The sequence below is a fragment of the Bidens hawaiensis genome, unplaced genomic scaffold (genome assembly GCF_021521415.1).
Source record: "Bidens hawaiensis isolate Kalapana, Puna unplaced genomic scaffold, B.hawaiensis_p1.1 tig00004192_1, whole genome shotgun sequence".
NCBI lineage: Eukaryota > Viridiplantae > Streptophyta > Magnoliopsida > Asterales > Asteraceae > Bidens > Bidens hawaiensis.
The window spans coordinates 2,049,588-2,121,475 of NW_027491249.1; the positions used below are offsets into that span (position 1 = coordinate 2,049,588).

General features: G+C 35.7%; 4 protein-coding genes and 2 pseudogenes across 7 annotated transcripts in view; 1 reads left to right on the top strand and 5 right to left on the bottom strand.

The window, feature by feature from the left end:
- Nucleotides 1-11,286: 11,286 nt before the first annotated feature.
- On the bottom strand, nt 11,287-12,855 carry LOC143625651 (protein IQ-domain 26-like). The gene is made up of 3 exons (XM_077095935.1): nt 12,413-12,855; nt 12,118-12,327; nt 11,287-11,974 (listed from the first exon to the last, which is right to left on the bottom strand). Exons 1-3 carry the CDS (start codon nt 12,791-12,793, stop codon nt 11,378-11,380), a joined length of 1,188 nt encoding a protein of 395 aa, XP_076952050.1. The 5' UTR covers nt 12,794-12,855; the 3' UTR covers nt 11,287-11,377.
- A 4,245-nt stretch (nt 12,856-17,100) lies between these two features.
- Nucleotides 17,101-20,220, bottom strand: LOC143625704 (nuclear poly(A) polymerase 4-like). Its single transcript, XM_077095972.1, has 10 exons — nt 20,110-20,220; nt 19,959-20,036; nt 19,664-19,771; nt 19,438-19,500; nt 19,133-19,294; nt 18,930-19,052; nt 18,431-18,493; nt 18,014-18,343; nt 17,503-17,667; nt 17,101-17,436 (listed from the first exon to the last, which is right to left on the bottom strand). The coding sequence occupies exons 1-10, from the start codon at nt 20,218-20,220 to the stop codon at nt 17,101-17,103; spliced, it is 1,539 nt and encodes a 512-aa protein (XP_076952087.1).
- A 13,938-nt stretch (nt 20,221-34,158) lies between these two features.
- LOC143625668 (nuclear poly(A) polymerase 4-like) lies at nt 34,159-38,192 on the top strand. Of its 2 annotated transcripts, none has more exons than XM_077095952.1 (10): nt 34,159-34,199; nt 34,275-34,352; nt 35,620-35,727; nt 35,799-35,861; nt 35,957-36,118; nt 36,198-36,311; nt 36,395-36,787; nt 36,861-37,025; nt 37,114-37,635; nt 37,781-38,192. In XM_077095952.1, exons 3-10 carry the CDS (start codon nt 35,674-35,676, stop codon nt 37,934-37,936), a joined length of 1,629 nt encoding a protein of 542 aa, XP_076952067.1. In that variant the 5' UTR covers nt 34,159-34,199; nt 34,275-34,352; nt 35,620-35,673; the 3' UTR covers nt 37,937-38,192. The 2 variants fall into 2 exon arrangements, with proteins under 2 accessions (XP_076952067.1, XP_076952068.1); XM_077095953.1 differs by having other exon boundaries at nt 34,161-34,199; nt 37,114-37,629.
- A 227-nt stretch (nt 38,193-38,419) lies between these two features.
- LOC143625705 (auxin-responsive protein IAA26-like) lies at nt 38,420-41,312 on the bottom strand. The gene is made up of 7 exons (XM_077095973.1): nt 40,869-41,312; nt 40,499-40,713; nt 40,166-40,400; nt 39,225-39,502; nt 38,998-39,145; nt 38,525-38,592; nt 38,420-38,454 (listed from the first exon to the last, which is right to left on the bottom strand). The coding sequence occupies exons 3-7, from the start codon at nt 40,387-40,389 to the stop codon at nt 38,420-38,422; spliced, it is 753 nt and encodes a 250-aa protein (XP_076952088.1). The 5' UTR covers nt 40,390-40,400; nt 40,499-40,713; nt 40,869-41,312.
- A 9,074-nt stretch (nt 41,313-50,386) lies between these two features.
- On the bottom strand, nt 50,387-53,297 carry LOC143625652 (clavaminate synthase-like protein At3g21360; annotated as a pseudogene). The gene is made up of 3 exons (XR_013152307.1): nt 52,949-53,297; nt 51,509-51,762; nt 50,387-50,830 (listed from the first exon to the last, which is right to left on the bottom strand). The product of XR_013152307.1 is annotated as a clavaminate synthase-like protein At3g21360 (transcript).
- A 15,471-nt stretch (nt 53,298-68,768) lies between these two features.
- LOC143625706 (clavaminate synthase-like protein At3g21360 pseudogene) overlaps nt 68,769-71,888 on the bottom strand; it is a 3,277-nt pseudogene continuing 157 nt past the window's right edge. The window contains exons 1-3 of the transcript XR_013152313.1: nt 71,705-71,888; nt 69,755-70,008; nt 68,769-69,177 (exon numbers count right to left, since the gene is read on the bottom strand). The exon at nt 71,705-71,888 is cut by the window's right edge and continues 157 nt beyond it. The product of XR_013152313.1 is annotated as a clavaminate synthase-like protein At3g21360 pseudogene (transcript). The remainder of the gene's footprint in view (nt 69,178-69,754; nt 70,009-71,704) is intronic.

Consider the following 71,888-nt stretch of genomic DNA (forward strand, 5'->3'; position numbering starts at 1 on the left):
TCCGATCTACGCATAAGTAAAATGATTTTTTGAGTAAAGAAATGCTACAATATTAAAGGGATTGAGACCTCCTCGTAACAACTAGAAAAATCTAGTTTAAAAGTTGCAATATTTAATCTAACAACTAAGTATGTGATGTGTTAAATACTAAAATATTGATAAAATCAGAATAAGATGACCTACCCTTCATATAAAAATAAATCTTAATTAATGCTTCCAATTGACTAATACATACAAAAATATTTTTTCTTTTATATTACATTTGAATCCAATAAATAAAAAAATAATATAGCCGTTACCTTCAAATTCTCTTTTTTTATGTCTCCCACAAACATTTCAAAATTCAAAGTTATTAAACATTTTAAATACTAACTCACCAACTTAAAATAATACCCATCTCCTCGATTTCCATTGATTAATACCTTAATTTTCTGTATTTTAAACCCTTGAATTGCGTTAACTATTTGTACTTTTCAAATCGATGCATTAGCTCATGTAGAGTAGTATGAGTAGCATGGTTTTTCAACATCTATCTCGATGACGAAAATTGTTTATTTTAATTGCTGTGTTTTCCTCGTACTAAGTGTTCATACCTTTCTTATAAAGTATAAGTGTAACGAACAAAACTCGTCAATAAATATAAGTAAAATATGTAAGCTAACTGAAGAAACACTAACCGGACCCCGGACAGATTACTGATAACCTGGGGGTTAGATAGATGTTTCCCACGAGGGGTTAGACCCTTTGAAGATGGTTCTTCTGATAACCTGCAAAACAGACACCGTGAGCTCGTCACTGAGAAGGGGGGGGTTCCTCCTTGTGACCACCCTCCGGCGTGAGAATCAGACTAGATTGCTCTTTAAATATAAAAGTATATTAAGAGATTGCTAGAGCAGATATCAGGTATAATATGATAATGTAGTGAGGTATGATAATACAAGGTAAGATGAGATGGTCATACCATTTGTGGTATTTATAGCCGAAGGTAGGTTTCCAAAGAGGTATGGCCGGCTGCAACAGTGTTCCTGTTCCACCAACAGTAGCCTACGCACGTGCCCTGCTGGTAGTTGGTGGGTAGGTAGCGGCTGATAGTGACCAGGCCTGCTGTATACTATTCCTGTTCCACCAACTGACGGCTACGCACGTGGTATGGCAGTAGTTGGTGAGTAGGCAGCGGCTAATAGTGATACAGTACAGGAGCATGCTGCTCGCCATACTGTATCAGTGAGCTGTCGTATCTCTGATCAGATCTTTCGCCCATACCTCGTCAGGTACAGTAAAAGATCCTTCAGTATACGGACTGGCTTATTTGGGCGGGAGTATTCCCCCTCCCGCCTCTGTGCGGGATTGCTCCCGGCTTGGCTCATTCCTTCAGGTGACACTGAATGATCGAGAGCTAAGTGCCTTGTGCGTGTAGCCATGCTGCGCGGGTGGCCTTCCCTAATGGCTTGTATCCGAGGCTGCGGGGACAGGCGGAGTCCTTCACCATTGGGAGGCATTTCCTGCGGGACCAGCTTGCGTACTGCGCGTAAGGACGTCACGTCTCTGAGCATGGTTGGTCCTGCGGATCCAGTTGGTCTCTGCGCAGACGTCCCTGTTTAAGGTGAGTCTTGCGGGTCCAACTGGGCTCTGCTGGGACCTACCTCTTCAAGTCCCCCCAGTCCAATGTTCTTCTCATGAGTGTTTAATAAAGTGAGGTGAACTTTTGGACTTGAGCAAAGGGTTTTGAAAAGGGTTTTGTAAGGTTTTCCATGGGGATTCTTTCCGCGGAAGTCCTTGTCACTTGCAGAAATGCCCGAGTTTCCTGCTTGGTCTTTGGGTATGATGCGGGTAGGTCTGTAACCTCCTCGCAAGTCAGGAGCATTGAGTCCCAGTTGTATGTATTTTCCATGAGGTTTTGGTAGTTTTGAACATAGTGATCAATTATGTTAAGACCACCAATTCCATCCTGGAGCTTCAAACAACGTAGTTCTCGACGTTCCCGCTATGCGGGGATGTTATTTCCGTTTCCGCAAGCATTGCCCAGAAGATCCTTCTTGGTTTCAATTCCCAGCGGAGCGCTAGGTATGTGAAGGGTTTTGCCTTAACACTGTACATGCGCTCGTCTTACGGTTACTTTACTTCCAAGGTATTCCTGGCGTCAATTCCCTGCGGGTGCTAGGTATGTGAAGGGTTTTGCCTTTACACTGTACCCGCACCCGTCTTATAGTTACTTGGTTGCCGAGGTACTTGGCTTCAATTCCCTGCGGGTGCTAGGTATGTGAAGGGTTTTGCCTTAACACTGTACCCGCATCCGTCTTACGGTTACTTGTTCACCAAGGTTTTCTTGGCTTCAATTCCCTGCGGGTGCTAGGTATGTGTAGGGTTTTGCCTTAACACTGTACCCGCAGCCGTCTTACGGTTACTTGTTTGCCAAGGTTTATTTGGCTTCAATTCCCTGCGGGTGCTAGGTATGTGAAGGGTTTTGCCTTAACACTGTACCCGCATCCGTCTTACGGTTACTTGCTTGCCGAGGGGTAAGGGGTATTTTCCCGCTTACTTTTTAATATTTTCGAATTTTGAATTTTGAAATTCGAAGAGTTGGTGAAAAGATAAGTCCAAACCTCTGAAACGTCGTGCGACGGTTTCTTCTGACTGTGTCAGGACGTGCAGGAAGTTATGGTGACGTGACAGAACATGGTCATTCCAGTCGCTTTTTCAGGCGCGTGGGCGCGATTTTTCGGGCGCGTGGCCGCGAAATTACTGGCACACGTCCTTTCTACAGTTGTTGCCAGCTTGCTTTTTGCCACGTGTCATAGTTTCATTGCACCGTCGATTTCTCTCTCCTCCGCATTAAATTCACCGCATTAATTGCGATTAGTATATAAAGGGGGAGAGGCCTCTTTGTAATCCACACTTTCACCTCTCTTCTTCTTCTTAGTGATTTCCGGCAAATACTCCCCTTTTTCAGGCAAGCATTTTCCCGAAATCACTCTTCTTTCTGCAAAAATGTCTTCTCATGATACTGAAGCTGTAGCCGACGATAGGAGTACTGCTGGCGAATGCCAGTGTGCTCTACCTGTCGATCAGTACCAGTACATCGTCAGGAAGTTCATGCTCGAGTCTCTCGAGCCTGAGTTTCCTGAATCCCACCAGACTGTGTACGATGCCCCCAGTGGCAAGATCGGGGTATATGCTGCATTCTTTGTTTATGGGAACCTTAGGTTCCCGTTGACAAAGTTTGTGTACCGTGTCCTGGAGAGGCACGGGGTGCACCTGACCGAGGTGCATCCGATGGCGATTGCCAAGGTCCGGCACTTCGAGTGGGTGTGTCGGATTCTGGGTATTGAGCCCTACGTGGACCGCCTGATGACCTTCTATACTTGGAGGTGCGTCCAGGGGTGGTACACCCTGACAACCCGTATCAAGGGTTTGAAGATCTGCGTGACCGAGCGCAGTCTCCGATCGTGGAAGCGGGAGTTCTTCTACATCTCTGCCCGCGCCATCCCCATTGCTATGAAGTTCAAGAAGGGTCAAGCGCTTCCGAGCCTTCACGCTTCCAGCTACCAGGAGGCGGAATGGTTTGCGAAGATATCCCGGGTCCAATCTCCGGTTTACCGGTTTGCGGAGTCCGGGATGGTGCTGCTGGGGATGAGCCGGGTATGGAAGGATGCTTCCCGGTTTCCCATCCTTCTTGAATACGGTTTGAACTCTATTCCTTATGGTATGTCTTGTCTTTCTTGCTGATATTAGTTAATTTTCTAACTGTTTCTTTTTCATTCAGAGGGGAATAATTTGGAGTCGCTCCTGTTCCCGCGGGAAGCTGACAGTCCCGTGCGGGTGGGCACTCGTGCTCTGGACGACAATGAGTTGCCCATCCTGGAGCAAACGGCGGATAGGTTTGTGGAGGTCTATCCGCCGGGCCAAGAGATCCTGAGCCACCGGCGGCCAGGTAAGGAGATATTCTATCCTGAACCCCTCAATGCTGTACCCGTTGCTGGAAATCCTTACATCCTATCTTCTTCTGAGGAATCCGCAGATGGTCCTCCCCTTGTACGGAAGAAGAAGGCTGCTGCCGGCGTGAAGGGGAAGGAGAAGGCCTCCACAGCTGATCCAGTTGTTCTATCTGACTCGGAGTCAGATAGTGAAGAGGTGGCGGGGGAGCCTGGTGGTGAGAAGACCACTGCTCCGGAGGCTACGATCGTTACCTCTGGAGAACCAACGAAGACGACGGTGACCGGTACCAAGAGGCCGGCTCCATCGGGTTCCTCCCCGCCCGTCCGTACGTTCAGGGTCAAGAAAACCCGTAAGTACAATCATAGTTTGTCTTTGTAGATTTATTACTTCATAAATTTATCTTAACACTTTCTTCTTTGTGCAGGCGTGGATGTTGACGCATTCCGGGGTGAAGCGCAGAGGAGTACCCTTCCGCCAATGACGGTAGGCTTGGTCAGCCTACCTGAGGCGTCGACCCAGGTGCCTGCGCCTGCTACCGCTGGTTCAGTTGCTCCCTCTGAGCAGACTATTCCAGCTGAGATGACGTCACCGCCGGCTGTGAGTGCGATTTTTACAGCATCCTTCACAGAGCCGGCGGTTACTGCTGCTGCCTACGAGGCGGCGACCGCGGCGGCGACCACAACGGCGGCCTCGGCGGCTGCCACCATGCCCGCGCCACCGGCACCGATGGCCGGACCATCAGGTACGCGCAGGGCTTCCCGCCGATCTTTGCCACCTTCCCGTCTGCCTGACCTGTTGGATGGATTTCCTTTAGGTTCAGGTGATGGGTTTGGCGGCTATCGGCCTGTCATTGACCCTACAGGTGCGTAGGGTTCCTTTCTTTTCTCTTGTTTTTTATCATCTTTTCCTTACTGCCTTTGTTTCTTTTGCAGTGTCGGATTCCAATGAAGTGTATGTTCCGCGATGGAACATACGCCGAGGAACAACCCTTCGCACACCTGTGGAGTGCGTGGACTGGGCTCGCCACGCTGCTCCTCCGGGTGCGTTGGGGGAAGCCATGGTTAGCTACCAGGAGGGTAGGCTAACTAATGAGCTTCGGGTTCTCCAGGCCCGGATGCAGCCGCGCGTCGAGCTGCTTTGTCGTGAAAACGACAAGTTGAAAGCAGCTTGCGCCAAGGACATATCTGAGGCGCGTGCTCTTCGGGAGGAGAACCAACAGCTGGCGGCAACTGCCGCCGACAAGGAGAAGGCCTTCAAGGCCCTCAAGGTTGAAGTTCAGGCGCGACTCGAGGCCCGCTCCAAGGCTGCCCAAGCTGTGAATGAACAGCTTCGGCTGGCCGGGGAGACTGCGCGAAACGCAACCGAGAGGGCTGCCAAGGCTGAAGCCGTTGCTGAGCCTTTGCGTGTGGAGAATGAAGAGCTCAAGGCCAAATTAGAGGCTCTCCAACGCGCTCATGATGCCTTGGCAATGGAAGATGCCAAGAAACTCCAGGAAATCCTGGACCAGAGGGGGGTGCTTGACCACACCGAGCGGAAGCTTAAGGGCGTCGAAGAGGCTGCCGCAAAGGAAGTTTTACTTGCCAACCTTAACAAGAGCGAAGCCGAACGCGCCCATAAAGAAGCTCAAGCTGCCCTCCAATGGCTTCTTCGAGAAGCGTTGCCTCAGGTATGTTTAGTTTTATCTTCACGCTTTTCTTTTGTAAGAAAAGGTTCTAATACTTGTGTTTTCTTTGTAGGTTGTGCGTCGGGTCTTTTCAGAGACCTCTTACGATGATGCTATGACCGCAGCCCTCAACGCTTCTCATGAGGATGGGGAAAAGGCCGGCTTCCTGCTTGGTCTAGGGTTTGTTGAGAAAGGCGTCCCGCCTTCCAACTTCCCTTTGTTCGATGTGGATACCGAAGCCATTTATGACCAAGCATTGAACCAATACGCCGCCTTCCCGCATCCAGTGGTGGAGAAGGTGGACGAAGTAGCTGCTGCTGATGATGGGTTAGCTGTCCTCAAAGCGTTCCTCGAACCACCCCGTTCTTCTGACGGAGCGGGTCCAAGTGGAAGCGGCCCTGAAGCTTGATCCTGAAGATCCCTTCCCATTGCTAAGATAGACTTGTATAGTTTTATTCTTTTAGGCGGGTAGTTACCCGGCCATTCTTGTAATATTCTTGAAATATTAATCTTTTTGCGTATAAGATTGTTATTTCCCTCTTTGGGTTCCTTGCTTTATAAACTTATGACTTGCATACTTAGTTTAAATTAGCAATTTTCCAAGTGTTTAGAATAAGAACCTTTGAACGTGGTTGATAATGGGTTAAAGTTTCGCTTCCTCCTTCGTGATTGTGCGGGTAGAACCGTCACTTGCACTTGGTAGGATGGCTAAACTTTAGCCTTCATCTGACCTGCGTGTAGGTTTTCCTTTTCGAACTTTCTTAAGGCATTAAGATAAGTTAACCTTTGAACGTGGTTGATAATAGGTGTGAAGTTTTGCTTCCTCTTTCGTGATTGTGCGGGTAGAACCGTCACTTGCACTTAGTAGGATGGCAAAACTTTAACCTTCATCTGACCTGCGTGTAGGTTTTCCTCATCTTTTGAGGATAAGTTAACCTTTGAACGTGGTTGATAATAGGTGTGAAGTTTTGCTTCCTCTTTCGTGATTGTGCGGGTAGAACCGTCACTTGCACTTAGTAGGATGGCAAAACTTTACCCTTATCTGACCTGCGTGTAGGTTTTCCTCATCTTTTGAGGATAAGTTAACCTTTGAACGTGGTTGATAATAGGTGTGAAGTTTTGCTTCCTCTTTCGTGATTGTGCGGGTAGAACCGTCACTTGCACTTAGTAGGATGGCAAAACTTTACCCTTATCTGACCTGCGTGTAGGTTTTTCTCATCTTTTGAGGATAAGTTAACCTTTGAACGTGGTTGATAATAGGTGTGAAGTTTTGCTTCCTCTTTCGTGATTGTGCGGGTAGAACCGTCACTTGCACTTAGTAGGATGGCAAAACTTTACCCTTATCTGACCTGCGTGTAGGTTTTCCTTATCCTTTTAAGAATTTTGTTTTTGATCATTCGACGCGCGGTTGTCGATAGGTTAGTGTTCAGTTTCCTTTCATGATTCATGCGGATAGACCGGCACTTTCATTTAATGGGAGAATTGAACTTTTCCTTCAACTGACCTGCGTGAAGGTTTGCCACGTTATTGGGTTCGTGCGGGTAGGACCGCCTTCCCACGCAACGACTTCACGTAATGTGAATGCCGTCACCAGTGTTGCATAGTTTAACCGTTCGACGCGCGGTTGCGTGAAGGTTTGTCACGTTTTTTGGGTTCGTGCGGGTAGGACCGCCTTCCCATGCAATGTCCTCACGTAATTATGCGGTGAAAACCGGCATATTTGTGTTCAGAAAAGTATAAATGTAAAATCATCAGCTTCGATGTTCTTAAAAGAGAATCATTTCCATTAGAAGTGGCTCTTGGCCTTTTCTTTACAAATTGGAATTGATTTACATGCAAACTGTGTAAATGAGCTCCATTTCATGTTGGGATGGGAGCGCCATCGAGCCGATACGCACCTGGTTCGGGATCTCGTTCTTTACGCAGCATGTAGTCTCAATGTTGAAGCTGGAATTTTTATTCGTTTTCCCCAGCTGGGGTTCTACACGCATCCGCCTGCTCAGCCTTTATTGCGCCACGAGGTGCGCGAGCGTCCCATCTCTGACAAATGCTTCGACCATGTCTTTTACATCTATGCATTCTTCAGTGTTGTGGCCCTTTGTCTTGTGAAAGTCACAGTATTTGCTCCGATCAGCATCGTGACGATGTCGGATTATCGGAGGTTTTGGCCACGGGAGCTCTTCAGTGGCGAATATCTCAGTGACGCTTTTGGTGAGTGGCGTCCATCTGGAGTTTCGGTGCGGCTGTACATTATCCCTTCCGCCCACTCGATGTTGCAAGCCGGATGAGGTGTCAAAGTTTACCCTTGACTGCCAAATGCCTAGCTTTCGCTTTTTATTTAGTCTGGCGGTGAGGACGTTGTCTTCTCTCGTCTTCTGAGTGTAGAGGTTTGTGCTCTGTGGGAGATCTCTACCCAGTTGCTTCTCCGTTTCCGCATAGCGTTTTGCTGCTGTCATGATGCCATCCCATGTGGATGGCATGCCATCTTTACCCGTTAGGGTGCGGATGAGCTCTGGGTCATGTGCGCCCTGGATGAAGGCAGCGCGAACAAGATCTTCGCTGATATTGCCCAAACTTAGCTTCTTTGAGTTGAAGCGAGTGATGAAGTTTGGCAGAGATTCATCTTCCTCTCGTATGCATTTGAGGATTGTCCATTGCTCCTCGGTATACTTCCGTTGCTGGCTGAAGTGTTGGCTAAACTTCTGTTGGAAGTCTGCCCAGTCGTAGATGTGGTTGACCGGTAGACGATCAAACCAAGCTCTAGCAGCCCCCACCAGCGTCATTTGGAACATGTAACACCACGTGGGTTCCGTCCAATTGCTGACGGTTGCCCCCGCTATGAACCTGTTCAAATGATCGTCTTGATCAGATATACCGTCATATGTGCCTATGTTGGGCATTTGTTTGGCACTCTTTGGGGCGATTGCCTCAGCAATGTCCCTTGCAAATTTGGACGTTCCTGCATTTGCAACGTTTGGTCTGAACGTTTTAGAGAAGTCTCGTGGACTTCCACCTGTGCTTTTTGGTTTGAAGGCTTGTCCAAAATGCCTTTTCGGTTGGGATTCCGTTTCCTTACGCTTCCCTTTTGCCCTATGGCGAGGGTTCGCGTCGGAGTCGGATTCCTCCGAGTCATCCTCCCAGTACTCGAATTCGTCGGCCTGTTGCACGGAACGCAAGCGTTCGTCCAACTCAGCCTGGAATTCCTTTTGTCGTGCCTCCGCCCATGCCTTAACTTCATCGAGAGTCTGGCGGGGGAGTCTTCGTTTCTCAAACTGGGTATCGGTGGATCCCAGTAGGCGATCATTTACTGCACTTGCCCCAGCTTTGGTAAGTGGGGTAGTGTTCGTAAAATTTACTTCACTTGCCCCGGCTTCGGTAGCCGGGGTAGTGTTCGTAAAAACTGTGTTGCCGGTATTCCCCCTAGTAGCTGGGGTTGTGGTTACCGGAATTTCTCTAACCATCTTTGTAGAAGTTTGAAAAAACTGGAGAAAAATAAAGTTCTAGCTTTATGCACGGATGGCGCCAATGAAGAAACACTAACCGGACCCCGGACAGATTACTGATAACCTGGGGGTTAGATAGATGTTTCCCACGAGGGGTTAGACCCTTTGAAGATGGTTCTTCTGATAACCTGCAAAACAGACACCGTGAGCTCGTCACTGAGAAGGGGGGGTTCCTCCTTGTGACCACCCTCCGGCGTGAGAATCAGACTAGATTGCTCTTTAAATATAAAAGTATATTAAGAGATTGCTAGAGCAGATATCAGGTATAATATGATAATGTAGTGAGGTATGATAATACAAGGTAAGATGAGATGGTCATACCATTTGTGGTATTTATAGCCGAAGGTAGGTTTTCAAAGAGGTATGGCCGGCTGCAACAGTGTTCCTGTTCCACCAACAGTAGCCTACGCACGTGCCCTGCTGGTAGTTGGTGGGTAGGTAGCGGCTGATAGTGACCAGGCCTGCTGTATACTATTCCTGTTCCACCAACTGACGGCTACGCACGTGGTATGGCAGTAGTTGGTGAGTAGGCAGCGGCTAATAGTGATACAGTACAGGAGCATGCTGCTCGCCATACTGTATCAGTGAGCTGTCGTATCTCTGATCAGATCTTTCGCCCATACCTCGTCAGGTACAGTAAAAGATCCTTCAGTATACGGACTGGCTTATTTGGGCGGGAGTATTCCCCCTCCCGCCTCTGTGCGGGATTGCTCCGGGCTTGGCTCATTCCTTCAGGTGACACTGAATGATCGAGAGCTAAGTGCCTTGTGCGTGTAGCCATGCTGCGCGGGTGGCCTTCCCTAATGGCTTGTATCCGAGGCTGCGGGGACAGGCGGAGTCCTTCACCATTGGGAGGCATTTCCTGCGGGACCAGCTTGCGTACTGCGCGTAAGGACGTCACGTCTCTGAGCATGGTTGGTCCTGCGGATCCAGTTGGTCTCTGCGCAGACGTCCCTGTTTAAGGTGAGTCTTGCGGGTCCAACTGGGCTCTGCTGGAACCTACCTCTTCACTAACAATGATAGTATGCATTAATATTGTATTAAAATACATGGTTATTAACATAAAAGTGGGTTTCTGTCGTCATTGAAAACAAAACTTTATACGAGTGATTTTTTTATAAAAATAAAATGTTACCAGTGTCACATCAACGTTGTGTTAATCAAAGTATGTTACAATGAAAACCTATCATTTCCTTGTAGTAAGGTCAAAATCTCAAGAAGTAAGAATGTTGTATTTTAACTTAAAATCTTATATTAAAATACATGCATTGGTTTACACTTCATAGCATCAAAGTATAACTTACTTTCATGTTTTTATCATCAATAAAAACAAAACTTTTTCTTTCACTTTATATAAGTACTATATAAGTAATATTTTATGATAGTAAAATGACACTAGTGTCACATCATCATTATATTAACCGAAAGTATGTTACATACATTGGAAAACTAATATTTCCTAGTACCAAGTGTTGATAAACAAATCTTTATTTTTACTTTTCTGTAAAATATTTATAACTGCTAGCTAACTAATTTACCTGTTGCTATAAATTGAAGCAAAGCCCACTGGTTATAAGTACAATGATGGTGTTATTTAGGCACTTCTGCAGAAACTGACCAAATGTTATAACGCAAATCTTAAAATGCCTCAACTGGGAAAGAGGGAACTTGGGAGCTTCAAATATATCATCTTAAAATGTGTTAACTTTCATACCAACATTTTTCAAAAACTTTTTTTTTAAATATCTAAATAATATTTTCATACATGCAAATCATCTTAAAGTGTGTTCAACTTTCATACCAACATTTTTTAAAACCTTTTTTAAAAATATATAAACATCAAAACTACATTTTATGCATGCAAATCATCTAAAAATGTGTTAAATTACTTTCCTACCAACATTTTTTAAAACCTTTGTTTTTAATATATAGACAACAAAACAACATTTCATACGTGCAAATCATCTTAAAATGTGTTCAACTTTCATGCAAACATTTTTCAAAAACCTTTTCTAAAAATATATAAACAACACAACAAATTTCATTCATGCAAATCATCTAAAAAAAGTGTTCAACTTTCATACCAACATTTATTAAAAATATATAAACAACAAAGCCACATTTCATACATGCAAATCATCTTAAAACACTTTTAATATAATTTACACAACAAAACCAAGAAAAAGGATTTCTTGTTCACATCTATGCAATGATCCCAAATTCTCTATCAAAACCAACGCATTCATTCATAATCTAAGTAGCTAACTAACCACCATTACAAATCAAAAGCTTCTTGAACTTGAGAACAAGTCTTTTGCATCTTCAAACCACTTAAACTATATCTTGATGCCACTATTTCATTAAGTGACAACCTCTTATTCGGCCCCGGGTCAGGCCTTTGTTTAGGTGCACTATGTGACCTCAACTTAGCTTTGGACGATTGCGTACCCGCCATGTAACTAGGGTGGTTCGAATAAGGCCTAAAGAAGCTATCTCCACACACACTTTTAGCCGGAGTGACTGGCCCATTCGACCGGTTTGTGTTGATGAAACGAGGAGTGCTTTGAGCGGTGTTCGAGTACTTGTAATCGTCTCCTACGTATCCCCACTCGAAATCTTGATGATGGTTGTATTCAGGGATCGAGAGGCACACGGGGTTTTGGCAATGAAGGGGGGATGGCATGTTGATGTAATGGGAGTGGGAATCCTCCCCGGAATCAGACGTGCATGTGTTGATGCGTCGGGATCTAGATTGCGGCCTATAGGTGTCGATTTCCACTATTTTCGGGCTTTCGTCATAGCAATTAATGTTGGATTCATATGTTGAGAGTCTCTTGCTATGAAATTCATTTCTCTCATTGTCAATTTCGCCCTGATAATGTTAAACAATATGACTAAGTTATTTCCAGACCCTACCAATAACTTTGTTACGTGTGACATTAGACCTTACCAATAACTTTGTTACCGTGTGATATTTAATTGTTTGTTTCTAAAATAACAAGTGAAACATCTTACAATTGATTTTCTATGGCGGAACTCAAGCGGCTCGGAGCGGTTGTCTTTGGTGAACGAGCGGCGGGCCCTTTCCGATCTGATTGCGGCCTGTGCTCGAATGAGGGCTTGCATACTATGAAGAGTCGCTGCGGCTCGTTTTCGCACAAGAAATCCCCTTACAAGAGCTTGTAGCTTTACTAGCCCTTTTAAAGCCCTTAAAGCCTTTCTAGCCTGAAATATTAATCACCAAAAACTTAATTAAAATTCAAAATAAAAAAAGAATGTGATTTAATAGCATCAAGGATTAGTTAATAACCAAATGGGATCTAAAGACTTTCTGAATCTTCACAGCCGCCATTATCTCTTTCCCGCCTGTATACGACATTGTTCGCCGTTGGTTCGTGAGGCGCACGACTGCAACAGCAGCCTGTGCGGCCGCAACTGCTGCATCTGCAGCCGCGGCAGTTGCGGCCGCAACAGCAATTGCATGCTTGTTTTGTTCTTTTTCTGACTCAGACATGTAAGATCTCAGCCAGGTGGCGTCAGCACTTGACGCCGCCTGTGTCTGAGATTCTTTCAAGGGCTTTCCGAAGCTCCACCGCTTCTTCTCCTTTCGGTCACCCGAATTCAAACTGTTAACATTTTCTTTATCCTTCATACCCCACAAGCCTTTAAACCACCTAGTAGCTTTTCCCATATTATGCTGTCTTATTTTTTTGTGAACTCAAATATGGAAAATAAGAGAGGAAAAGAAAACAAGACAATGTATATATGTGGTGCAATAACAAGGTAAGGTTAAAGTGAGAGCCAAGTGTATATTAACAGTGAAGGAACATTTGGAAGGACATTAAGAATCTTTTACAAGAGAGGTGATGAAAGAGAGAGAAATTAAGTGGTATCAAAAACCTTAAAATAATGGCGTTTGAGAGATAATGTATGGCCTATTTTTGAATTTTTATTCTTGGGTTTCTGACATTACCTCGTGATGAACTGCATTAGGTGACAAAAGGATGATGCAGAAGGATACAAGGGAAAAAGTTGGAATATGAGACATAAATCTTTCAAATGAATTGAGATGAAATTGAAGGTAAATGGGGAGGGAAGTTTCAATTTAAATAGATAAGTAGAGGGCGGTTAATCCGTGCTTCGGGATGGGTAGCGTGTTTTATATTTGGTTTTTACGGTTCATTATCCAGTCATTACGACATTTAATCAAGATAACAATTTTAAACTAATAATCTTCAAATGAAGAGAAAGCCGAGAACATAGTTGTGATATAACTAAAAGTGTACGCATAGAAACATGTTCGTTACATTGCTTAATTATAGCATAACGTTAAAATCAGGACTACCATACCCGTGCACTGATACGGGTACTAGATGAAAGATAAAGAAGTCTTGAAAAGTAATTAAAAAAGTTTTTGAAAAAATGAAATAAAAGAAAATAAGAAATAAATTAGGATAAAGAGAGAAAAGAAAAACAAAAAGTTATACTAGTGGTTTCATAATGGAGAAAATAGTAATAGTAAATAATATTAAAATAAAATTTTAACTAATAATATTAATAATTTACTCGTGAACCTACGTCCGGGATTTGAACCTTTGACCTTCAAATTACGGGAACATCTATTACACCACAAGATATCGTTAGGTCAAAGTCTTGGTTTTTAAAAATATTAATAACAGGCACAAAAACCTGAAGTGGTTAAATTGAAAACTATGAACTTTGTAACAAAACTTTAAAAAGAATAATAATAATGATTATGTAGCATTGGCACAAACACATAAACCAGTCAAACAAGCCAAGAATCTAGAGACAAAAACACATGAAGTTTGATCTTTTAAAAAGATTAGTTTGTGAAAAGTAGCAATAATAATGTCAAGAAGTTTAATACTCAAATGGCCACACACCCACCACACCTAACTTTCTAAATTTCAAAAAAACACTCATTTAGCTTCTTCCCCCTTGTCACACATACACACGCCCACAAAATCCCAGTCAAATAATACAAAGATTTAGAGACAAAACATTAATAGATTAATGTTGGAACACAAAAAAAGTGGTTGACAAAGAAGAAATTATTATGTCAAACAACCACCTTCTAAATTTCAAATTAACCCTCAATTGTGTACTTACTACTTTTTTAAATTAATAATCAATGCGGACCTAGATAATCTAATTTGTTGGTGTGCCATTTATTATATAGTTGAATTGGAATTGGGTCTGGTTATGAAACAACATAATTTTACTGGTTCATTGTTGAGATGCAGGGTTTCAATAGTACAGACAAAGTGACAAAGCAATTTTAATGAAAACAAACAATTTTAATGAAAAGATTAACTGATCTTAACATAAATCTTTCTGGTAAATTCGTGCAGAATATCAGAGAAGGTAGATGAAATTAAAGAGAATGGAATTTGAAGAGAAAAATTACTTTTACTTAAAGTAAACTTTAAACTTTATAAAATAAAATAAAAATTAAATGTTATTAAACCCACACGTTGTTGTGGGGTGGTGGGGATGCGGTGGGAATTCGGACTTCTAACTGTACCGGTTCACTTTTCTTTTGGGAAAGGGGGGAGGGGGTACTCTTTTTTTCCTCTTCTTCGTTATTGTGTTAGCACCCAAGAGAACCAAGTTAGATCGGGTACTCTTGGGACTAAGGGTGGCGAAACAAACCCAAATTGATTGTTTTGGGTCAATTTGGATAACTTTTTAAATTGAGATGGGTCAGGATAGATCAAAAGAATTTTGCAAGTGGGTCAAGATGAGTTGGGAAAATACTAGTGACTTTTGGTTATAGGTTAGAATGAGTTTGTTTATGGGTTAGAATGGACTAAAACAAGCTTTATCCAATTTTATTTCAAACAAAACCCACGAAACCGAATAGAAACCGAGAAATCAAAACCGAAATCATTGAAACTGAACATATACCGAAACCGATCGAATGAAAAAAAAAAGCAAAACCGAAGCGAAAAAAACCGAACCTTAACCGAGAAAAAACCGAGTGATTTTTTTTTTTTTTATGAACGAGGAAGACCGGGGAAACGTTTTAGTTATTTTACTTTTTGCGTTTTCGATTTATATTTTGAGTTATTATTTTTTTATTAATTTTTTGAATATTTTTTTGAGTGGTTTTTGAAACCCTTTATATTTTAACATTTACTTGGTTCAAGATGGGTTAACTTTATCCATCTTTACCCATACCCATCCTAAACCGAATAAAACTGAGAAATCGAAACATAACAAAAACCGAAAACATTGAAACCGAATAGATACCGAAACGAAAAAAGCAAAAATGAACAAAAAAAACCGAACCTGAACCGACACGAAACCGAGTTTTTTTTTAATGAACGATGACGACGTGAGAGACATTTTTGTTATTTTAGTTTTTGCGTTTTTGATTTATATTTTGAGTTATTATTTTTTTATTAAAATTTTTGAATATTTTTTAAGGGGTTTTTGAAACCCTTTGCATTTTAACCTTTTTTGATTTATATTTATATTATTATATATATTTTTAAAATTCTTTTGTTATAAAATAGGCATAGATATTATTAATTTTCTTAAATATATTGGGCTCAAAACTTATTTTCTCCATATTACATTTAAGTTATTGGGCATAAACTAAATTTAAAAACTAAAAAGAAAAGATAATGTTAATCATCGTTTAAAGAAATTAACTTATATATTTCGTTACTCGTTTGACCTACGAGCCTTTTTATTTTAGCTTGATCGAGGTATTTAAATTTTCGAAGGTGATTCTGACTTTAGGCCACATATGATGTTGATATGCTATCGTAGAAACGACAATATCCCTTCATGTCCCTATATTGCCCCAGGGAGGTAGTTAGCCGCTTTATCCACCTTTAAAATGGCCATTACGAATGGATTTATAAAAATAGAATAAATTTAAACGAACATTTGCAAGGTCAAAATTCAATGAAACCGTATTCCAAGTTTGTAGAAATTATGGCGTTGATACTTTTTATGAAATTATATTATACAAGGAGCTTATACTTTTGATGAAATTATATTTATAAAATATATACTTGATGAAATAAGGAGCTTATACTTTTGATGAAATATGATTTTTTAAAAGAGGTAATGCTTGCTACAAGTTTAAATTTATGTTTTTACATAAAAATTAAATCCGTTAGCATAACTATTTAATCAGTAAATTGAAACACGTTATATTTTCTTTTAGAGGAATCAACGTTGGAGAAATGAAGATAATGAAAATGACTAGTCAAGTTTTGTTTGGGGGTGAAAATAGATAATTTTATGCAATATGATTGTCACAAAAAACAAAAAAAGAAAAAACACCATCTTATTTGTAGTCACTTTCGTAATATCTTTTTACAATATTATTATTATTATTATTATTATTATTATTATTATTATTATTATTATTATTATTATTGTTGTGTCGCTGAAGCTTATATAGCATAACGAGCAACATTATCAAACAACACTGAACTTATTACATCGTTTGAAAAAGTGTGCAACAGGAGTCTAGATCAATGATGCAACACATTAAAAAACACACAATTTAGAAACATAAAGACAATGTAGTTTGCATACTGCATAACTCATAAGAGAATGCTATATCAAAGCTAAGAAACCAAGAACATACCGCAAAAGTTTTTGGCTACGATGACATGCAAAAAGAAGAAAAAATGGATGTCCGCCCGTTAGCGAGCACACATTATTAAAAAAAATAAAAAAATACATACTTGGTGTAGTGTTTGCTTGGAATTTAAGTAAAACATATTTGGAGTCTTAATGCAAAAGCAAAACTGCCTAAAAGAATAAAAGTAAAAATTATCATGTTAACATTAGAAAATGGGCCTGAACAAGTCAAGCCCATAATCAGTTTGGGTTTGCCAAACCATCAGCAGCCCATGATTCTTACAAAGAAATAAGGTGATGACCTCATAATAGTGTTTCATAACATAAAACAATGAATACATATCACAAGTCAAGAGTTTGCAATACTCAAAATCACTTACTTGTAGATGCTTTGGCACCCTTATCATGAGACCGCTTTCGACTTGCGTGTATACGCTCTGGAAACACATACACCGGGATCTGCTTTGCACGCACATGAGAAACAAAAACATCCATCCCTGGTCTCCAAAACATATACATATTCACTAAATGCCTAAACTCATCAACGGTCCCACGTATGTCAAACTGCGGTCGACCTTCTCCAACCACTTCACTTTGTTTCCTGTTTAATCCCATGAAGAAAGCAATGTGTGAACATTGCTTTGATGGATCCGAATATTCACGAGGATACGGATGGCACAGCAGCATCCCTGACGTGTCCCGTTCAATCTATAAAAAAATTATACCATTAAAAGTCAAAGTCAACCCTCAAAGTCAACTTAGTTAACAACTTACCATTAAAGTCAACTGTCTTATTTGAGACTCAACCCAATCTTTCCATTCACGCAAATCATCGGTATTTGAAGCAACTATATCGATCTGCAGGTAGTTTTTGTAACTCTTGAAAAACTTATACGGTTCAAACAATGCAGGCCACTCGGCTTTGTTAAGTTTAATATCCTGGACGCAAAAGTCAATGCTTGAAGTCAACATTAGAAGGAACACCAATGTTTTCATAACCACACCGTCCAGCTTATCGGCTTACGACAAATAGTTTAAAAATTGATATATGCAACAGATTTAAAACAAAATATAACAAATAACTTATGTTTTCTATTAGTTTATGATATTAACAAAGTATAAAATCTAAATTAAACAAAATATAGAGTTTAGAGTAGTAATAAGTAGATCAATATATTAAACTTTGGAAGAAAAAAAATTGAAGTCCGGTCGGGCATGTAAGTACTGGCTAGTTCAAATGAAAGCAGTTCAAATACACAAAACTAGACTGCTAATATGTTCGTACCTCGCATATTCTATTGCCGAATAGGATTTGTTCGGTTATGACACCAAGTGTGGTATTGGTAACATTATAGCTAGAATTCATGGACGGGTACGCAGGTGTTATGATCGGCATATGGTGAGTCCGGTCCTCAGGGTTCTTACGCGGGTCCCACACAACAAGTCCAAGCTCATCCTCTTGTAACGTACAAAGCATAACCGGATTTGGCCATCGCCAGTGTGAGAAAACCTTAAAAAATCTTGACACGAGCATACTTGGAATAGCATTAGGATATAGTTGACAAACACGCGCAACCATTATAGCCCAACTCACACCACCAAGAAATCCTGTCACCTGAACCGAAGGGAAAACATGCCAAAATGTTAACAATTTAACGAATAAAACGAACTATAAAAAGATCTAATAATCATGTTTACTTACGTTTGAATAAATGCCACGTTGTTTGGCCCAAAACCTTATGCAACGAAGCGTTGTACGAAAATGCTGAAAACAATATGAAAAGGTAGACAGAAATGATACAGAACTGATCTAAAAGCTTGTAGACTCCTAATTGTACTGACTAGACAAAGGAAAACATGACTATAAAATTCTACACTTAAAATAGTATAACTTGCGCTATGGATGGACTTACAAAATACAAGCCGGATCACGTGGCAAACTGTCGAACAAGACATTCATAATTTAGGGCTTTGATTTAAGCAATGACGATTTTCCCATAACTTTAGATATGTGTCTAATCGTTTTTTTAGTGTAAAACACATAAATCACTTTAATCGGTTAGTTACGCATTTAATTTCCTTACATAATTGTTATATGTCAATGTAGAATACATTCCCAGAAAGAACATAATGCAGTGTTTCTTTATTCAATAATATATCATTTTGTCTCAAGAATTATTATTTCTATCTATAATTTGTACCTCAACATTTGCAACAAGTTTAAGAATCTGATCAGTATATCTGCAACCGTTAAGACTCCTAGCTGTTGGCTTGTCAACATCATACAATACAGAATTATCCAAAATGTCTAGGCCTAGCCCCTCCTGGAGAATATTATTACGGAAAAGTTTAGTCATTATAGGAATATAAATGTCACAAAATCACAAAACACTTACGCAGTTACGCATGGAACAACCAAAAGAGAAATGTTTGCGTAAAAAAGATTAATAGATATTCCATCGAATTTGAATTTCATGACCGGAACATGAGTGGCTGGAACTGGTTGAAACTCAGTAACTTCTTCCATTTTAGTTAAAATGTTGTGCAAACCAAAGAAGAAATCCTCCTAATGAATATTAAATAAGTAGCACGAGTTACAGATATTAAATTTTGGCAACTAAAGTTAAACTTTGTAGTTAGTATTATTATCGGCAATAAATAACAGTTTAGATTATTAAAATCCGATTTTCCTGAAGTATAAAAACTTACATCTTGATTCACATAAGAAGGCCCCACACACAAGGTGTCGATGCTTGTCCCCGGACCATGAACCTACCATCAAAGTTCAAGAATTAGACTATGATCAACATCCTTATAAGTCATAACGCGATCAACAAGTCATGTTTTACTTTCTTTATAGAACTAACATGTTGCATATTTGAAATAGAAGTAGCATACCAAGATGTACAAAATAAAGAGAACAAGATCATCTTACCCCAAGCCGATATGAACCGAAAGTATATAGGGCGGCATTTGCATCTCCCACCATTTGATCCGTATACCCTCGTACACGAGTAAGTTGCTTCACCCAAACATTAACAATCTACAACAACCGATTCGCAAAAGATGGTCATTCACACCGAACGTGACACATATAAGATTGCTACATAATATTTAATGATCAAGATTAATTTGGTCAATGGTCATAATTAGTTGATAATCATATGAATATACTTTGATTGATATTTCATATAATAGTTATCAAAATCAATAATAGAAAGTTGAGACACCTGTTCAATTATAGAAAGAACCTTCACCCTCTTAAAGGATTCTTCTTTACTTTCATATAGTCCAGCATCTACCAAGAACTAATACAAGAGCACACAAACTTTTAACTGTTAAATAAAACATCGTTGCGAAAGAAGAGTTGACAAAACTCACCTTATTCAGTTCCTCGGTTCTTAGTAAATCTGCCTCAGATGGTCCCACTGGAGACAGGATTTTAGTAACTCCGAGCTGCCGTGGCGAAGGTGTGGACTCCGGGCCTGCCATTATATAGTTATGGTTGTTTGAAGAAAAACAAGGACTGATGAATTAAAGTGACACACAATATAAAATGTTGGATTCAAAAACTAAAGAAGAAAGTAGACAAGAAATTATAAGATGGATGATTTAATTTATATCTAGTTTGATTACAAAAAGAAAATGTAAAGAAATGATTGTAAATTGCTATATGGCCAAAGACTAAAAATTAAATGCCTACGTTTATTCTTAGGAAGGCATGGATATTGTGAAAGGTCAACAGATGGTTGTTGACTTTTCTTAATTCAACTTGCAGTATTTTAATCTGCTTATAACTGTTTTACAACTATTCCTTGTATATATTTGGTTTTTGTAACATCGCAGACTATAGATTGTGTTTTTGTTTGCTAACAGATCAGATTGCATATAGTCGGAAAACGGGTCAGCGTCAATGTATTTTGTTGCAATACTCTGTAGTTGCAAAAGACGGGTAAAAAACCTCACTTGTTATAACTTTTCTTTTATTTGTTTCTTTGGTTATTCAGCTACATTGACGTTTTTTTTGAACCACAGAAATCAGAAGACTCAGAAAAGATAACTGATAAACATGAAAAGATCCAGTTTATTTGCTTTCAGTGACAGTTTGCAGGTTCTATTTAAATGAAGATTTGAGTTCAATTGGACATTTTTCTCTTGATGGCATTCCGATAAACCACCTCTGATGAAGGACGGCCATCTCTTTCTACGACATGAAGATCTAAAAACCCACACATCTTAATCATCACCATCGTCTTCAGCAACAATCGGATACATAACAGTTGAATAAAGATGCTGATGAGGTAATAAAATAAATAATTTGTTGATTTGTGTTTCATCTTGGTTAATATTGATTTCTGGTAGTGACTTTGTGCTTCCTTATATATAGGTTGTTAAAAGAGAATCTTTTAACAGATTTGCAATGCAAATTACAAGTATACAATAGCCATGTTTTGTAAATGGCCAAAGCAGCCAACTTTTTGTGAATTGAACTACTTATATTAAACTTATGATGTAATTTTCATATGGCTGTACAATATCCTCTTCAAAACCCAACGCGAGGCGCGGGTCTAAAATCTAGCATCTATATAAATATGATTAACAATGCATACATTCATATTATATACATGGTCTTTATTTTCATAGTAAATTACCAAAATTTCTTAGCGAAGTACATTTTTGTGCAATTTTTTTTCCGTTTTGAGCATTGGATACCTCTTTTATATCCTGTTTGAGCATAGGATACCTCTGAACAAATTCTTTTATATCCTGCGTTACCCCCATCAACTTTTCTTCTAGATACAACATAGGTATTTTTATTATTCTTTTTTACATTGTATATGTTAGGGTAAAGAAACTCCTCAGGCTTACTGTTTGATCGCTAATAACTATCCCTTTATACAATGGCGGACCTAGTATATAACGACGCTACCCCTCAACTTTTCGCCGGTAGTACAAATTTTATACGTCTTGGTCGGTTTTCGTATTTCGCTACCCCTGAAAAAATATAATGTTACCCTTGTTTGTTTAAAGCCTAACCAAATTAAAAGCTGAAATCAATTAAAGCCCAACCAAATTTAAGCACAAACTATAAAGCCATTTGTTTGTTTTTCATTTATGCTTAAACGTTTGATTTAGGTTGGATATCAACATTCAACAAAACAAAGTTTTATTCAGTCGTGGCTTCCACCCCACACTGCCCCAACCCCCTGCATGCTGCAACCGAGTAGCCAACGAAAGGTGCTCCTTTAGTCCCTCACTCCCTCGTCCACGATTTGAATTCTACTTATTCAATTTATATATTCTTCTACTTCTACTTAAAATTGTAATTGTTTGCTTGTTTATATAAATTGTTAATTTGGAATTATTTATGAGCAATTAAATGATTTTTTTAACAATGAATTTCTTTTAATTTTTGTTGTCTTTTGGATTTGAATCCAAGACCTCCCCTCCAAACCCAGGTGCTTTAAAGGTTTTGCCTTTGACAATGGAGTATCACCCCATTGGTAACAATTGAATAATTGATTATGTTTTGTTGGATGTTTTGATAATATAAATTGGAAATTGTAATTAATTAGGGTTAGGATTTATGTGTAAACTGAAATTGATTATAGAATTATGGTTTAAATTTTGTCATTTCTAAAATTAGGAAACTTGAAAGATGAAACAACAAAGTTCTATTGGCAATCATTTTAAACGAAAATTACAAAAAAATGAAGATAGCAGTCCAAAGGTAAGTTAAAAAAACAAAAAAACTATTGTATGAAATATCGTAAAAAAATTCGGTTATTGTATGAATACGGTAAAAACAATCGTTTGCATTGTATGAAATATGGTAATTTTTTTAGCGTTACCTCTGAGATTATGGTCTAAATCCGCCACTGCGCTTATATATCGATGTAGAGTAGAACAACAGAATGATGTTTGATAACATGACACAATTTTGATGATATAACTACAAAAGTTAAAAGATTATAGGACGTTAACAGATTTATAGGTGTTTTGATACATTGAAAAGGTATAACCATAGTAAGTTTTTCAAAAACTTTATATCACGATATTTCAAAAAAGACACGCAACTGTAAAATTTATGAAATTACCTTCCACGTGTTTACTGTTATTTTTTAATTTTTAATATTTAATATTTAATCTCAATGTTAGTTTTTTTATTGTTATAATTTAAAGTTTAAATGATTTAATATTGTCTTTTTGTTATCAGATTTTGACATTAGTTGCTATATATTCAAATTAGAATTTCTAAAAACTGAAAATTTAAGATGTGTTTTTAAGGATAAACATATGTACATTAATTATAATTTTTTAAGGACTTGGTTAAAACATTGTGAATAAATGTTTGATTAAATGATATTTGAGACATGTTTAGTTCAATCAAGAACCTTTGTCATTTAGTGGATTCTTCTTCACTTGCAAAGTTGTATATAGTACAACATGTACTAATAACTTCAAGAACCCATCATCGATTAATTAATAATTCAATATATTTTTATAAAGAAGACACGACAAAGTCCCTTTAATCCAGGGTTCTTAGTAAACTAATATATGATGGCCTCTAGAGAAAGAATTTTGGTAACTTCCTGATGCCATAGCGAATGTAGGTATTTCAAGCAGTCTTCGTATATAGTTGTAATTGGATGAAAGAAAACCATAGGTCAATGGAGAATTGAAAGTGAGACGTGATTAAAAATTCGGGTTTGAATATTTTGAGAAGCGTGAAGACTGAAGAGAACAATTTTATAAGAACTAGTAGGAGAGCCCGTGCGTTGCGGCGGGGAACGCAACGGGAATCCGGTTTGTTATGATACCGGCATTTTCCTATAGCAGAATTTACTTATAGTATAGAAAACCCCTACAATGCAGTGGCACAAAATATGTTATTTATAGTTGTTCAAAGCACTATCCGATAATTCCAAAATATGAACCGCTACACCCAGAAACAACCCGAATCATAATTAGAAAAAAAAAAGATCAATAGTGATTCAGAAGAAATAAAACTTACCTACAAACCATAAATAAAAAAACATGTGTTGTGATATATAAAGTTTGCAACATAAGAAATCAAATCTCGTTATTTCAAAAATTTAACACTTCTATGGCAAGATCTTGCAAGGACAAGTATTAGTGAGTTACACAATAATGTTCACTTTATGCTTGGGCCCTGTATTTATTTTCTGCAACAAGAGTGTATAAAATTATGCTTCCTTTTATATTGAAACTAAACTACACATTTCTGCTAGTAATGTACCCAAGCGTTGCGGCGAAATAGTGAACCGTGTGAAAAAATTAATGTAGAAATATTATATAGCAATAAGAACGGGCGTTTTACAATTCAATTACAAAGATAAATTAAAAAATACTAATCTTTGTATATCCATAGCCACACATATTAAAGGAGAGACTGGACATAAAATTTACATCCATATGCAGCAACCTAATCATGGCAGCCGGTTTGTAGTCTTCTAAATCACTCCACCTCTTCCCCCACTTTGTTCACTCTGTATTCTACAAAAGTGTAAAACTGCATACACATTGCACAACTTAAGTGTCAAGTTTTGTGCTACCATTGAACTACTATTGGTTGTCTTTTTTGTTGAAAGCTAGTATGATTTATAGAACATGAGTGTTTGGATAGGTCCCAAGTTGAAGTGTTAGAACACTATTAAACAAACCCAGCACATGGTTTAGCGAGTGACAACAAAATAAGTCACATAAGCATATTCATCATGCATATACTACCTAAAGTCAAACCATAAAATTACATAATTTAGGTAATCTTATTAAAAAAAATGGTACATCAAGGCACACTTTGCAGCACAAATTAGATAGCAAAAAGAACGTATCTTTTTTTACCAGGTATAAAATGCTGTAGAAATTCCCCAGGAGTAAAATGTGCAGCTGAAAATACTGCACCGCTTAAAACGACCGGAACCGTTACCCTGCAAACAAGCATGAGTATAGATATACATAAGAGGCTGTATATAGAATATTGTTGCTATTATTATATGACCCGTTTTAGAAAAGAAAGAGGCTTGTTAATTGGTATGCCAGTGAGCCGTTGGACACAAAGTTCGTTTATTTATTAAACAAGCAAATGTCTTGGTCGTTTATTTATGTTCTTGAACGTTCTTTCATTTATATTTGATTGTGTTTGCTCGGTTACGATAGTTTGTTTACATTAGTTTTAGTTCATTCTTTTCTATATTTATCTATATACATTAAGTTAGCATATAAAAATTCATGTATAATATGAATAAGATAATAACATAATAAAATAAACAGTTTTAAAAGAGTACCTCCCACAAGCTAACTGTTTGAATTTTTTTGTTCTTTCAGCATCTCTTGTAATCTGGCATTTTCTTCTTTCATTTAATTAAGTTCTTCGTTGTTTGGAATCTGAAATTGATCTTGTCTAGCAAGATATATCTTCTGTTCTCCATATTCTTTGAATGTTACTTTTCTGCTTTCAACAAGATTATCAAGAGCCTTCTGTGCAACAGTCTTTTTTCAAATTGAACTTCTACAAAAGACCAACAACTTGTGAATTCAAGGGTCTATTATGCTGTAAAATGCAACACCACAAAGATAGGAAACAAAATGATAAGTAGTAAATCATTAAAAAATCTCCAATTAAATGGAATGAGGGATATCATGAAGAATTTTCTTGTAAGTTAAAATTCATTCTATAACAACAAAATGCATAACAATTTAACTGGAGTGAAGCTAGAAAAAAAAACCTCCTCTTATAAATGTCAAGTTGCTCATATACAAATGTATTTTATATATAAGCACACAAGGGTCCTTCAGTCCAAACTCTTTCAACTTTGAGTGATTTTAAAGTAAAATGTTGCTTTCACTAATGACTCCTCTCAATACCAGTATATAAGATTGCATGCCCTCTTTGTACATTCAAATTGATACTCGAAATGCATGCCTTTTTTCATTAATCTCTTATCTTCTTTTACCAATCCTCAATCCTTGGTGAAGAGACTTTCATACCCTTTTTCACTAATCTCTATCTTCCAAAGTACATTTGCTCAACTATGAACATTTGTTTACATTCGTTATTTAAAATTGTTTACGTTCATTTATGTTCATTAGCTTACGTTAGTTTAAGCTCGTTCGTTTATGCTCGCTACTATATTTATGTAAACTTTTTAAGTTTGTTCGCTTATGTTTGTTAATATATTCATTTAAGTTTTCTAACAAACAAAGATAAATGAATGTGAGCGTGATCAATTTCTTAACAAATAAGAATAAACAAAAAAAATCATTGATTTTATTGTTAAGAAACGAACATAAACGGACACATTCATTTTCTTAACGAACATGAACAAGAAAACCCGTTCGTTTATATTGCTAATGAAGAACACGCCCATTTTCTTTACAAAAAAAACATGAACAAGAAAACCCCATTCAATTATTTGTTTGAGTTTGATCACCCGTTAGTTTAACTTTAAGCGAACAAACCCGAACATGCTTCGTTTATGTTCGTTCGGTTCATTTGCAGGCCTAGCACAAAGAATATATAATAAATACTTCATTGAATTACCTTTGACCCGATTTCCACTTTTCCCTGACTAGTATCCAGGGTTCATAGCGTAAAAAGCCGATTTTCTAATGCCTGATGAGTTGGAGAACATATTATCAAAGTAGATTGCCAAGGCAACCCACAAAACAAATGTTGCTAAGAGCCATATATAGTCATCACTCTAAAAAAAGAAGAATATATATAAAATGGGTCAGCTTCAATAAAATTATGACTTCACATGAAAAAATCAGGAACCTGCTTAAAGTGTTCTTTCATTTCACTGAAAACTGAAAATAGAGACATTCCGAAGATATGATTCCCTCGTAACCAAATATGACTATGATTAAGAATAACAATGCATTTATAACTTCAATAAACATAAACAATGGCAAATCAGTAACCTGAACATGTAAATCATCCAAATAATCAGCTTTATATAAGTTGGTTTCAATTTTAAACATTAAAAACAATTAAAAATAAATACAAATTATATTATTATATATATATTAAAAAGCAGATCTCCGCTTCCTAACAATTCTACTATTCAATTTACTGTGTATTTCTTAATATTTTATTAACCAAAGCATACTACAAATCTCTCTTGGCTCTATTTGATTGGCATCAACTCAACTACGTTTTACATATATTGAATTTTACTTTCTTATCACTTAGCCTTTACTTTATTATTTGTTAATTATATATGTTTTAAAATCACATTAGAGATTAGTACACTATTCGATGGTTTTTATTCCCTTGATTTAACAGATTATATTTTTAAATTTTAAACGTGGCCAAGTGTCGGCTTTACATGTTTTATTTGTCGGTTAAACAATTTTCTTAAACATTACTTTTGTATTTGTTATAGTTCATCTTTACAATGAATGAAACTTTTTTATAATTTTAAATTATCTCATCGTCACATGTTTTTATAACCGTGTTTCAACGTTTGATACCACGCCTTTAAAATATGTTTTTTAGGGTTGCTAATTCATGTTTACAAATTTGTGCTGGTACTGCCAATACTAACCGTATCAGTTCGCAGTTGTAATATGACGGTTTTTTTGGTTCTACATATTGTGAGGGATATTTACTATTCCTTTTTGTTATAAGTTCTACTGCATGTTATACAAGCAATCATGCATTCTTTCCAGGCAATCAAGATGTCACTTGAATTGTCACGGCAAGGCAGGCTCATTTTGACGTTTTATTACTATATGTATTAAAAAGAAACTTACACATGTGAGACGAATTCACTATTCCTTTATGTTTGGTGTTCTTATGCATGCAGTACAACAACCTAATGCATATTTCTGATTTATAACATTTCGGGGAATAACGTCTCTTCACTTATTAACACGTATTGTATCTTTTCCCAACCAACGTTACCAAAATTCAGTTTTACCATATTTAAAAAAAAAATCTATGTGAGAGGGAGAGGAGATATTTGTGCATGGCATTCTTTCTCTTTCTCTGTTTATTTGTTTTTAACTGTAACATTAAAACGATAATGCACAATATAAATAAATCATTATAATCCAATTGATCTTACTAAATTAAATTTTTTAAACTATGTTTTGTAATCCGTGTGTGCGGTTCTAACATTTTTAGGTCTGCTTTTTGTTTCGGTTTAGTGATTTGGCTTCAACTTTGTTATGATTAGTCTTCAGTGACTATAAATACTGGTGCGTATCGAATTTCTATAACCTCTATGAGTCAACGCGCGACTTACGGATACAACTCCAACAACAAAATATCACATAACCGGCGCAACGCGTGGATCATGAATCCTAGTATATATTTAAAATGCAACTTTCAGTTCTCTCACAAAGATCACTGTAGCTAAATGTACTTATTTACAAGCCTTTAGTACAACAATTTACGCGTCAATATCTTGAAGGTTCCATAGCTGTTTTGTTTTTTAGCCCGCTGCAACATGTGTCTTCTTACTGTTTCCCTTTTAGGTCATGCGTTCTCTCAGACGTTCCTTTCGCTTGCTTTTCCTTATCCCGCGAACGGCAGCCATGATCTTTAGGTTTTTTCAATTTCTCAATTGCAGATATAATTAAAACGGACGTTCCTTTCGCTTGTTTCTCTTTTCTTTGCCTTCTAGGTCGTCATGACTTTCTGGGCATTTTTACTTGTGCCTTTCAATTGGCAATGGAAAGAGCTATGATGATACTCTGAGTGACTGAGCCTATTTTGTCAACCTAGGGTGCTTAAGGTATGTTTTTTTTTTTTTTCTGATTTTGTTAGCATTTGTAAAGTTGTGTGTGCCTGTGTGGTGTAATTATACGAATATTGTAGATTAACATATGGTTTTGATGTTAGGATATTGATGTTAGTATGTTTTGTGATCCCTTTTCATATTCTAATTTTACAAATGGCTTTGTTCTGTTATGCAATTTTTTGCTCTCATTAGGCTTTGACTTTAGTAATTTTCTTTTGTTGTCAAAGATTTTATGCATGTTGTATGTTGTTGATTACAAATTTGTTATTCTATAATAATTGCATTCTTTATATATTAGGATTCATATAATTGCATTGTTTAGAAGGTGTGTTAATTAGGAAATTAGAGTAGTTGGTTGTTGCTATCTTTGTTCCTGAATGTAAAAAAATTTAGGCAGTATATTGGTTTGCTCAGTTTTCTGTTACTGTTTCATTTGCATATCCTTTTAAATATCTATTATGATTATTTAACAGGTTTTTTTTCCGCTTTTGTTTTTTATTCATTTTATGTTAATGGTTTATTGGGTTATTCGTGGAGTTCTGGTTACACGATGATTATTCTAGAGCATTTCGGATGTGGTAAGGGGTGTTTGGCAAGCCAGGGTCTTATGAGGAGGTGGCTGCTTTAGAAAGTAACATTTAGAGATCACCTTTATCTTTTGTTATTCATAGAGTACCTGCTTTAGAAAATACTTTTATCTTCTTTAATTACAAAACCATCAATGTGAAGAACTACATTTATAGCTTGCAATATGCATAAACTTAACTTAGCAAAGGATAGGCGGTCTAACATATAGCTTGCAATATGTTTAGTGTTGTCAATTTCAACCCAATATGACATCTGACTATTTTATACATACGATTTAATTTGACACAAATACTACTGCCAATTACTGCACACTCAAAACAATCCAGCTTTGATTGTCATCAGCCGTTAAAAAATAAATAAATAGTTTGGATTCATGTTGTCACTGATCTGAAATTTACTCGAGCTTAGCTTGGTTTTGAACTGAGCTGGCTTTGCTTCGTTTGGCTTAGTTTTAAAATAAATAATCAAATAAATTCCAACCAGATACAAAATAAGCCTCCAAATGAGTTCAACGAATACAAAAGGCTCTAATGACTTGTTGTGCATAATTGCAGTGTTTTATTAAGGTTCCACATTTTTCAAATCTTTGTGAATTATTATTCGTTGTTTGTGTTTCTAATAACTGGTTGAATTGCAGGACTGCCATAACGGTGTGTTAGGACTCGGGACACTGATAACTGTATTTCAACTTCCGAGGCAAAACTGGAGAAGATGTGATTAACAATCTACAGACAAGTGGATCTCATCAATGGTGCCCCCCATGTTAGGTACTAATTAAAAATCTAAATTGTTCTTAAAAATTATAGGTGCTATACGGGCTGTGTTTGTGGGTTGACGGGTTGAACCCTGACACGAACTAGGAATTTGACATGAGCACCTTGATGACGTCAACATGAAAATCATGTAAGACATGCGAATCCGAATACGACATGAAAATTCTTGTATTTAGATGAACAATGTCTGGTTTTAGTAAAAATTATTTTATTTTGTTTTTAAATATTGATACTATAAAGTTACAAATTCACAATGAAAAATACAAATCCATTCAAAACAATGATTTTGAATTTACATAACTTAACTTTAGTTTTTCTCTTACTTTTTAAGGTTTAACAGTCAACCAAAAAATTAAATACTACAAGTGTTCACTAATCGTAAGGGATTGTGATATGTTCTGGTTATATTAGGGGCATATTGGTCATACTAAAATGTAAGAGACTGGGAATGGTCCTGCTCAATTTTGAATTTTTGGTCAATTTTAACTTTCTATGGGTCAAAACGGGTTTTTTTTTTTTTTTGGATTTTTGACTTTTTAGTCGATTTTGGACAAACTGATCTCTAATGAAATTGGACAATCTCATTCTTAACGACTTGAGTTGGTCTTGGCCTACTAATGTGGTGCTTCTCTCATCCTATGTTATACTCCAAAGTATGACAAGTTTTAATTGCATTTCAGGTACAAGTTTTCCAGCAATATAGCTGCATTTATAGGCTGTTTTTGCTGTTTCAGCTTGTAAAATTTGCAAATTTTAGGCCTGTTATTTATCCTGATAAGCGGTTTGCTGAATTATTTTGTAGAGATGCTTTTGACTTGTCGGCTTCAACATGAGGAGGTCTAAGTTGCTAAGCGATGTTAGTATATTTTATTTTTTATTGTTGCAGTTTGGTTTGTTTATTTGTTGAAAGTATCTACTTTTTTTTGTTCAATATTATGGCATGTTTATGTATTTGTTTGGTAGGTGAAGGTTCATATACTGATCTACTCATATACTGATTTGGACTAAATGTGACACTAAATGTTGACAAACAATGTCGCGGTTTGTCGTCTTCAATGCAACGTTTGATATTTATTTTTCCTAATACATATATAGTTGTTAAATAACCCGCAAAATCTCGCGCACAAACAAAAAAGTTATTCAAACTAATTTTTTTTCTAAGTTTTTCATTGTAAATTGTCGCCGCCACAGCATTGCGCGAGTTTCCTCCTAGAAAATAAAAAATAACCGAATCACAGTTGCGTCCCCGCCACAACGCCCGGGCACTCTTACTAGTAAATAAATAATAAAGATTGAAACGGTGGGAAAAGAATAATTAAATCATCAATAATAATATTAATAATATAACAATACTAGCTTTAGAGCCCGTGTAACACATGAGATGATTAAAATAATAAAGTTATAAATAAAGCATAAGTACATACTGTATATGAAAAAATGATCACATCTATGTTTATGTCCATACTATGTGTACATAAATTGATTTTATTTATATCATAAAATGATTATTTTTCAAAAAAAAGTGAACTTAATAAATAATAATAATAACGCAAGTGTAAAAATATACCTGAGAATGGTCCATCTATTGGAAATTTGGTTCTCAGTATCATATATATATAATTGAAAAAAATTTTGTTATGAACCAATTTTTAAAGACTTTTCATACAATAATAGTTCCGAGCTACACCATGAAAATTATTTTTATAATTTTGAGGGGGTTTTCTGACTTTGCCATAATGACAGCACATAAAATAACACATTAACCTGTTCAATTTTGTGAATGTTTTGTTTCACTTGAGCATAATTTTGTATGGCATGCTTCACACACCACATTTTAATCACCATTAAAGGAAAAGCCAACGCCGACACAAATATTTCAAATTTGATAAAAGTTTGAAGCATTGATAGGCCTGTAGGTAGCATGCCGAAAGTGTTCGCCTTTCTTTTCTTAAATTTTAATAGTTGTGTGAAAAATAATCAATTAGCCAAATCCCGAATCTTTTCATTATTTTCAAAAATGTCATTGAACATAAATTCGAAACCTAAATCACTTTTAAAATTCTAACTTTCATTTGTAGTTAACTTGTACCACACAATCTGTTTATCAACTTTTGACTCGCAACAATCAAATTTACGTTCCACAAAAACCTGAAACAATCATTGATAGAAATAACCGAGAAACGAACTATGATAAACTTTATTATATATGAAAGTAAATGGTATATATTATTACATTTTTAACATATATATAGTTTAGTAAATTAACTGGAAAAATAAATAGATAAATGTAAAGCATATATTTATAATCTATGAGAATATTTATGTTCCACAAAACCTGAAACAATCATTGATAAAAAAAACCGAGAAACAGACTATGATAAACTTTATTATATATAAAAGTAAATGGTATATATTATTACATTTTAACATATATATACAGTTTAGTAAATTAACTGGAAAAATAAATGGATAAATTTAAAGCATATATTTATAATCTATGAGAATGTTTACTTTTATAAAATGTGTAGTATATATAATACAATAGAGTTTAAAAGAAACTGAATAATTTAATCATGTTAGATATAATATAAATGAAGTGTAAAAGGAAAGTAAATAATTATTGATCTATGACATAGTTATTAGTTTGGAAGGAAAAAAGTTATGAGGTGTAACCATAAACTGACACGTGTCTATAATTATTTTACTTTATTAGAATATCTAGATAGTTTCCTACTACTACTCACAATAATAAAATCAAATCAAAATTTTAATTTCAATTTCAATTTCGGTTTCTTATTTCTTCAGATCCACGTTCCCATTGCCCCCAATTTTGATTATGGGTCGGTTAAATGGGTAAAATATTAATACCTTTTGTTTTTGAAAATTATAATAAAATCTTGAAAGCGAAGCGAAAATCACAAGGGCGTTTTAGAAAAGTGGAAAACATAAAAAACATAAATAAAAATATAATTATAAAAATATTTTTTAAATGAGTCATGTTAGATGACTTTGATGAGAACTGTTTTTCTAAACAAGTCGTGTTATTTAACTCAAAACATTTTTTTTTCTCTTTTTTTAATGGTTTTAGTCGTGTCAACAATTGCCTCCCCCCAACCACACAACAACCCGATGAACGGCTTTGCAGTTGCTATTTCAATTAATAGCCGTGTTGTAGAAATCTCTAGTCGAGTAGTGGGGTGGGGACTAACGATTAATCACATCGAACATTAATGTATAATTTTTCAGTTTTATACATACACGCACACGTTTTATTATTTAATTTTCATTTTCATATATACAAAGATACAAACACATTTTTGCCAACAATCAACTTGAATCTAGCTGGAAACCACTGACTTTAGCCGGAATCTTGCCAAAAAATAGTCGATTTTGATCCGAACCTCGTAGAAAAGGCCGAATAGTCCGACTAATCCTGATTTTGGACGGATTTGATCGTTGATCGATTAGCTCAAAATTAATTGATGGGGTGGAGAACATTCGACTAAGTGTTAATCACGGATTAATCAACGCCTAGTAATGATTTTTTACAACAACAGTGATTAAAAGTACTCCAGGGACTAGTTTTAAATAAAAATAAATAAAGATTGAGACGGTGGGAAAAGAATCAAATAATCTTATCTTACAATACTAATAAAAGAAAATATTGAAGCTTAGATGTCAATCCCACATTTCACCTAATTCCTAATCTCTCATCTCATTCATTCTAGTTATTCATGGGCCATGGGTCAAAACAATTTTGTCAAATGGGTTATAACATAGTGTGGATTATATTTATTATTGAATTAAATGTCATTTTCATACATAAGGTTTGACCAACTATACAACTTTAGTACATTTTTTAAATTTCTTGCAAATCAACAACTAGTGTTTCTAAAATAATGCTATTTTAGTATTTTTTGTTAACCCTGTTTGTATTTTTCATTAAGTCTACATTAAATTAATTCACAAGTATTTTGAGAATCACAACTGAAATAGTAGACTTTATTTATTTTTATCATTTGACAAAACCCGTGTAATACACGGGTTCAAAAGCTAGTATTGTATATAATAATATAATATAGTTTCATACTATTATTATTATTATTATTATTATTATTATTATATTTGTTTCTTGAGATCCACGTTCCCATTACCCCCCAATTATCTCTCTCTAGGTCTAGGGTTTTCAACACAACACAAACACAAACACTGAATCTTAATATTCAAGTGTTAATTAACAATAACAATGGAGGGTTTGCGATCGCACGGTGTTACCAGTCCCTTATCGTTAGCCGGCCCGTCTGACGCTGATTTACTCAGAACCCAGAAACTAAATAAGGTTTTATTATTATTATTATTGTCTTAATTAGGGTTTGTTTGTGTAATTGATTGGATATTTTTGTGGGTTTTAAAGTTCTTGGTTGATGCTGGATTGTATGAGAGTGAAGAAGAGGCTGCTAAGAGGCAAGAGGTTTTAGGAAGAATTAAACAGGTCTGTGTTTATATTAACTTATTATTGATATTATTATTATTATGTTATATATTTATGATTTGAAATAGATGTAGGCCTGTAAACGAACCGAACATTCATTCATGAACTGCCCGGAGGAAAGTTTGTTTATTTTTAATAAATCATAGTTATCAAAAGAAGTGAGAGCCTAAATAACAAAAACTTAAAACATATTATGTATAGAAAAATAATACTATTTGTTGTGTAAAATGAACAGAAGCTATTATATAACGCTTAATATCATTTAAATAGTACCAAAAGTTTTATACGAGTCAAGAAACAAAATGTTCAGTGTAAAGTACCAAAAGTTCAAAACATGAAAACCAAAAGTTCAAAAATTAGTACAAAGTAAAGGTTTAAATGATCATTGTTCTTGATCCATCATCAATAATACCAATAGAGGTCGGGATGCAAGGGCCTCGGAGCTAGGAGTGCATATATTGGGGCTTGTTTTGAAAATGGACCTAGGCGCAAGAAGCCAAGCTTTTAATAACTTTGTATTAAATACATCATCATCATCATCGTACTCAGTATATCCCACCAATAGCAAAGCTATGGTAGGGTCTGAGGAGGGTAAGATGTAGACAGCCTTACCTCTACCCCCTAGGAATAAAGAGGCTGCTTCCGGTGAGACCCCTGGCTCGATAGTAGTTTTGCATCAGGCCTTGGACATAAGGCACATAACACTCAACCATTGGCACATCGGCCGATTGGTGCATGTACCCTTGGCTTTCGGCTATCAACGCCACCACATGATGCCTGATTAACCTTCCGCCACTTTTAACGTTATTTTCACGAGATTAGTAAAATAACGTCAAAATTTGTGCAATTTCACTTTTGCCCACCCGAGGGTTCACACATATACACATATATACTTATGTATTAAATACATAAGTTGTTAATATATAAATATAAACGCAAAAGGGGTTCGTGTTTACTTGTTTTTTTTTCTTTTGGAAAAACAAGTATCGTGATTATGTGCTAGAGTTTGTGTTCTTAATGCCAACTTATGTTCGTTTTTGTTTGGTCAGTTATGTCTATTTGTGTTTGTTTATGTTTGTTCTGTTATGTTTGTCTAAGTTTGTTAAATGAACGAACATGAATGAGCGGGAACACGCCCATTTACTTAATGAACACGCATAAACAAGCACAAATGTGTTCGATTATATGTTTGTGTTCAGTGAACACGAGCATGCCTTTGTTCGTGTTCGTTTGGTTTGTTTATAGGCTAAAAGTATGTTTTTTATAGATTGTGGTGGAATGGGTGAAGCAACTTACTCGTATCCGAGGGTACACTGATCAGATGGTTGAAGATGCAAATGCTGTTATATTTACTTTTGGATCATACCGGCTCGGGGTAAATTTTAGTAAATGATGACGATAAACCTTTAATAATCGGTTGTGTTATACATTACACTTTGGTGGTAGGTTCATGGTCCCGGGGCAGACATTGACACACTGTGTGTCGGGCCTTCTTATGTGAATCGAGATGTAAGTTCTTATGATTTAAGTAGTTTCATTACGTGATTGTATTAAATCGTGTGTGTACACTTTTAACTCATGCTATTTATTTAATATTTTATTAGGAGGATTTCTTCTTTGTGTTACATGGGATATTATCGGGAATGGAGGAAGTTACTGAACTTCAACCGATTCCGGATGCTCACGTTCCGGTTATGAAGTTCAAATTTGATGGGATATCTATTGATCTTCTTTATGCTAGTATTTCACTTTTGGTTGTCCCGGATGTAAGTTTTTGTTCACGGTTTTAATGATTAAAATTATTATTTTGACTAAACATTGTTGCTTCAAATAAACTTTTAACAGAATCTAGACATATCCGATGTGTCTGTATTGTATGATGTTGATGAGCCGACAGTTAGGAGCCTTAACGGTTGCAGGGTTGCTGATCAGATTCTTAAACATGTTCCAAATGTTGAGGTGTGATTTTATTTCTTCTGTATAGGCTTTGACCGACTTGTCAGATTCTTTAACCCTTTTTTGACTTATCATTATTTTTTTAGCATTTTCGTACAACACTTCGTTGCTTAAAGTATTGGGCCAAAAAGCGTGGCGTTTATTCAAATGTGACTGGATTTCTTGGTGGCGTGAATTTGGCTCTTCTGGTTGCACGAGTTTGTCAATTTTATCCAAATGCTATACCGAGTATGCTCGTGTCAAGGTTTTTTAGGGTTTACACACAGTGGCGGTGGCCAAATCCCGTTATGCTTTGTGCAAAGGAAGAAGAGGAGCTAGGATTTGCCGTGTGGGATCCACGTAGGTACCCCAAGGACCGCACTCATCTTATGCCGATCATCACTCCCGCATACCCCTGCATGAATTCTAGTTATAATGTCTCCACTAGCACACTTCGTGTCATGACGGAGCAATTTCAGTTTGGGAACAGAATATGTGAGGTATGGTAGTTATTATCTGTTTTAAGGTTCTTTGTTTACTTTGATCATTGACTTTGACCGTTGATATCTTCAGGCAATAGAACTTAACAGAGCCCAGTGGTCTGCATTGTTTAAACCGTATATGTTTTTCGAAAGCTACAGAAACTATCTCCAGGTCGATATTGTTGCTGCGAATATCGATGATTTACGTTCGTGGAAAGGCTGGGTTGAATCTCGCTTGAGACAGTTGACATTAATGGTATAATGTGTCTTAATTACGTTGACTGGTTTTCTCTTTTGACTGTTTTGACTTTTTTATTATAAAAGTTTACCAACTTCTTTTATAGATTGAGCGGGACACGATGGGGAAACTGCAGTGCCATCCGTACCCACATGATTATTCTGATCCGTCAAGGCCATGTTCACACAGTGCTTTCTTCATGGGATTACAGAGGAAACAAGGTGAAGTGATTCAAGAAGGTCAACAGTTTGACATTCGTGGGACTGTTGATGAGTTTAGGCAGTCGGTTGGTATGTATTCGTTTTGGGTACCTGGGATGGATATCTACGTGTCGCATGTGCGTAAAAGACAGATCCCGTTATATGTGTTTCCAAACGGTCATAGACGTATCCCGCCATCCGATCCATCGAGTCAACGTCCATCCAATGAGGATTCTAGAAAGAGAAAAGATAACGGGACCCACATGGAAGAAACCGAGCAGCATCATAAAAGGAAGGCGTTAACGTTAAGCCCACAGAATCGGGATTCGGTTTCTCCCGTTATTGTAAATCACTCGTGTGAGATTCAAGAAACCAAGATGGAGAATGTGTGTGGTAACAGTCAAGTGTTTGAAGCTGTTGAGGTTGTGGTTATGGTTATTTTAATAATTTTCTTATTTATCGTAAATCGTTCTTGTGTTAGTTAACCATGGTAAGTAATTTAAAGGGTGTGGTAACATGGTTTTTCTAACATTTAATTTGTGGTTGTTTTGTCTTCTTTTTGGTATTGTGAAGTCAAAGGTGGAAGTGGAGACGGTACTAAATTCAAAAACGCAAGCAGCCGACTTGGAGCAGAAAACAGTTATGAGGCAAGTGTCATATAGTTTTATTATTATTTTAGTAGAAATTTACCTTGGTTTTGTATGGGTTCATTTCTATATTTCAGGTTAGGCGTGACATCGACGGCGTGAAACGGAAGATCATGGGCTGGTATAGAGAACAGAAGCCAGAAGTGGTAATGCTGTTTGGTTGTTTTGTCTGGCCATGATTGTTTTCTTCACAGCAAGCTGATGGTTGGATGGAAGTTTCAGGTGGTTGTTAGTTGTTTTGATCTTTGATGTAAATGTTTGGGTTAGGATGATGAGTGCTAATTTGGTAGTTTTGTAGCTTTGATACAACAGTCTTAATATTATTGTGCTTTTAAATGAGTTTGTCTTGTGTATGTGCCATTTAAGTTATAGATATTATAAGTTGAAACAAGAAACATTGAAATAATAAATAATAATAAAGATCTAAACTTGTTATTACCACAGGTTTTAAACACAAATCTGAAAATTTGGTCAGAAAAACCAATTTTACATATTGATTCTTCCAATCAAAACATGACAATAGGTCAATAGCCTCTTATCCTTCCACATCATATAAACAGAATCATCAAACTTTACTCTTCTCTTGCTTATTACCACCCACTGCAAAAAACCATAAATGAAATTAGTCATCAAGTGATAAAACACCTTCAAGACGTTAAAGTTTACTTACAACGCGATATGTTTGAAATTTCGGAACTCTTTATCACGCGCAGCCTCTTAACCGAAGAAACAAACATGCTGTAAAACACATGTTAAAAATAAATATTTAAGTGGAATATGAGATGGATAGTGGACACACTTGCATTAGTTTATAAGAAGACAGGTTAGTTAAGTGAGTTGTCATTATAAAGCATCATCCTGATCTAGGAAGCAAAGTTACATACAACAAGCATCTTATGTGTCTATATACTATTATTTAAAAAAGGAATGATATGTAAGTGTGATGGAGGAATCTAAGTGCAGACAAAACCAAAAAAGAGTTAAAATGTTCTTTTAGACTTATGTGGGCACAAGAGAGGGATGGAACAACTTCTTGTATATTATAAAAGTGGGCAATAAGACAATAAACATATAAAAGTGAACAACTTAGTTGTGACATATTGCATAAACATTATTATTATTATTTAGTTATGAGATGCTTACTGCCATGGCACATCCCCAACAAGCATTCTGTCCCCTTCATTATCCTCATATACTAAGGTATATTCTCCATTTCCATCTAACAAGCCAGTAATTGGTTTTTCATGTTCATGATTACCACTAACTCGAGATCCGGATGTATCGTTTTGAGCTGCGTAAACACATTTGACAAGTCAGTACCCCTAAAAAATTAACTTCATAAAAAAGGGCCAATTTCATATAATAAAAACCTGCAAGAAGTCCTCTAAAGAGTTGATCGACCGCAACCGAAAGCTTTTTGTATGTGTCATAAGCATTAAGATCAACTTTTCTACCGATCGGGACACCGTTCATATTGATCTTCACAAAGAAACCTTTTTGGCAATTTTTGACCATTTTTTCGTTATGAACAACGTTGTTCGAAACAACAGCATTTTGAGAAGCAGGAGCCTGTTTTGAGCTGCTACTTGCAACATTCTTCCTAAATGACCTAATTGGAGGCCATCCCACAACTGGTGTAGGTGCACTTCTTCAAGATTTCAAGATTGTCAACATGCCAAAAGTTGGAATCAAGATTCACTCAAATTTGCTAAAAGGCTTATTTTTTTATAAAATCCCATGAAAACTACAACTGAAATTAATGAATATGTGGTTGTTTTCTTCAAGATTTTCCAAATACCAAAAGTTAAAATCAAGACTCACTCAAATTTGCTAAAAAAACAAACTTTTAGTAAATCATATGAAAACTACAACTAATGTTAATGAGTCTGGTTATTTTCTTCAAGATTGTCCAAATTCAAGAATCACTCAAATAAGCTAAAAATATTAACTTTTCAGAAAATCCCATGAAAATAACCAAATTTGCTAAAAGGATCAAATTAGAAAAGCCCATGAAAATTTACAGCTAAAATTAATGAATCTGTGGTTGTTAAAAGACTGGTACACCCATGATACTGCAAAATTTTAATGACAGATAAGATTTAGAAAATCAGGCAGAGCAGAGTACATGAGTTGGTGAGTTTCCCAAAAATATGAAACATATACATACAAAGAAAAATATAAACAAAAAAGATATGAAATCCAAATTAGTGCAGAAGTGGTGCACAGAGAGAGAATACATTAAATTTCTTTTTGTTTACATGCATGGACAATGAAATTACAAATCTTTCACGTTTTTTTAAAAAAATTGTACCTTTTTTGAGATGCTTTTTGTGGTGATTTGTAGCTTTTTTGTGCTTCTGAAGCAGACCAATCTTCAACACCAGGTGGACCAAGCCTTAATTCCAGCTTCTTTTCATCTCCAATATTATGATCATCTTCTTTCTTTACAAACCAGTTTCTCTCATCAGGGATCAAATGATTCAAATCCAACAGTTGAGGATGCATCTCTTCTTTTCTTGAATACCCACCATCCATTTTGACTTTTTCTTTAAAAAAGTTTCAAGATTTTAGAAAATCAACAAAACCCATTTCCAAAACATCAAGAAAAATAAAAAAATTATATAAAAATACAATCTTGATTTACCTGGTTTAATAAAAGTGAACAAAAGCCAAATGCTTTCTGTCTTTTTTGCTTTAAGAAACCTGTAAGATGTAATGAAACTCTGTAAAATCAATTAAGATAAAAAAAACCCAACTCCAGAATATTAAACAAAATATAAAATTTATATAACAATTCAATCTTGATTACCTGGATGAACAAAAGGTAGCTGCTTTCTTTATCTTTTTGCTTCAAGAAACCTTCAAGATGCAATAAAACCCTATAAATCAATTAATATAAAAAACCCAACTCCAGAATATTAAACAAAATATAAAATATATATGAAAATACAATCTTGATTTACCTGTTGGAACAAAAGCCAGCTGCTTTCTTTGTCTTTTTTGCTTCAAGAAACCAGCAAGATGCAATGAAACCCTATGAAACTAGTAATTAATATAACAGAACTTGAGATGGGTAATGGGTGTAAAAGTTAATATCTTTTCTTGATTATTTTCTGTCACTGCAAACATAACTGTGTGTGTGCTTTATGGCTATAGCTAAGGGTGCCTACTGTCTATAGAGGCCTGTCTCAAATCTTGAAGATATGCAGAGAATAGACCAATAGAGATAAACATGTACAAGTGTGACAAAATAATATTGAAGCAAAAATAAGGAAAAGAGTGGGGAGAAAGTGAAAGAAAGAGAGATTCTTTTTCACTCAAAACACACAGTGTATGTGTGCGTATATAAACACACATATATATACGCAACCATCATCCCAATGACTACTTTGTTTGTTTGAACAAGCAAAGTGTGCTTTGTTTCTCCCTGAACCAAACACCAAAAAGCATAAAAAATATTCTCTTTTCACACACTTACACTTGTAGCCTATAAACATATATAATAATATACAGGGAAAATTCCTAAAATAGTCTATTTTAGATAGATAAATCCCAAAATAGCCCTTTTTTACTCAAAATCTTTTTTAATTTAGACTGTCAAGACGCATTGGAAAAAGATAAAAATAAAGACGAGATTTCGAAAGAAAGTCAAGTAAAAGACGAAATTTGAGGAGATAATGTCGGTAAAGTCCAAATTATTTGTAATCTTGAAGCAAAAGTTCAAGTTTTTCAAAAAAATTTTTACTCAAAAAAACCGTCTTGAGATACTGTATTATTATGTTTCCTACCTTTCACGTCCATATTTTTAAATTCTTGAAAAAATATATTTTTTACAATTATAACCCTAAGCCACAATCACTCACTTGAACCACCACTACCGCACCCAATCACCCACAACCTCCGCTGCCTGACTACCTTTTAGACCGTTTTCAAGAGTCTCCGCGGCTTCCAAAAGTTTCCCGTCAGCTAACAACTTTTCCACTCGGTTTATAACTGAGTTGATCCCGTCACCTGAACTATCACCTTCCTTCACCTGAAACTTGAATCATAATTAGATAATGTAATACAGTAATAATCAGTTTTTCCCAAATCTCGTCTTTTACCTGACTTTCTTTCGAAATTTGTCCTACTCCCTCTTTATTTTTATCTTTTCTCAAAACGTCTTGCAAGTCCAAATTATAAAAGATTTTAAAGAAAAAAGGGCTAAAATGTGATTTCTCTCTAAAAGAGACTATTTTGAAAATTTTCCCTAATATATAGGGGTCTAGTTATTTATTTATTTTTAATGAATTGGAATAGACTGTCACATACATATCACCAACTTGGTCTACAATAGCACATCTTCCCATGCTAATTTTTTATAATAAAGTTTTAATCTTTTTTAAAACTTATGAAATTTTAGGTGATTAACTTTTAAGTAAAAAAGATTAAGGGTGAAGGTATGAGGTGCATTAAGTCATTAACATTAATTTTCATAGTATGCTTGTCTATCACTATTTATTCAAGACATAAATAACAACAAAAAGTCATTTCATGAGTTAATTGTCAATAGTATCTTCATTTAAAGACAAATTTGTAAAAAATAAAGAAAAAGAAAAACCTATTAAAGTTTCGTCCTATGTGTCTGGTACTCGTTGATCAGTGATCACACTCTTTCACCGGTCCATGTGCATTCAACGTATCTAATTTTTCTCTGATATTGCGAAAAATCGACCGGTGATTATAAAATTATACTAGATTAAGACTAGAGTTAAAAACTTGTGTAAAATAAACATTTTCTTACTTACATATAATATCGTTTTATACAATACCGTGTCCTATTTGTAGATCTATCTTCTACATTCTAAAATGTTGTAGTAACGCTTATTACTAATTTTTTAAATACTTAAAGCATCTCCAGTAACCATCATAACGTACCCTTCTCTCTCCTCTTTGCAAATTCTTTTGCTCTCACACCCTTCTCTCCAAACAGTCCACACCATCAAACACTCTCTTTGAGCGAGGATACAAGTGGGATCTTGACGTCTTGCCGGATCCTACCGGAAATGCCCTTAGATAGTGTGTCTTATATTTTATGCTCTAAATCTTTTGGTGACCAAAATTCAATTGTAAATTTATGATTAAGAAAAGCTAATAAAGTATTAAAGTAAACCATGACTTTGTTGACAATGGGATTAAGATGTTAGTTACCCTAGGGGTACTAAATGAGATGACTTCAAAAAAGATGAAAGGTGGGTACAAACTCGTGTTGAGTTTATTAAGATATTCAATTACGTGTCTAAATTTAATACCCTTTGGTTTCTTGACCTTTTTGTCAATCCCATCTTGTCCCCTTAACCTCATCTTGTCACATTGAAATCCAATTAATGGAACATTTTCAAGATCAAAGGATGGTTTAGTAGGTATATGTTCCCTTCAAGTCAAACATTTTTATAAATGTTCGTTCAATTCATTTTTGAAGTAAGCATAGCCGGTACCTAAATAATCCGAAAAAAGTTGGAGGGCATGTGTGTTGTGGCCGCTCAAACTTAATTAGCGTTGATTTAAACAGGCGCGTTGAGATGGGGATGTAATGGAAACTTGGTCGGTATCTATTCGGTTCATTACAGCTGTATCGTCAAAAACAATATTTTTCGGCCAAATAATTTCTGTGTCTAATTTGTAAAAGTTTAAAAGTTTTTTGGTCCAAGTTAAAAGGCTAAAGTTTTGTGCAACATTTAAAAGCGTGAAAGTTTTATAGTTAGAGGTTAAAACACTAGAAGTCTTGTGCTAAAAGTGTAAAGATGTGAAGCTTAGACGGGCGAAGATTAGAAAACAAATAGCTTTGAAAGTTGAATTTTAAAACTTTTTAACTTGCCTTTTAAACTTTTGTGGCCAAACTTTAAACTTTGTAACTTTCCTTACAAATTGGAGAGAGTTCACTTAAGAGTAAATGAAGTGAAAATAGAAGGATGCGATGTTTAAATAGCAAGGCGTTTTTATTTTATTTTTTAGAACGATGACTTTCTTTTTTTTTTTGTGTTTAAGCCATCGCACTCTTTAATTTGAAGGGCCATGTTGCATCACTCTGGCCAGACTATATTGTCCTAACCGGGCCACGCTGGCTTAAAAGTTTAGCTTGGGAGTTTCCCTGGAAAGTCATACCGTCGGCTTCCACTTGACAGTCGTGCCACCACAAGAGTATAACTCTCTGACGTAACACACAATGGGACGAAAATGCGGTTGGCCAGGACTCAAACTGACAATCTTGCATGGCCTAGCTCAAACACTTCATTGTCAATATCCACCCAAAGTGACACAAGTGAGAATCGAACTTGGGTCTCCACTGAAAACCCAGTCGCCTACCACTATGCCACAAGCTAGGAGGTAATTTAGCAAGGGGTTTTTATGTGTTGAATTATTGAGATTAGGCAGGTTTGTTCTCTTGTAAAGCCCTACAAACTACAAAGTATGCCATATTTGTCGATATACTGACTTTTGTGTTGCTGAAAAAGCCATCAAACAAGTTGGCTTGTTCAAAATAGTGTTATTTACTTGTTGAAACTGGCTTCCTTGTCTACGTGGCCAAAAATAAAAAAAATACAATGTTAGATAGTGTGTCTAGCAATTTTTGACATGGTATATTGTCATATCATCTATTGACTTTTGAATAAATGATTTTTTTTAACTTCACACGTGCAGTGTAGAGGTCCTTGGGGCCATGGATGATGACGTGTAAGAGAGTGGGAGACGAGCTTGAACTATTAGGCTCATCTCCAAGATTTCGAATGCCCTAATCGAGTATTAAAAAAACAAGTCCTTATATATAGAAAAAATTCGAGTGCCGAATGATAATCCAATGTCGACGTTCTAGCTCCTTAGTTGTCAAACACATACTTGCCTGATTAATCTCCGAATGCTTATTGAGGACTAAACAAAATAAGTATTGAATTATCATTATTGGATGCTCTTAGTTTGTTATTGAGTTAAAAAAAAAAGGTACAAGATTAAAAACTATAAGTCTGCATATTTATTTGTTATTTATTATTGTAAATTTTATTAAAACAATAATAAATCTTAAAAGTAATTTTTAAATAATAAATCTAATGTCTTTGAAGTCATCTTAAAATAGACTCCAAAAAGTTTGAATGAATTTGAAAGTAATACTGCCTTCTTATTTCCATAATCCCATACAACATGTTGATTTCATCCTTTGTGAAATAAGAGATCAAACTGTTTGCCTTGATGAATGAATATTTCTTAAGACCCCCTCCGTTTTTTTGAGTTTTAGTGTGAGATAGAAGCGGAATGAAATTTTTGTATGAAAAGTTAGAATACTCCCTCTTTGATGCCATGAACATAGAGAATAAAATTTTATTTCAAACATAAATAGAAACTTGGGTTCGTTTCTAATTATAATCGAGACTTTATAAAATAATTCATGTTAGATTTACGAAGAATTTATCAAATTTTGAGTTATTTTCTTGATTAATACAATTGATGAGTCAACTAATTCATGCCAAAAATTCTCCATGAGTTATTACGCTTCTCACTCATGTTATGTTTTCTTCTCAGAATGGTCTTTAGTAGGGGTGCAAACGAGCCGAGCCGAGCCCGAGCTCGACTAGGCTTGAGCTCGGCTCGTTTAAGTTGTACAGGGCTCGAGCTCGGCTCGTTTCAAGCTCTATTTTCAAAGCTCGAGCTCGGCTCGTGAGTAAATTTTCAAGCTCGAACTCAACTCGTTTACTATAATATCAATTATTTTTTTATATAATTATAATTATTTTTATATATTTTTTATCTATTATAATTTTTTATGTATAAAATAATATATATTATTTGGTTATTTTAAATTATTTTTTCATAACATTATATATAATAATTAATAATTATTAAATATATTTTAAAATTTATATAAATGACAAGCTCGTTTAGGCTCGTGAGCCGGCTCGAGCTCGATAAGTGAAGCTTGGACTCGGACTCGTTTATTAAATGAGCTTACTTTTAGGTTTGAGCTCATGCTCGGGCTCGATTAAGCTTGGCTTGATTAAGCTTTTTAACGAGTCGATCTCGAGTAGCTCACGAGCAACTTGGCTCGTTTGCATCTCTAGTCTTTAGGTTGGGACTCACAAACGGCCGTCAACCTTCTTTTTCTCGAACGGTAAAAAAGTTTGTTATTGTCTCACGTCTAAACCACTGTCTTCTAGTAACCACGCGATTTACACGCGCATGCTAAAAAAGTTTGGTGATGAAACACTACGTATTATTCCACCTACATCCTTTATAATAAATAAATAAATAATAAATGAATTACAAGTTTATTAGTAAAAATTATTTGCTAGTACGACTATATGAGCTCAAACTCTAGTATAAAGGACTATTGACAAACTAAACTTATAAAATATGTACATAACATGCGTAATTTTTTTTTATCTGAGTCATAGTTACATATAAAGTCAAACAGTTACACAACATACATAACTAACTACGCACAAAATTAAATAATTAGCAGTATATATAGATAACTATCCACAATAATCACGTAACACAGCTAAATAATAAAGCAGCAAAAAGATTAAGCAATTTATAACACAATAATGGTGCAGCCTATGTTAATAATTACACAACTTATATTTAATCATACGTACATTTTACGTGTTAACAAGCATTTGCATTTAAACCTTTATGTGTGAGTATGTTGTAAAATATTAATATTAAACCTTCTAATTTTTCATCTTTTATATTATAATAATACTTGCGTGTATGTATACGCACACCCACACACATGTATATAACTATCGAATTACATATATTTAACTTGATGAACTACATATTTATTTAGTCTTTTTCACATTAGTAACTTTTAAAGTTACACATGCTTATACATTCATGCCACTTAATAGAAATAGTTAGCTAATTTTGTTAATCAGTTTGAGAGATTCTTTAATAACGTATCATTATTTTCTTATCTATTTTATTTTAAAATTTTAAAATTGGGCTATTCGAACTAAATTATTAAGTTTTCATGTGATTTTACCACAACTTTATATTTGGACGGCTTACTAGACAATAGATAATTTAAATTGTTTCCAAAAATGCATGGATTGATTTCATGTTGTAGATTTTTAGTTTTATTATTTACATGACGGCGTAAACTATTTCCCCACATCTTTATTTGTGTGATTCAAATAAAATCCACGTTTTCAACATCCAAAAATCAAATATGTCATCATCTCACATCCACTTAAAAGAAGCTTCCCTTTAGTTATTTCGGCACAAAAGTAATATTCTATTACCAAAGTTTCTTTATTTTTATTTATTTTTTTATTTTTTTGACCTTGGTTATGCTGTGTTTCCATTTTAAAAAAAGACAACCGAACGATTTACAATGAAGTGGCAGGTAACAAGCTGCGTCGTAATCCCCTTTTGAATAGCAAATCCAATTCTACTAAAAACAAAGTTTTGGCTCTTGTGGGCCAATAAATTACTACGCTTGACTTTCTGAACTCTGTTCAGAAGGTCCACGGCATCCGGAGCTAAGAAACCAAATGTGTCAAAGGCAAAGGGGATAAACACGTGTTGATTCTCCAAAGTAGCTTTCTCGTGTTTAACAACCTTGCCGGATGCCGCCTTCAATGCTGCCTGGCCTACTACAAATCCATTGTCCCTAAGACCAACAAGAGGGGACACTCTTGTGAGATCCACACAAGCGTGTTTCCCCATACCCACCCAAAACCAAGAATATTGGCCGGTCGTAAAGTAGATCTTCCTTCAAGAGGATCCGTAAGAAAGTTTACGGGGGTCTCCTTTTTAACCGAAATTCCGGCCCGTTTAAAAACATCGCATAGAACATCCCTCACCAAATCATGTCTGTACTTAAACCCAGATAACTCTTTACAATGAACTGCATGTTCGCCAAAAGAATCCAAGCAAACCTTGTGGCAAACTGGGCATGGCTCATTTACCGGGAACAAAGGGATCATTGGCCGATACTTAAGGAATGCTTCACATTTCGAGTATTAATATTGACAAGTAGGTCATAGTTGATTATGTTTTTTAATTGCATTGTAATTTAAGTTGGTAATATTATGGTTAGCAAGTTAGGTTGGTTTATATGAACCGAGTTAATAACAGATTTATAAGGAAAAATTCATCCATGGGTATCCCAAAAAAATTTTTGGGACCCAAGGGTATCACAATATTTGCTAAAAGGTATACGATACATTAAGAAAAAAAAATTTGTGCACTAATTTTGCATCTTCCAAGAAAGTTGAGGGGTAGTCGAGCTACCTCTAAGCACTTCATAGATTAGCTTACCGAGTTATGGTCGGGAATTGAGTAGCAACCTGCTAATAGGAGTTTATGTGTTATATTTCCTCTATAAGATATTAAGAGTTATTCAATATTTGTTTCGTGTGTTTTTGTAATGGTAAGTTATATCAACTTGTTCTTGAATTAGTTCGTGTTTGTATCCTTAATCACATCACGAATTTCAGGTTTCACAAATAGCAAATTGTTTTCTTGTGCTAACCGAATATATTTCAATCATATGCAATGGAGCCAATAACTCATGAAATGAAACAAGTAAGCAAGTTTATTAACATAAAACTTATAAAGAGAAATTATATGCCCATTGATAACATATGGATATCCTCATATCCATTTGTTACATAAAAGAGACAATAAGGATAACTACAAAACCACTTTTGAATAAAGAGAAAGCTAGAGCATGAAGCATCACTTCCTTTGGTCATGAACACCACCACCTTACTTTATTATCACTATATGTCAAGTGTAATCTTTAAAGCTATAATCATAGGATAGGAAGATAAGCATACATGATGTTAACATTTTACTTATTTTGAGTATTAAATATAGACAAACAATTGTTCTAAAGTTACTAAAAAATGTTATTATTTTAAGTGGTCATGAATAAGAAGTACACATGCAATGAACCCTCAAAAGTGGATTGGCTTCCAGGGAAAAAAGAAGTTTTTGAGGCAAGAAAGGAATGCCCTTTTTGAGATGGTTATCATTAGGGTTGACCCAAATTTGTGAATGGGTCATTAGTTTATAAATTATTGATCCAAGTAAATGTGAGTAATCATTTGTAGTTTTAATAGCTTTAAAATCCAATATTTAGTTATTAGAGCATCTAAGAAGAAATTTAATGTGATTCTTTTATTGACACTAATATGTCACATACAATCATTTGTAGTTTTTGGAGCTTCAAATCCATCATGTCTTAGATTTGTTCAAAGATTGCAGGATTTTGGAAAAAGTTTTCGTGGTTGATGGTTCAGTCTCTGGTGTGTTGTTTCATTGATCTTGGAGGCGCTTAGTGCCTCCGTTAAAAGAGGGAGAGAGACGGCTGAATCGGATAACATTTGTAAGAACATTAATTTTCCATCTTGGTTGACGAATGGGGATGAAAGGGTCAAAAGTTTAACCGGGGTGTCAACTTTAGATGGGCTAACTATGGTTCTCCTTAAAACAAATCGTTTTGCTTGGAGAATGTTCATGATCCAAATTCATCGTTAAAAGTGACTCGTTTTATATGAAAGTCGTGGATGATGATACCATGCTTATTTACTTCATGTTGGATTAGGAATATACCTAAGTTATGTAATTTATTTTGGTCGACTTGGTGTTGCACTTCGACTTCCTCTTTGTAACTGTTATTTTACCTTTTGTCTAGTTTCTTGCTATATTGTTATATAAAATCATCGCTCTAAAAAATATAGTACTTCATTGGTGCCGGTAGTGGTATCTATTTTGTGGTTTTCGGTTTCTGTAATTTTTCGGTATTCTTAGACTAATAGTTTTAAACTGGTACCGTAACGCCATAATCAATACGTTATTCGGTTTGTTTCTACTCATTTATTGTCTCGATATTTTCATTACTAATCTCATCCATATTTGGGCGCGTTTAAGGGTATGTCTACAGTTATATACAAACATGTTAGATGATTTGAACTTATGGGTTTGTTTGTAATGTCAGATTCTGTCAACTAGAGGTGTAAAAAGAGCTGGTTTGGCCCGCCAATTAAGTTTGTAGCCCGGCCCAGTTCAATAGAAAAACCCATTTGGCCCAAACCGGTTTGGACCCAACTAACCAGTTTGTCATCTCCTCTGAAACCGGTTTGGACCGGATCTGATGCAATAAAAAAAATATGCCAAAAAACCGTCTCTTTTAATCCCAAAATGGTTCTATAGGGCTGAACATTCTCGTCTCTAAACCGGTTTTCAACACGATCCGGTTTATTGCAACCGCAGTTTTGACCAATAATTAACCAACCCGACTGGTTTTAAACTCGAACCGGTTTGGTATAAAGCCCAATTTGTGCATGTCTCCTCTCAACTGGGCTTATATTGTTTGCTAGCTTGCTATGTATGTGAAAAAGTAACCAAAATCAATATAAGAATTTTAATGGGCATACCCGATATCTGACGGATAATTAACACACCTAATATCTGATGGATAATTACCGCATGATTCTATAACTAGGTATAAGATTGAGATTATAAACTCTTTAATAGAGTACACACTTGATGAAATTATAAAATGAAAGGTTTATTTAACTCAAGGTTTAAAGTTTAAACAAGGGTTTAAACACACAATCATCGTCATCCTTTTCACTTACAAAGAGAAGCTAGAACCCTTCGCGGCGGCTCAAACGGCCGACGAGCATGAAGAACCGCCAAGTTATCGAGCAGCAAAATGTCTCCTTTCTGCCACGGTATCGCCACACTTTCTTCCTCCAACAGTTTCAAGCAGTCATAAATCACATCCGCTGGCAACGGCGTACCATCCCCGAATGTCACTGCCTTCACTGGATCATTCCTTGCATCTTCCCAACCGGTATAAGCCGCCACCATGCTATTAAACCATGTTTTTCGGCCACGTGTTTCATCAACTTTGATCGCTGGAATCGGCCCCATTATCGTCTTCACTCCATCATCAGTCCACTCTAGCTTCATTCCAAGCTTTGCCGCCCTGCAATTTAATAACGTAGAATAATGAAAACCTCATGAGGTATAATGTATTATCAACCAACTGTCTATAGGAATTATAATTAAATAACACCTCCTAAATATAGTAGCAATATAATACTAAGCTATAATAATAAATTCTCTAATGCCTAATTGTTCTAAATTCACCCAAAAACTTAAATTGTTCATAGAAAACAAGGGTGCAAACGAGCCAAGCCGCTCGTGAGCTAATTGAGATTGGCTCGATAAAAGCTCAAATTAAGTCGAGCTTAAATGAGCCCGAGCCTAAAAATAAGCTTGCATAACAAACGAGCCCGGGCCGAGTTTCACTTATTGAACACGAGCCAGCTTGCAAGCATAAACGAGCTTATTATTTGTACATTTTTTATTTAGTATCTATACATATTTTTATCATAATAATAATAACAACAATAATAATAATTATGATTATGTATAAACTATAAGTAAATTCTATATATTATGCTATATATAAAATCTATATTTGAAAAATTCATGCAGAAAAGTATAAATATAATTAAAATAATTATAAGTAATAAATAAAAAATGAGTCGAGCCCGAATTAAACTCGAGCTTGAAAACTACTTATCAGCCGAGCTCAAGCCTTAACAGGCTCGGTCTCGGCTCATTTACACCTCTGTAACACACAGGATTAATTGCAAACCTTTCTTCAGCGACGGCTTTATCTTTCGTCAAGAATGTGGATACCCAACCACGACCGATTGGAGACGAAGGATCATCGTCTTCCCCAAGCACTCTTGTATAGATCAATCCGTGCTGTTCCAACCGTTCCACGAACTCAGGGTGTTTCTGTTTCATCTTGTCGTAAATTACATGACTGAGTACTATTGGTGTTTCTCCCCCGATTTTCGGTTCCACTTCGCAGAAGAAGAACACCTTCAATGGAAACTTAGGAACCTGTTTCATAACGATTCATCTTTAACTGATTTTCAAGCCATCGAATTCATGCAAAATTGATTAAATCTAACACTTTAAACGAGCCAAGCCACTCGAGATTAGTTCGAAAAAAGCTTGAAACGAGCTCAAGCCTGAGCTGGAGCCCAAACAACAAGTTCTTTTAGTAAATGAGCTCGATCCTGAGATTCACTTACCGAGCTTGAACCGGCTTGCGAGCCTTAATGAGCCAAGCCACTCAAGATTGGCTCGAAAAAAGCTTGAAACGAGCCAAGCTTAGACGAGTCCAAGCCTAAAAATAAGTTTGTTTAGTAAACGATCAAGAGCCCGAGTTCACTTATCGAGCTTGAGCCAACTTGTGAGTCTAAACGAGCCCGTTACTTATATATTTTTTGATTAAATATATATTTATTTAATACAATTATTAATTTATAAAATTATGATAAAAAGTAATCACAAACGAGCCGAGTTTTAGAAACAAATCTTGAATCGAGCCGAGCTCGAGTTCTCATAATTTCAATAACGCTAGGCTCGGTTCTTTTACACCCCTAAGTTTAAATCGATTGGAATTAATTAAAAACTCTAATATAAACAATAAGCAAGCCGAGCTCGAGCCTTGGCTCATTTACACAGCTAATTTAAATCAATTGTAATAAATTAAAAACCCTAAGATAAACAATAAACAAGCCGAGTACGAGCTTGAAAAACTACTCATGTTATCGTGCTTTAAAACAAAGTTCGAATCGAGCCGACCTTGAGCTCGAGCTCTCATAATCTAAACAAGCTTTCCCTAACTAAATCTCAGTGTCGACACCGATTCGGATCATAATCAATTAAATACCCTAGGATTAGTGTTGCAAAACTCCCTACTAGGCTCCGATTAATCCGTCACTAGTTCCTACTAAACTGATTAATTTTGGGCTAATCATGGTCAAATCCGGCCGAAATCTGGATTAATCGGTGGCTTCTGGCGCCAGCCAATTTCTGGCCAAAAATGTGTTTGTACACGTACAAAATTGAAAATTACATATAAAAATGTCTGTTTGCGTGTATATATAAAAATGAAAATTATGCATTAAAGTCCAATCCGATTAATCAATCGGGTGTCCCCACATTACCGCCCACCAGCAACTAGTGATCTTTACACTCTAACATCAATCCAATTGAATTGAATTAGATGATTACGCACCTGAGCCATCTCATGATGAAACGGGATCTTCTGATCAGGCGGAGACTCGTTCGACGTCCCACTACGTTCGTCCCCACCGACGTACGGTAACTCATCATAACCAAAAGCTTCAACGACTTCGTTAAACTCGGAAGCCGAGTCCACGGATGAAAACCCACGGAACAAAATAGCTCCGGTTTTATGAAGCACGGATTCCAGCCACGGCTTGTGGTCACCAATAATATGTTTCAAATCATGGTTGTTGGTGGGTGTTAAAACAGTTGGGAAGTTGTTGTATGTCTTTTGTTGAGGTAGGGTTTGATTGTGTGAGTATGGTTTCTGGCATGGTGGGTTTTAGGATTGGTGTCATCAAGCATGAGCAACGAGTTTATTTGTTTACAATAATAATAAAATATATAAACGAGGAAGATGAGTTTGATTTCGCTTTTGACTGGTTTTGAGTCCAGGTTCAGAGGTGAAGTAACCGTCAACGTGCTTATCTTTAACGAAATTATAAAAAGGAACTATTTTTGAAATATTCGGATATGTTTGTACCATGGAAAGTGGAAACACTCCGTTCCGCTTGTGAATTTCCTACTTTAGTTACATGTTTTGGTTTTGTTTCTTGTTTCTGCTTTTGTTTGTTTCTCTTCTAAGTGGCATTAACTTTTGTTTGTTTGTTTTGGCTTCTGTGTTTTGATTTTATTAAGTTATTCTATGGCATTTTAAATTTTCATACTTGGTACTCTTTATTATTAACTAGTTTTTCATCCGGCGCAAAGTCGGTAAAACTTGGATGGTGGTAAAAACCAAGCATTGTCAGTCTTAAGTGTTAAGCCGGTAAGTCTTCGCTCGATTTTGGTGACGTGCGTTATTGTAACTAGTAACTATAAAAGCACCTTAAAGGTAAAAACTAAAAAAGAAAGAAAAAAATAATGAAAAAAGAGTGATAAGTTTTGCTAGTGGGAGCTTGGATTGCAAATGTGAAACATAATCCTCTTACTATCAAAGCAAATCAAACTATGTTAACAACTTTTATTTCTAATTTATTTAACAAAAAAAACCAATTAAAACAATGACGTGTGGCACCAAACTTCTCTTTTATACTCATTACATAATTATTATTATTATTTTATAATTATTACATATTTATTTACTTATTTATATTTTTTCCGTATTATTTATTTATTTATTTTTATTATTTGTCTTTAATTTCTTTTGTTTGTACTAAATATTAAACCTTTTTAAACTCTACCTCATAGTTTACTCGTTTTACTGTTATACTGTTTGCTTTAGAGCCGAGGGTCTTACTGGAAACAGCATCTCTATCTTCAGGTATAGAGACAAGGTCTGTGTGCATCCCACCCTCTCGGACTCTACTAATAGCTTTGCCTATTTATAGAATATACCGGGTATGATGATGGTTATTGTTGGTTGTCTTCTAACTTCTAAGTGGTCCCTTTTTTGGTTTTAATAAGATTAACCTTTCAAAAAAGAAAAAAAACTAATTAGGTTCCCAAACGAAGGTAATGGTTTAAACAAAAAAAACAATTATTTTTTTTAATAAAATATAAGCATGTATTTTGATTTGTTGGATTTGTAGCTTGTACCACCTTTTGAAGCCCTTAGTCCGTGCTATGTCGCCGCGTAGAAGGCCATTTACTACTTTGGCGCCGACAATTCTTCATAGGTAAGTGTTTTAACACCCAAAACTAATGATGTGGCGGTGAGTTAACAATTGATACCCGCTGCATTTGGTCTTATAAACTTGTGATGCAAATATCTCAAGACACGTACAACTTATGGGTTTGGATTTTTATGTAAATAATAATACTAGATTTTATCCCCCGTATTACGAGGGTTGTTTTACATTATTCATTATTAATATTTATATATATGTATATTTGGATTTTAATTTTATTTATTGTAAAAAAGTTAATAATTAATATACTTGATGTTTGATGATGAAATGGTTTCATAAATAAATGATATGTTATAATCCGGTTTAAAAGCTATCCGGGTTTGGTGATACCCATTACCCGTTTATTTTTTATTATAAAATTATAAATAATATCTTTTTTTAAAATAAAATAGGATATTAATTTTTAGTATATTCCTATTTTATAGGATTTTTCATATCAAATATTTGATAAGATTATTTTTTAATATAATGAAATGTTATAACCCGTTTAAGAGCTATCTGGGTTTGATGAGACCTTTACCCGTGAATTATGGTCAAATGCGTGAGAAGCCTTCATTTACAAATAAAGTAATCTGATGACTTGAATGGTTGTTTTTGTTGTGAAACTAGCCTAATAGCCAAACATGTGAGAAAGAGACGGAGGGAGAAAGATGGAGATGTCATTCATAAGGTGTGTATTACAATAAGATACAATGAGGTATTTATAAGAGGGGAAAACTTGGGGAGGAAGCTAATCTATATTAGGTGTTGATAACCATAATATTTAATATATTTATAACACCACCCATTGGTTATCAACTTAATACGCTTGGATATACTGCCTCATTAAAAACCTTGCTAGAAAAACCCAATGGGACAAAACCATAGCTAAGGGAAAAAGAGTGCAGCGCGTATTGTCTCCCCCTGATTTATATACCGCTAAAATGGTAAATATCGATCTTCTGTGAAAGCTTCAAAACTTTTGTACTAAATCATTTGTGTCTTCGTCCCTTGACATACGAATTGTTAAGTTGAACAATGTTGCATGATCTTCGTCCCTTCACATGAAAACTTCTTTTGTTGGTCAGTAACCATATACTATTTTATTGATACCCTGTTGTTTTTCTCTGCATGACAAGACTAACAAAACTCATTTTGATGGGTTAGTAAAATATAAACACATATCTTTCATACCTGAAATATATGTTTTAACCCATTCTGATGTCAACTAGCTAGATACATGCCGATAAATATAGATAAAGAAAATAATAATCATTTATAGCTAACAATACGATATAATGCAGTTATGCATTTAATTGTGGTATCTCCGAACTAATAATAGTTCATATTCAAGTAGCATTGCTGGACATCCTTTAACGTACTGAAAGAATGAATCTTGTCTTTGGTAAAATGTCTCAACATCTTTTAGATATACTTTGATGGATTGATAAACATACAATTAAACATATTCTCGAACTACTGGTCGAGTAATAATCACATCATGTCAAGGTATTTCAAAATTCTCCTTCTAAAAGTTCTGCAGCTTCTCTCGATGATGTATACATCATCACTGTAAACTGTGATTATATGAACTTTTAAGAGTAAATTTTGATAAAATTATGACTAATTACATCCAACTTATCTCCCTCTTTATCAAAATATTTCCTGATTGTATGTGCCACACTGAATCCGACTATTTAGTCCATATGCAATATCTTAACCTTGTAGAACATTTATTGATGCTTTCATGCCGATGCTTAGGCGTTTTCAATCCATCACGAAATGCTTTCCATCTTAACCAATTATTGATGTGCATTCACTCCTCATGAGTTTTGTTACATGAACTTGCTCATTTGACACATCAATTTATATATCATATATCAAAACCCATATTGTACCATTCTTTGTTTATTAAGATACGATAATCATTAGGTACAATTTCTTCTATGCATGCTTATTGGTGCACAAGAATTACATCCTTAAGATGTTTCAATTAACCTTTTAAGCATTCACGTGTTAGGAACTCTTCAGGAGTTCCAGCTTTATTTAACATATAAAGTAATCATAACGTATTCAAATATGAATCTGTATACAACATGAGTCACAGTGTTCTCGAGAACATAATTTACATGATTTGATAATTCAAATCGTTAATAGACTTTCATGTAAACTTTCAGTATCAAATGAATCACAATATTTATTAGACGCATATCAATTCTCTCTTCATATTACCAGACTATTTAGGTATCAGAAAGTCATTGCTTCCACCATTGGAGAATGTGTCTCCTCAAAATCAATCATGGATCTTTGCAAAATCCTTGTGCCACAAATTTTGCCTTATATCACTTAATTGAATTTTTATAACTCACATAAAAGATCCGTTTGTATCTAACACATTTTACAACTTTAGTTGTACGGACTATTGGTCCAAAAAAACTTTCCGTTATTTAGAGAATTCAACTCTGCCCTATTTACGTCTTTCCAATTTAGCCAATCGCTTTTCATAGGCAGATCTTAAATCATGATCCTCATCATTTTCAAGCGCTATCTTATATACAAAATTATAACGACGTCAACTTTATTTTGATTCCATATATTTTGTGTACATGATAAAATACAATTACTGAGAGCTCTTTGTTTTCAGGTACCTGAGGTTTTTTCAATAACCATCATATCTAACGTCTCTTAAGAGACCTTTTTACTATACCTTGACTTTACCATCTTTATTACTTGCTCCAATTTTCTTGGAATCATTATTCTTGGAATCGACTAGTCTACCACGCTTCAGGCGTGCCTTAGACTCCTTAGTCATTACCAATGTATGGTTGTCCTTCCAGGACGTTTATATTAATTGGAGCATAAGCAGTTGTTATAGGTGTCTTAGCTAGACACTTTGTTTTTTTTTTGTCAGTGAATCGTCTGGTAATTGATTCGTTAATCTTTATACATGAATTATTCTTTGAACTTTTAGTTCATATAATTTAATTTGAGGATCAATGGTAATTCAAACTAATTTCATTTTCCAACTGCTTTATATCTCCCCCTAATGTTGGGAATGTTGCTTCACTAAAGTGGAAACCAATGAGCCATAAACAAATATCTCATTAATAGCTCTAACTCTTTAATAATAGATAATATATAATACCGACATAAATTCCCAACTTCCTTTATGGTCTCATCTTTGTGTCTTGTGGTGGATTAATTTCAATATATAGCACACACGAAATATTAGATGAGTGATACTTTGTTACTGACCAAAAACCAATTGCAATGGGGAGGAAGTATCATAACTTGTTGGCTTGATGTGAATGCATGTAAAATGACAAATACCCAAATAAAACATGAACTTTTGCTCCAATGATCATTGATGTTGAAACCAATTGTAGACGTTTGATGATCGTCTCAACAAAATCAATTCGTCTATTAATAGTGATTTACCAAAATAAGTATGAAAATCTAGAATATTGTGCTTGCTATCTCATTAGCTAAGCCACAAATCACACAAACTTCATGTTGTGAAATTGATAACCTTTTAGACGATGCATCGATTTAAAACACTAAATGGTATCATGTTAGGATATGTGTATCCTTTTATCATTCCATAAAATTTAGGGATTCACACCCTTCTTTAGTAGGTAAATAAATAATTTCTCTTGAGAGCAATATGACATGTATAATTATGAGGAAGAATCTTTTGGTTCTTCACTAAATTTCACATCATTGACTCGGTGTGGTCTAACCGGTCATGCCTTTAGATAATCATGATTCATAAACTTCAGGTTTATGATCGTATATGTGTTACGCTTATTTAACACAATACAAAAAAAAGAGAGAGAACAGTGTATTATCGTTTCAGATGATCATGTTACATTTTTTTGTATTTTCATATTTTGTTCTCATATATGATCAATCTCTTTGCCACTTCTAGTGGTCGATCTCATTATTAGCATAATCATTATTATAATTCGGATGGTTGATCTCGTTATTAATATAATCATCGTTAAAACTTTTCATTTATGTCCGCAATCGGAATGATCAATACGCAGTCACTTTCACTTCAGGAAATGATATAAGACAAAACCATTTTCATGGTTTATTCATATCTTTCTAGGACACGGATACAAAACACTTCAAATCTTTCATATGTTTTAATGATATGCTACTTCAGGAGCATGTTTGTGGTTTGAGAAGTGGAAAAAATTGCCTTATCCAGTTTTTCCTCATAATTAATCTTCTCTTCATATAATGCCTATAGAAAGGTAATTACATGACACTTCGAGTGTAAGATCTAAATCGTATGACCTTTAATTAATAATGAGATTAGGGAGTATAACCCTTTGAGTGTCATATCAATGCATATTTATACTTGTCGAAACATGAGATGAATCTGACCTGATCCATGACGATGTTTCCACGGATTTTGAGATGAACGAACCATGTCTTGATCTTCTTCTCCGGTTGCTTGAGATCTGCAATGGCTTTTTTGGGGGTGTGGAGGTGACTGCTAAGAAATCTCAAGGATATCTTGTTTACAGACACAAAAATATATGATGGTAGCTCTTGCTGAGCATCCCCTTAATAAGGAGGTGAAGACCTCCTTATATAGAGAGCCTCATGGCCACCATCATGGTACCCTAATGGGCCTAGCCCAGTTAGGGTTACCTCCACAAAACCCCCTCAGCCCAATAACATTGTATTAGTCCGTATAATATAATAAAATAAGCCAAACATAATAAATTTAGGGTCGTGAAACCGGGTTTAGTACCATACCCCTACAAGCCCCCCAAGTCCAGTGTTGCTCCTAGGCGTGCAAGCGTGTAGGTGGAGCGCTGGACTTTATAAGGTGTGTTAGGACGTGAGGCGGTTTTTTCCCTTTTCTTCGGCCTTGTCTTTATTGTCTTTGAGTTTTGGGAGTTTTTCTCCATGATGGTGACATGTTGTGGTCCTTATGATAATGATGGTGCACTAGCATGAATAAGATATAGCACGCATCATAACAATAGTGGCGCGGGGCCTGATAAAAGATAGAGTGCGCGTCTCGATAATAATGTAACATAACTTGCGCGCGAGGCAGCTTACGAGCTATAAGAATAATAAAGCCTGCGCGCGAGGCGACTTACGAGCTATGAGAATAATGAAGCTCGCGCGCGAGGCGACTTACGAGCTATGAGAATAATAAAGCCTGCGCGCGAGGCGACTTACGAGCTATGAGAATAATAAAGCCTGCGCGCGAGGCGACTTACGAGCTATGAGAATAATAAAGCCTGCGCGCGAGGCGACGCTATGAGAATAACAAAGCTTGCGCGCGAGGCGACTTACGAGCTATGAGAATAATAAAGCCTGCGCGCGAGGCGACTTACGAGCTATGAGAATAATAAAGCCGGTACGCGAGGCGACTTACGAGCTGTAAGAATAATAAAGCCTGCGCGCGAGGCGACTTACGAGCTATGAGAATAATAAAGCCTGCGCGCGAGGCGACTTACGAGCTATGAGAATAATAAAGCCTGCGCGCGAGGCGACTTACGAGCTATAATATGATAATGACTGGCCCCCAAGGGCCTCTTCTGCGCAGGATGACTATCCCGGCTTGTCTTCAAAATAATAATGGAGGCGCAAACGGCCAGGTAATAATAATAATGTCATAGGCGTTTGTGCGGCTCGTAGCCGAACCTGCAAAAACACATAAACTAAAAGTGGATGTATTACAAGGTTCCCATTCTCGGGCAAATTATGAGGTGTGCCCAACCTGTGCTGGCGCGTGGCCGTTTGGGATATTATTAGGCTCCCGACCTTTATGTTTGGCGCGTGGCCTATGGGTTTGAGGATTCCCAACCTTTAAGTTTGGCGCGTGGCCTATGGGTTTATGAGGATTCCCAACCTTTAAGTTTGGCGCGTGGCCTATGGGTTTATGAGGATTCCCCACCTTTAAGTTTGGCGCGTATGTGATATGCGCCATGCGCAGATGTTTCATGCGCAGATGTGATATGCGTGAGCATACGTGATGCGTGAGCATATGCGTGAGCATACGTGATGCGTGAGCATACGTGATGCGTGAGCGTATGCGATATGTGCCACGCGCATAGGTTTTGGCTTTGTGTCTTCATGACATCCTGATTTTAAGCCTCGTCTATATTTTGTTGGTTGACCCGCCCAGCTCGATGCTAAGGCGGGTGCATACCCCCTTCAATAATCCCATGCGCGGCCCCGACCTGAAACCTCAACAACTATGTTTTGGCATGTGCTCTGCCTTAGTTGTGCTTAGGTATGTTATGGTCCAACTGCGCAATATGTGGGATGGATGCTATGAGTAATCTGAGCTAAGGCTCATATTATTGGGCTAAGGCCCTGACGTTTTAGAGTTAAAACTCGTCAACGCGTCTGAGCTTGAAGCTCGCGCATGTATGTTTTACTTCGTTTTATTTTTAGTTTGATGTCAATATAATGTTGTCATATTGCTCAAATTAATAAAAGGAAGTGCGAAACATGTATGCAAAAATCAAAATCAGGCTTGCACACGCATGTCGGCGGAGTGGTGACTCGTGGGCGCGCATGCATGGTGGCAGTCTTCTGCGCAAAACCCACATGGTGGTCTCCGCGGAGTGAGAACTCGCGGGGGCGCGTGCATGGCGGCGAAAGTCTCCGTAATCTAGAGTGTAATTTTAAACCTAAAATCCAGGTCTGTAATCCAGATCTAGATCTGTAAATCAGATCTTGATAGATCTGAAGCTCGGAGCGGAGAGAATTTAAAACCATCACAGATCCGGAGGCTTGATCATCCGAATCAGGTAGTTTCTTTTTTGGATCTATAAATCCTTTTCAGCCTCATTTTTGCACAGATCTGGAAGCCTCATTTAGATCTATGGATCTTTTTGAGCTTTAATAGAACAAAGTCTTGAAACCTCTTTCTGTAAACTTCCAGATCTGGGTTTTTCTTGGGAGAGATCTGAGAACCGAGACGAAGATCGAATGGTAGTTCGTTGCCGTCCCACGGATGGCGCCAATGTCGAAACATGAGATGAATCTGACCTGATCCATGACGATGTTTCCACGGATTTCGAGATGAACGAACCACGTCTTGATCTTCCTCTCCGGTTGCTTGAGATCTGCAATGGCTTTTTTGGGGGTGTGGAGGTGACTGCTAAGAAATCTCAAGGATCTCTTGTTTACAGACACAAAAATATATGATGGTAGCTCTTGCTGAGCATCCCCTTAATAAAGAGGTGAAGACCTCCTTATATAGAGAGCCTCATGGCCACCATCATGGTACCCTAATGGGCCTAGCCCAGTTAGGGTTACCTCCACAAAACCCCCTCAGCCCAATAACATTGTATTAGTCCGTATAATATAATAAAATAAGTCAAATATAATAAATTTAGGGTCGTGAAACCGGGTTTAGTACCATACCCCTACAATACTCTTTCAATACTATTGCTACCCATGAGCATATTTGAGATATTGCCTACGCAAATTGTATTATCCAAATTTTCTTTATAAACTTTCTGTTCACATGATATAAAATGTGAAATAGTTACATGACCATTGGTTTAAAATGTTATGACCTCATATAAACGTATAATGAGATTTATCAAGTATGGCACTTCAGCATTCATATATTGGCATATTTATATATTTTTATGAGAGTGATGATGTTATAACTTTGGTCTTTTATTTGCTTCATTGAATAATCATTATATAAATATTCAATAGCATCTAAAGAATATACGATTGCATATGATAATACACAACAAAGATAAATTATATAGTTTTTTCAACATTATACAATAGCATCATAAAAGTTATATGTATTAGTTGTCATTATGCTTTTTCAATCAACCAGAAGCAAATATATAAAACACAATCTATGTCACGTGTATACAAATACATAGTTCACATGCATATAACTATTTGAAATAACTTATACAACAATAATAAAACAATTTGTTTTATGCATAAACCTATGATAGCATATAGAACACAAGTATACACAATGTCAACTTATACCGTACATATAATCATATAAAGAGTTATAATAAAACTATATGAAATAAAATATTTATTTTTTCATTACATACAAATGAATTGTCCTATTTTCCTATGATAATATAATCATTCACAAGAATACATTTTGCATATATTACAAATATAAATATACCCATGTTATTTTAGTAACATATTGGAGTTAATACATAGATATCATGAGGATGTTAACATTAAATTACAAACATATCTTTTGGTATACATATATCTCATGTGTTTAATATTTATATAATTCACATATATAAACTGAAATTTCACTCAAAACAACATAATGCTCTTAATTTAGGTTATATGAGAGAGTAATATTTAACTAATGTCTTAAAACTAGTTAGTTTTAAAAAAAAGCTATATTTTTTTTATCGTATTCAAAGGATTTTGGAATAAAGAAAGGCTTATAGAAAGATATCATCAATGAATCTTTTTTATGTCATAAATATTGGTTTGAAACTGAAATAGTATGCGTTCATTTAAATAAATTCTCTCTCTAAATATAAATAAATCAACCGGGTTTTTCAAATAACTTCAAAACATTTAATTGCTATCGGAAACTCATCTCGGGTTCCATTTATATCTAATTCATCCGCATACAGGGGGAGATTTATATAGTAGATGGGTGGTTCCGCGAAACCACCCGAGTTTCGAAATAATAATGTATTTATATATAGAAAATATCATAGGAACCACCTTATAAATTAGGAAGGAACCACCTTATTAACAATTCAAGCTCTTGTCCATCCGGTAGTTTGTTGGTTTTGTAACCTGATGGTCACGGGTTCAACTCCGTGTTATGGAGGTTTTTTTGACACTTTTTTTTTTGTACTAACTCAGCTTTATTATCAATTAGGGTTTTATAATAAACTAATAGAACACAAAACCGATTGTATCTCCTTTACAAACTCACGTTGCGGGCTGCCTATCTCCTTTTCAATTAACAATTAGGGTTTTATAAACGGATCACCCTCCTTCTCTGACCACCACCGCAGTGCCGCTGCCCGCTGCTTTTCCGGGCCTTCCGATCGACCACACTGCCACACACCTCCGGCCTTCTACTCTTCCTTGAAGCTCGATTGCTCGAATCCTCCCACTTTGAAGGTAAGTTTACATTCATTTGTTATATGTTAATTGTTCTTGACTTCTTGTTAATTGTTCTTGATTGTTAATTACCTAATTGTTAAGTTATTTGTTAAATTTAGTTTTAATTTGTTAGATTGCTAGTTTTAATTTGTTAGTTTTGTTAGTTTCTTAGTTTATCGTATGTATATTATGTAATGAACTTTTGCCCGAACTATCGAACCGACCCGAACCTCAAACCGACTCAGATTTTTTATGCCCGACTCTATGAAATCGAAGCATCTAAAAGCAGTGCACCACCTGAAAAAAATTCCTGGATCCGTCACTGTCCGCTTATACAAAACTATAGTGTTCGAATCTGAAAGTAATATATAATCTTTCACTAATCACTATCATGTACTATTAGTAATACTAATATCAATATTCATAATGATAAACATACAATAGCAATATGGCATATATTATCTCTTCTTTTACTTAACATACAGTAGCAATATGGCATATATGCCTACTTATTTCAAAACGTAGGCATGCATTCAAATTAATTTTCTAATATGTAATTTATATATAGGGTTAGGTTATAATAGGAAGTATACTTTTTATAGGAAGTATAACAAGTAATCTTATCTATTGATTTTGAATATGGAGGGTTGAAATTAATTTAGGGGGAAATCAAGTGTGAACACAAGGTAAAGAGCATAAAAGGAATAACATATTTGTTGACTTTCTCTCTCCACATGCAAGGCAAATGCCAAATTCCCCCATCATTTTAAAACTTCCATAACTTTTTTTACGACGTTTTTATTGAAAAACAAATTCACCATAATGACGAGTGTCTTTTTATCTTTCATATGAGTACCATATTGTAATATAAAATTTAAAAAAAATTAGTGAGTTTTTTACAAATTGTGTTATACAATAGTATTTTTCATTGTGTTTTTTTTTTCATTTGTGTTTTTTCCATTGTGTTATTTACATTGTGTCATACAATTGTGTTTTTATCATTGTGTTTTTTTTATAGTGTATTTTTCCATTGTGTTTTTCATAGTGTTTTTTCGGAATTTTCCGGGGAGGTGGTGGCGGTGGGTGACAGTTGTGGCGGCGGTGGAGTGGTGATGGTTGTAAGAGATGAGTGAAGATGTAATTGGGTTTTATGTAAGTGGGTTTTTGAAATTAATTTAAATGAGTTTTGAGATTAAAGTAAGTGAGTTTTGATATTAAAGTATTAGACTAAAATACCCTCCTTTCTAGCCTTCTTAGAAATCAAACTTTTTATTTGAACCTAACCCTTTATATATATATATATATATATATATATTATTGAGCCGGGCAATTAATTTTAGCCATGCTCACTACCATGCACAATTCTATATCGACATCATAGCGGTCTAAATTCAACTATATATAAAGTGCTATCTTAAATAAATATAAACCATAACTAAGGCTGAGGGGTGTGGGGGGCTCTAACGGGGGCGCGAGTGGGGGCTTCAGCCAATAATATTGTGACGTGTGGCAGAGAGAGAAACTGGATAAGATGGGTGTTGGAGCCCCCGCTGGAGCCCCTGGCCCTGGTGTGGAGGGGCTCCAGCGGATTTTTTTTTATTTTTTTATAAATATATTCAAAAAACGTATTATTAAAAAAACTCATAAATTATTAAAAAAAACACACATTAAAAAAAAACACATTAATATCTAAAAATAAAAAAAAATTAAAGTACTAAAAAAACATTATTCTTTTAAAAAAAAGTTTGGAAGATGGGTTGATTTTGGGTTTTTTTTTGAAGTTGTGGTAATTGTTTTATGTGATTTTGGGTGTGGTAATTGTTTTAGGTGATATTGGGTTTATATATAGGAAGAATACATTTTTTTTTATTAAATTAAAGAGCCCAACGGCTCATTTCTGTACTCCCAACAGCTATTTCACGTGCCCCAATGTCCCTTTACGCCTACAGGTCCCGCGAACCACCTTGCGCCTGCTTTGAATTCCGTGCTCGCGCCCCTCTCGCGCCCCGGTGGTGTTGTGCTCGCGCCTGGGGGCGCGAGCGGAGGGGCTCTCGCGCCCCCGCTGAAGCCCCACACCCCTCAGCCTAACTTAATAAACGATCCAGAGAATAGAGTTGGGATTAAAATTCCAAGCCTATAAAGCTATCTTTCAAACCATATTAGGGTTTTGTCATATAACCCGTTTCAAATACCCAAAAATTGCCAAAGCTTTTCTTTCAAAAATTAAAACCTCGTTTTATGTTTCTACTTTATAGAGAATGATTAATATTCTAAAACATCACAATTAAAGCTTTATTTTATTACTTGTTAAAAAAACTTTTCGTTTTCGTTTTTTCTATTTCTTATGTAATAATAAATTCTTGAAATATTAAATCCCTTTATTCAACTCATACACTCATGTGTAGTTCGAATAGGTAGTCAAATATAAACAAATATTGTTACCTGATTTACAAGTGGGAGTCAGGTCCGTGCTTTCGGAAACATGGTAATGTTGACTCACTTGTTCTTTGTGGTTGATGATGATGTGATCCAACTCTAAAAGTCATTCGTGTTGATAACGTGTTGTGAAACTAGCATAATAGCCAAACATGTGAGAAAAAGACGGAGGGAGAAAGATAGAGATTTCATTCATAAGGTGTGTATTACAATGAGATACAATGAGGTATTTATAAGAGGGGAAAACTTACGGAGGAAGCTAATCTATATTAGGTGTTGATAACCATAATATTTAATATATTTATAACAGTTTCACATTTTTCGTTTTTTAATATTTATTTTTTCGATTTTAATTTTCTTTATCGTAAGAAAGGTAATAATATACTTATAGTTTAATGATTAAAGGGTTTCATAAATAAATGATATGTTATAACCCGTTTAAAAGCTATCTGGATTTGGTGACCCATGACCCGCTTATGTTTTTTACTATAAAATTGTTTATTAATTATAAATAATATATTTTTCTTTTTAAATTGGATATTAAATTTTAGTATATTTATATTTTGTAGGATTTTCATATCAAATAATTGGTAAGATTAATTTTTTATTTAATTAGATGTTATGACCCGTTTAAAAGCTATCTGGTTTTTGTAAGACCCATACCCATGAATTTGGGTTAAATCAATAAGATGTCTCCATTTAAAAATCAAGAAATCTGGTGGCTTCCATAAAAAGGAGAAACGACCACATCGCGACACATAAGATTTTTGAGTTTTCGTTTATATATATTATAGATATAGATAGATAATTAAAATTCATATGATTGGAAAAGATAACATAATAAAATCATTGATTGTTTGTTCCTACCGATAATAATTCAAGAAAGATAATATATATTAAAGAGTTAAGTGTCATTTTAGTATCTGTGGATTGACCAATTATGCAACTTTAGTACCTATATTTTATTTTATGCAAATGAATACTTCAGTTTCAAAAAACTTGTATTTTTAGTATTTTTTTTAACTCCGTCTATTTTATCAGTTAAGTCAGGGTTACTTTGGTAATTTCATTATTTAAATGAGGGGTATTTGGATAATTTCACTATTAAGTCCGAGGTATTTACGTAATTTCATTATAAGCCTCTCCTTTAAACTTTCACAACCCTAAAAGTCTAAAACTATTGCAACCTAAAACCAAGTGCAACAAAGACAGACGGTGGTGATGGAAGAAGTTATGGTTCCGGCAATTGTTGTCAAGCTTTTTAGTAAAAACTGTTTTCTGGCGAGTTCCAAGGTCACCAGTGATGGCGGTTAGGAAGGCCGATAGCTGCTGCCATATCTCCGGCAGTAGCAGCGGCGGCGACGACAATCTGGTTCAATTGGTGGTGATAACGATGACGATGGCGATGACTATATCGGTTAGGGTTCCGCCACAGTATCCGAAAATGGTGGAGAAGAACGAGCAGGGACGGATTAGGCTTATGATGGTTAAGTACAAAGCGACGACGACGATGGAGTTCACGAACATTTCCGGCAAACTTGGTGCGTTCGCTGACGAGCTGAAGTAGTTTCCGGCAGTGGACTTCCGGTGGGGGTGAATGTCGCCGGCTTTCATTTCATATACCTGTTATATTGCTATATCTATCTCCATCAATTTTAACAATTTCATGTTTCACACTAAAAAACCTTAAATATCACATATACTTCAAATTCATTTCAATGTTTGTACGATTTTGCTTATAATTCATTGAGTTAAGTGCCTAACCTCTTCAATTTTGCCTATAATTCGATCTTCGTTTCGTATTGAGATTTTTGGGTTATGAAAATTTAAAAAGGGGGAAGGCAGAAAAAATTAAGAAAATTACAAAATTACCAAAGTACCCTTGACTTAACTGATAAAATAGACGGAGTTAAAGTATTTTGAAACTGAGATAGTTATTTGCATAAACTAAAATATAGGTACTAAAGTTGCATAGTTGGTCAAATCACAGGTACCAAAATAACTCTTAACTCTATATTAAATATAAAAAAATTATCCTTCAATTTGAAATCTCGATAAAAGGTTTGAAGAATTTTAGTGGTTAATGCCAATAATTGGTAACCACATTATTGATTTTAGATATAATTTCAAATCAAACTTCTTTTTAAAAACGTTTGGATCTAGCTTCAGCTTCAATATCCGAGTGAGTCCTTTTGAGACATGATAACAACTGTCCATACTGATTTTAACACTTCAAACCTGACTCGTCCATGAACACCATAATAAAGGAGACTTACTACTGTGGGAAAGCCTTTGTGAATCAGGTTTCGAACCTAAGACCATAAAAATATCAAAACTCAGCCATCACAGAAAGCTAAACTACCACTTCGGTTTACATGGCCGTTTTCAAGTTACAAGCATGACCGAACCATCACGCATACAAATCGCTAAAAACAAAATCTTAAAACAAAGTTAAGAAACAACTTGCATGATTTAGACCATCTATTTCATCTGTTTATAAACACTATTCTAACCAAAATGTAATTATTTATATAACACAAATAAAAAGCAGCCAATATACAAGTATTAAACACCAATATTTGAAATGATAATTTATTGAGGTACATATACTTGAAATGATATTTATTGAGGTACATATCAACACCATATTCCAAATCACAAAATTCACTTGCAAAAAGAAGCCAGCACACGACGAGGCAGCGTGATCAATGGTCGTCGAGAATGCAAGACCGCCAAGTTATCCAGCAGCAAAACATCACCCTTCCGCCATTGTAACGCAACACATTCTTCATCAAAGATCTTAGCACAGTCATCAAAAACATCAGCAGGCAAAGGCTTACCATCACTAAACACCACTGCTTTTAAAGGATCACTGTTTAGTTTGTCTTCAAATCCTCCCGCCACACTATTAAACCAGATTTTATGTTTCTTAACCTCATCATACTTAAAACCAGGTTTTGGCCCGATTATAACCCGAACTGCACCTTCCATCCACTCTAGTTTCATCCCTAGCTTTGCAGCCCTGCAAGTTTGTATTAAACAATAATAATAAAAATATGCTCATTAAACTAGGCCAGTAAATGAATCGAGGTTCAGTGAACCGTTCGTCGCGGGAAGTTCATATATGCTCATTTATTTAACGAATGAACGAACATCAACACATGTCTCATTCCTTCAGTATGTTCGTGAACAACATATTAATATAATATAATTAAATATTATGTGTATTTTACAAATTATATCTCCCTAATACCTATTAAAATAATTAAATATTATTTACTCGTTTTTGTTCATTAAAGTTTGTTTATTTATCTTTGTTTGTGTCCTTTACATTTGTTTCTGTATACTCATTGTTCAAATATGTTCGTGAACTGTTGGTTTAAATTTTAAATGAACGAACATAAACAAACACGAACATGTTCATTTTATAAACAAACGAACATGAATACAAATTACTTTCCGATTAACTGTTTGTGTTCATGTTCGTTTAAATTTAAATGAACGAACACAAACATGCCCTTGTTCGTGCTTGTTCGGTTCGTTTACAGGCCTATGTCTAGTCATCTTCTGAACGGTGAATGATGAATGATGAACCGAACCTTTCTTCAGCTACGGTTTTGTCGTCGGTCATGAACGTCTCCTTCCAGCTTCGACCGACTGGTGATGAATGATCAGATTCATCTCCAAGAACTCGCGAGTAAATCAATCCTTTTTCTTCCATTTCTTCAACAAATTTTGGGTGTTTTTGTAGCATCCTTTCATAGATTACATGACTTAATGCTATGCATGTTTCTCCTCCTTTTCCTGGTTCTATTTCACAGAAGAAAAACAATTTGGATGGATGCACAGGAGCCTGTCATAAGAAAGGTGGGTGAGTTCTAGGGGTGTAAATGAGCCGATCCGCTCATGAGCTGCTTGAGACCGGCTCGTTAAAAAATCGATTCGAACCGAGCTTAAACGAGCTCGAGCCTGAGCTTAAAAATAAGTCTGTTTAATAAACAAGCCCGAGCTGACACGCGAGCCTAAACGAGTCTATTATTCATCTAATATTTATTTAATACAATAAATTTATATTTTTATAATAATTCTTATTACACATTAAATTATGATAAAAACAAGTAAATAATATGTATTATGTTATATATAAAAATTATCATTAAAATCAAAAAGTAGGTATAAAAATATTAAAAAATAATAAACTAGTCGAGCCCGAGCCCAGCTCAAACTTGGAAAATCACTCAAGTGCTAAGCTCAAACTTTAAAAATAGAGCTCGAAACAAGCTTGGAAAGTCACTCACGAGTCGACTCGATCTTGAAAACCCACCCACGAGTCAACTCGATCTCAAAAAACTACTCATGAGTCGACTCGATCTTGAAAAATCACTCACGATCCGACCTCGGGCTTGATAAACTACTCACAAGCTGAGCTTGAGCTTGAAAAACTACTAGCAAACCAAGCTCGAGCTATAAAATAGAGCTCAAAACGAGCCAAACTCGAGCTTTAAAAACATAGCTCAAAACGAGCCGAGCTCGAGCTTTAAAAACAGAGCTCGAGCTATATATATTTATGTATGTTTCTGTGTATATGTATTTATGTATGTATCTGTATGTGTTAATACATGTAAAGTCACAATTGGTCTTGGAAAGTCAAACTGTGTGTAGCGTGTATTGTACGAATTTGAATGTATATACATGTATGTGTGCACCTTGTGTTTCAATTGGTTTAGTTTATGTAAAGTCATACTTTGACTTAGGAAAGTCAAACTAGGTAAATCTTTGATTTCATGTCAATTTGGTTAATTTTATACAAATAATTAGTTTAGATAGTCAAGATTATGATTACTTATGTTTAGTAGAATGTAATAAGTAGCTTACATTAAAGGTTAATGGGTCAAATAAAGTCAACCCTAAAAAGTCATCTATCGGTTGGTTAAAACAGCTGGAGGGAAAATAAGTAAATAGACAGGGGACCCAAATTGTATGCATTTAAAACCACAGGGTTGCAAATTGCAAGGGTATAACGGTTTTTTTTTTGTAGAAAACCAAGCTTTGGGTTCCCAACAGGGTCCTAATTGCAAAAAAAAATCTTGACAACAGGACCATAACTGGAAAAAAGTCATCACCATAGGGTTGCAAGTTGCATTTTGGGTTCCACCACGTAAACCAAAACTGCAATTAACTCTCACAATCAAAATTAGTCAGAAACTAATTGAGAGAGATGTAAATTAGAAACAAAAGGATGACGTAATCATACATGAATATTGAAAAAAATTCATTAAAATATATGAAAAAGTAGTTATAAATATTAGTAAAATAGCTAATAAATAAAAAAACTAGCCGAGCTCGAACCGAATTGGAAAATTGCTCACGGCCTAAGCTCGAGCTTTAAAAATAGAGCTTGAAGTCAGCCGAGCTCGAGCTTAAAACAGCCTAACTCGAGCTTTAAACATAAAGCTTGAAACGAGCTTTAAAATAGAGCCAAACTCGACTAAAAAAACTAATCAAAGAGATATAAATTAGAAAGAAAAGGATGACGTAATCATACATACATGAGACATCTCATGATGCATCGGAATACTCTTCTCCGGCGGAGCTTCATTAGCCGTATACACTCGACCGATAACTTTGGTTCTAGATCCGGAGCCACCGACGCCGTAGCTGAAGTCTTCATAGCCGGAGGCTTCAACGACGTCGTTGAAGTCAGAAGCAGATGACACGTTACTAAACCCTCTG

What these genes read in the sequence shown, in the direction of transcription:
- LOC143625651 (XM_077095935.1), bottom strand. Translation starts at nt 12,793, where the DNA reads ATGGGAAAAGCTACTAGGTGGTTTAAAGGCTTGTGGGGTATGAAGGAT. An exon ending in AAGTCTTTAGATCCCATTTG is followed by an intron (nt 12,328 to 12,412) that starts GTTATTAACTAA and finishes TTAATATTTCAG; the next exon opens with GCTAGAAAGGCTTTAAGGGC. An exon ending in TCCGCCATAGAAAATCAATT is followed by an intron (nt 11,975 to 12,117) that starts GTAAGATGTTTC and finishes TAACATTATCAG; the next exon opens with GGCGAAATTGACAATGAGAG.
- LOC143625704 (XM_077095972.1), bottom strand. Translation starts at nt 20,220, where the DNA reads ATGGCAGGCCCGGAGTCCACACCTTCGCCACGGCAGCTCGGAGTTACT. An exon ending in CTTCTTATGTGAATCAAGAT is followed by an intron (nt 19,295 to 19,437) that starts GTAAGTTTTTAT and finishes AATATTCATTAG; the next exon opens with GAGGATTTCTTCTTTGGTTT. An exon ending in AACTTGTTGCAAATGTTGAG is followed by an intron (nt 18,494 to 18,929) that starts GTACAAATTATA and finishes TATTGTTTTCAG; the next exon opens with CATTTTCGTACAACGCTTCG.
- LOC143625668 (XM_077095952.1), top strand. Translation starts at nt 35,674, where the DNA reads ATGGTTGAAGATGCAAATGCTGTTATATTTACTTTTGGATCATACCGG. An exon ending in CACTTTTGGTTGTCCCGGAT is followed by an intron (nt 36,119 to 36,197) that starts GTAAGTTTTTGT and finishes AACTTTTAACAG; the next exon opens with AATCTAGACATATCCGATGT. An exon ending in TGAGACAGTTGACATTAATG is followed by an intron (nt 37,026 to 37,113) that starts GTATAATGTGTC and finishes CTTCTTTTATAG; the next exon opens with ATTGAGCGGGACACGATGGG.
- LOC143625705 (XM_077095973.1), bottom strand. Translation starts at nt 40,389, where the DNA reads ATGGATGGTGGGTATTCAAGAAAAGAAGAGATGCATCCTCAACTGTTG. An exon ending in CAAAAAGCATCTCAAAAAAG is followed by an intron (nt 39,503 to 40,165) that starts GTACAATTTTTT and finishes GAAATCTTGAAG; the next exon opens with AAGTGCACCTACACCAGTTG. An exon ending in AATTTCAAACATATCGCGTT is followed by an intron (nt 38,455 to 38,524) that starts GTAAGTAAACTT and finishes GGTTTTTTGCAG; the next exon opens with TGGGTGGTAATAAGCAAGAG.